This window comes from Peromyscus eremicus, chromosome 3 (genome assembly GCF_949786415.1).
Source record: "Peromyscus eremicus chromosome 3, PerEre_H2_v1, whole genome shotgun sequence".
Lineage (NCBI taxonomy): Eukaryota > Metazoa > Chordata > Mammalia > Rodentia > Cricetidae > Peromyscus > Peromyscus eremicus.
The window spans coordinates 64,301,425-64,373,513 of record NC_081418.1 but is presented as its reverse complement, the minus strand read 5'-3'; the positions used below and the strand labels follow the sequence as shown (position 1 = coordinate 64,373,513).

General features: G+C 43.6%; 1 long non-coding RNA gene and 1 pseudogene across 4 annotated transcripts; both read right to left on the bottom strand.

The window, feature by feature from the left end:
* Nucleotides 1–21,823: 21,823 nt before the first annotated feature.
* LOC131906925 (uncharacterized) lies at nucleotides 21,824–53,205 on the bottom strand. 4 transcript variants are annotated; one of them, XR_009378235.1, is made up of 3 exons: nucleotides 53,190–53,205; nucleotides 38,118–38,248; nucleotides 21,824–22,109 (listed from the first exon to the last, which is right to left on the bottom strand). It is a non-coding gene; the product is annotated as an uncharacterized LOC131906925 (long non-coding RNA). The 4 variants fall into 4 exon arrangements; XR_009378237.1 differs by lacking the exon at nucleotides 53,190–53,205 and adding an exon at nucleotides 46,344–46,609; XR_009378236.1 differs by lacking the exon at nucleotides 53,190–53,205 and adding an exon at nucleotides 44,770–45,081.
* LOC131906924 (replication factor C subunit 3-like) lies at nucleotides 40,694–43,185 on the bottom strand (annotated as a pseudogene).
* Nucleotides 53,206–72,089: the final 18,884 nt, after the last annotated feature.

The following is a 72,089-nucleotide window of genomic DNA, read 5'->3' as shown; positions in this document are numbered from 1 at the left end:
GTCGTTAAATGAGATGTCTGCTGTGTCCCCTGGTAGAAGCAGGAGCCAACAATAGTGTGAGCCGTTGACTCTGCAGGGCTCAGCTCCTATCATCTGAAAGGCAAGTAATTTAGTAAGGCCGGCCTCCTACACTTTGCTACTGATTCTGAGGGTTCACAGAGCATTAAAGTGTGGCCTGAACTGTAATTGTTGTCTGTCCTAAGTAAACAGTTGTTTCTGATCTTCCTTTTTGATAGAGATTGAAAGAATGCATTTGTTGGATCCGTAGCTGAAAGTTGTTCCTGAGGCAATGCTAATCTGCTTTAGTCAAGATATTCCATCTGAAGCTGGTCATGGTTGTGCATACCTGTAATCCCTACCAGAGAGGCTGAGACTGGAAGATCACAAACTCAAGGCCAGCTTGGGCTATACAACATGACTCTGACTTTAAAAAAAAAAAAGTTATCCACATGACAAAGTTGTTACAATTGGGTCCAGTGCTCTGGACTTTGAGAAAGTCAACAGTCACCCCTCACTATGACCTGTGGATTAAGTGGCAATGTAATGGGGACCCACATGACTCCTGTGTCCTTAGACCTGTCTTTCCATAAGAACCAGACACTGTTTTTTATTTACTATTGTGGCTAGGTTGGGAAGGGGCAGTTTTAGAGGCTTTCCCAAGGTAATATACAGGACTCTGCCAGTAAGCATATCCACTCAATGAACTTATGGACAAGAGAATGCTTACTAGGCAAGTCCAGGGGGCAGAGAACCTACTGCAAAACAGAATTCTATTTATTAACTGGCTTCCATGTGTCTCTTCTCCAGTTGAATGGGATAGGGAGAGTTAATATTGCTATGGCTCCTCAGATTTCAGTGTCAATTTGCTGTCTATGTCCAACTGTTCTCAAAATGCTTAAGATTTCTCCCCTTCCCTGTGCTCTCTTTGTAGAGTTACCTGTATAAATGAACATAGATCCCTTTAGGGAAGGATTGAGGTCAATACAATATGCTAACCATGGTGTCATGGGGTCCTTCTTTCTAGAGAACTTGCCTCCCTTTCAATGAGTAGATTCTAGGACAGAATATTGGTTTAGATCTAGAATTGGGCTAAAGATACTAACTTTTCATCAGGCTCTCTCTGGTTTGATTCCCATTCTTGACTTCCTTGGCTCATATAGTTGGATATTATCCTTATTGTCTTGTATTCCATTCACTATCTCTATGGGGTATGGCACTTGTGACCACCTTGCTTCTATTTTCAGGATCCCACCATCACTATTACTGTCAACGAGTTTAACTGTATCACATCTACTATTATTGGCCTGGTCTCCAAAAGGATGGCAGCTATGGAAATTCTTAGTGATGTATATATTCCTTGCCACTTCGCCAGATAGAAACTCTTCTAGTTCCTCTTGTGGAGCAAAGCCAGTGGATGTATTTTCTCATCTTACATAGCATACATGTCCTGGTATTCCTACTCTAATCTTGGTGGTCCATTCTTTTAGTGTTTGCCACGGAGGTTCTGGCACATGTACTTAATGGTTCCCATCACTTCCAAGATCCATCCTAATTACATCTTAGAACTCTTTTGGGGTGTAAATTATCCCTTTCAAATATAGTATACTAATTACTGCTGCATATGTTACTAGGTAGGTCCAGAAGTTTATTTGGGGAGAGTATAATTTTTTTAGAAGGCCCAGAACTTTCTCAACTGCGTTATGTTCTAATGTAATTATAGTTAGATGTCTCATAATCAAGATGGGATACAGGAATCGTGATCAGGACTTTGAGAAAGTCAACTGATACAGGTATATTACTTAGTTATTGCTGTATAACAAATTAGCATCAAAATCTAGCAGCTTAAAACAAAAACGTATTGGCTCACAATTTCTGACTCAAGGCTCTAAAATTGGAGTCAAGGTGTTCGTTGGCATTGCTGTCCCTTCCAAGAGGGTTCATGATGTGAATGTTGCCAGGAAGTGTCAGTTACTTACTGGTAATTGGCAGGAAGTCTTAGTTCTTTGCTTATGGGTCTCTTCACAATGCTTCTTGATTGTCTCAGAAATGTAGAAAGCAGCTTTCCCCAGAAAGAGTAGTCCAAAAAAGTAAACACAAGGGAAACAGAAATGTCTTTTATGGTCTACTGCAGCCTTCACAATTGTCGTTTCTGAAATACCCTGTTGATTACAGTGAGCCCTGTTCAAAGCATAGGGCCGAAGAGATGGCTTAGTGGTGAAGAGTGCGTACTGGTCTTGCAAGGGACCCTATTTGGGTTCCCAGCACCCATGTCAAGTGGCTCCCACAGCCTATAACTCCACTCCACCCACTCACACCCTCTTCTGGCCTCTGCAGTCATCAACCTCCACACAAACAAACACATACATATAATTTTAAAAGCTACATCTTAGAAACAAAAGTAACAGAAACTACAAGAAGCAGGTTTATAGAGGTAGTGAGGTTGCGGCTGTTTGTGAGGCTGCCTAGCACAGCCTTTGCCATAAGTCCTACCGCTCTTCAGGTAAGCAGCAACCGAGCTTTAACCTTTACCAGAAAGGAATAAGCAATGCTTCGCTCTCCAGCTTTAGGAGAACCCAGGGACTTGAAATTTTCAAGTGCACCAGTTTAAATGCCCCCATCCCAAGTACAAGAGTCTCACCTGTTAACTGTAGACCAGGGCTAGGACTGCAGCTCAGCTGGTAGAGTGCTGGCCTAGCATGCAGGGTCCACACCTAACACCGCATAAAACCAGGTGTTGTGGTGCATGCCTATAATCCCAGCACTCAGGAAGTGGAGACAGGAATATGAGAAGTTCAAGGACATTCCTAGCTACAAAGCAAGTTGGAAGCCAGCTTGGGCTACAAGAAACCCTCTCTCAAAAACAAAACAGAATGTGGTGGTTTGGATGAGAATGGTTCCCCGCCCCCCCAACCCCCCCTCCCAACCCCTCATGTTTGAATCCTTGGTTCCCTGGAGGAAGTGTGTCACTGGAGGTGAGCTTTGAGGTTTCAAAGACCCATGCCATCCCCAGTTAGCGCTCTCTCTCTCTCTCTCTCTCTCTCTCTCTCTCTCTCTCTCTCTCTCTCTCTCTCTCTCTCTCTCGCTCTCTCGCTCTCTCGCTCTCGCTCTCGCTCTTACTCTTTCTGTCTACAACTTGTGATCAGGATGTAAGCTCTCAGCTACTGCTCTAGCATCAGACCTGCCTGCTACCTTGCTTGCTCCCTGCCCAAATGTTCATGGACTTACCCTCTGAAACTGTAGCCCCTGATAGACCCTTTTTTTTTTTTTCCCTAAACATTGCCTTGGTCATAGTGTCTCCTCACAGCAACAAAACAATGACTAAGACACAAAACAGAGACCAGAATTTGATGTATTCTTCTTGTCTGAGCATGTAGTCTCCAGTAGGGCTCTTCTGTTTCTCCAGTGAAGCTCTGGTACTCAGTGTTTTCTTCTCACTTGGCTATAGGACATGAAAATGCAATCTCTCGTTATATAATGTGTGTCCAAAGACCTCTGTAATTCCCATTTAGCACTTAAAAATTGACACCTAAAATTGTGCATACTTATGTGGTACATAATGTGGAAAATCTTGGTGATTTTCAATATGCATATACATTGTATAATGTTCAGACCTTATGCTTAGCTTAAATTAGTGACTTAATTGCACACAGATTTTCACTGTCTTTCTGGAACACTTTTTTTCCAAGAGTAGTCATCTAATTCCTTAGTCCGTGTAGTTAGTACCTGTCCATCTCTCCTGCTAGCTCTGCTTCACTCCAGGGTGTTCACTTTCACTCTTTCCTCCCTTCAGCACCCCAGGGCACACTTAACAATTGAACTGACTTGCTCATCAGGTCTATGGGTGCTTCATTTTATCATAGGAGACACCAATTTTAGTTCCGCTTTGGGATTATTCCTGCACTTACTGTAGCTGGGACAAGTTCGCTAAGAAGTGGGATCTATGGTGGGCACTGGGAAGGCTGAGGCAGGAGATCATGAGTTCAAAGCCAGTTTGAGCTATCAGAGTGAGACCGGGTCTCAGAAGAGGGCAGAGCTCCACATGGAAGTTTGAATGCTAGAGGGTATTGGTGAATCTCCTTACCAGTGAAGGAAATACATGGAGCAAAAGAAGATGACCTATAACAGCTATAAGAAAGTCCTCACCCAACATTGTGGTCTGCTCTAGATGAAAGATGACTGTGGGGAATGGACGAAGTTCTGAGTGAATGTATATTGCTGACATGGGCACAGCCATATCAAGGACCCCAATGCCGCAGACCCACGGGAGTGGCAAAACCTTCCCAGGGTGAGGCCCAGAGGGATGGCGAAGCCTTCCTCTGGTCATAGTGTGAATGCTCACAGTATGCAGAAGCATCAACCACAGCTTCCTCCACTGAAGCCTGAAACTGCTCCCTGCAGAGACCTACTACTGAAGTTAGCTAGCCCCGCCTCCTTATCCATCCGAACACAATAACCCCGCCTCCTTGATTTGGATGGATGTATAAAATAAGTGCGCCGAGGTTACTCGTCACTGCCATTGCAGTTGGTGTCCTCCATCAGGACTACAGCCCACCCAATCCCGGCTTTTCTGTCTGTGTGTCTGTGTGTGTCCTTCCTTCCGTCATTGGCCCAGCTAGGCCAATCCCTGAAGCGTGTGGAGTATGGCAGGTGACCCCTCTGAGTTTATCTGAGCTGATACTCAAATATTTGGGCTTCGTACCCTGTATATCAGTCCTTAGATGGGGGTTGCCAGTAGAAGGGACTAAGACTCTGGACAAGGCAGCTGAGAGCAGTTCCTTGGGAGAGACTCTGCAAGCACTCTGGCCTTCTCCCTAGCACTGGAGAAAGAGTCGTTAGTCCTGAGTGCCAGGACTGATCAGGAAATCTGGGCCAGATAAGCCAGGACTTCGGGGTACATTTAAGAGGCGTCTATTTTCAGATGCCCGACTGCACATATACAGCTCTCAGAGTGAGCGTCTTCTTAATTTTGTGCCTTGCTTGCCTCCCCGGGAATAGCATCCCCTGTAATATGTAGGGCAATTAATGCAGGCCCAGCGAAAACGAGCGCTTGCTCATCGTCTGCTGTCCTCACTGCTGCTTTTATGATCTCTGCACATTTCAGCACAGCTGAGCTTCCTGCACAGCTGGAATGGGATGGCTGGCTAAGTGAAGGGCTTCACGTCTGGCCCTATCTCGGTTTAATGGGACTGGCATCTTCTTTTTAAGGATGGCAATGTCATCTTGGACAGGGGGCTGGGGTGGACATCATCACTTACTTAATCCCGTCTATTGCTAACAGAACACTGAAATGTCGGGTATAGACAATGTTTCTGGGAGGCCGGCTCTGCCTTAGCCCTGAAATCTAATATTGGGTCCTATCCTGCTTACCATTAGCGTCAGCGTGGACGTGATTCCGCTCTCCCAGTAGGGCAAGACATCTGCCTAAGGCTTTGGGGAAATATTTTGATTGGTGATGAAAAGCAATTCTTCTGAGGAATCTATCTCCCTGCGGTTGCTAGGACAATGACAGCCATCTCAGGGTCCTAAGGGAAGCCAGTCAGTAGGTCAGATCAGGCTGACCCTGAGGGAAAGTGGGAGTCTGGACCTTAATGCTCCCCCCACACACACACACCTTTAAATGGGATCTTGTATGTACTCCTATCTGGCCTTGAACTCATGATTTTCCTGCCTCTGCCTCCTGAGTGCTGGGATTACAGATGTGTACCACTACACCTGGATTTTAAAAATTATTTCATTTATTATTGTTGTACGGGTGTGTGCGTTTGTGTGTGCGCACGCGCACGTGTGCCATTAAACACGTGTGGTGGTCAGAGGACCTTTGGGAACTGGTTCTTTCTTTCCATCTGGGATCAAACTCCTGTCATCAAATGTGCCTGTCAAATGCCTCCATCTGCTCGGCCTCCTCTCCAGCCTGCTGAGACAACTCATCATATAAGTTCCATGAAGTTGTTTCTGTTTACCTGAGGCCAAGAGCACCTACTATAACCGATACAGCAACATTGAATGATGGGTTATTAAAGCACAGTATGTAAAATAATGAGCTGGCAGTCTAATTTGTTACCTAGAATCCGCATATAATTTACATAAATCAGCACTTTTTTTGTATGTCTTTGGTATACTGTTAGAACTGATCTAGAACATGATCTACATTCACTTCAGACCCTATCTGCTTAAAACCACAGTGGAACTTACATTTTGACATGTAGATCTTATTGAATAATTCCATATTTCAGAAGATAAACCTCCCACAAGGACCGGGGTGGAGAAATAGAAAACTGACCATTGCCTAGTCAGGGTCGCTCCTTACACTAGCCTGCATGGACTGTAAGAGAAGAAGCCCCAGAAGATAGAGAGGGGCGCTGAAGAAGAAGAAGACCAGGTATAGGCTGCTGTAGCCTTCGGCCCTGGGCCACTGTCCCAGGGGCCCTTACTCTCAGTCAGCAGCTCTGACTCTCCTGGACTTGGTTCTGATGTTGGTTATATTTATTATGCTTGTCGTGATACTTTTCTGAAGATCCAGTGACAATCAGGTCACTGACAAGTGACCAATTTCTGGTGATGGGTGAGCTCTCATGCCACAAATTCAGGAAATTGATCCCTGTCTTCTGGTTGGTCCACAGATGTGGGCTCTTATAGTCAGGCATTACTAACAGATGCTCGCCTCAGCTCATTTGTGTCAGGGAGACAGCTGGTGAGAACTGGACAAATCATTTTCTCTGGTGGGAATTTGGAATCAGGACTGTTCTCTGTAGCACCGTCTATAAGAAGAGCTGTAGAGCCAGGCCTGGTGGAACAAGTCTATATAATCCTAGATTTTCAGGGGGATGGGGCAGTGAGAAATCTAGTTTGAGACCCACCCGGGAAAGTAAGTTGAAGGCCATCCTAGATAACTGGGTGGGACCCTCTCTCTGAATAAAAAATAAAAAGAGGGCTGGGGACACAGCTCAGTTACAGAGTGCTAGCTTCTCGTGTGGTCCCAATCTAACACGAGGTTCATTCTCCAGGAATGGAAAAATAGAGAGAGGGGCAGGAGAGCTGTGGAGTGGCTCTCATCTACCTTCCGTGAAGACAAGAGGAAAGAGGACAGCTGTCCCTCTGCCTCCAGTCCTGCATCTTTGAGCATCTGTGGCACTTTGTACCCACTTGGTCACTCTATCACATCCTGCCATGGGATGTCACAGCTATTTTGTATGGGTATTGCTTTTCTCTCCAACTGCATTTATTCCAAAGGCTTTCGTCTGCATCAGTTCAGACTTGGTTTTATTTACAACTAGCAGTCAATTAGAATCAGCCAACAATCTGTAAATGTTATCTGTACACACAAAGACAGCCCTGAGCAGAGGGCAGAGGAGCTGTGACTCCTGGGGGTTGGCAAACCTCAAATCCATGCCTGATGTGAGTTTTTGACAACACCAAAGACAGCAAGAAATTGGGAAGGACACAGCAATTACTAGGGTAGTGGAGTTATTCTGTGTATTGAATTTGACAATAACAAGAATGGAGTTGGTGCCCAGACCTTGACGTGGACATGGTCTATCCTGCATGGTGGTTTCACTGTAAACAAAGGTTTTGGATATGAATGGTTGTGTGGTTTAGCAACAGTGGATATTGACACACATTCTTGATACCAGGATGATGGATGTTTAGATTTTTGTTTCTATTGAAGTAATTACAGTATTTATTTATTTATTTATTTATTTATTTATTTATTTATTTATTTATTGCTTTTGTTGAGATAGAGTCTCACTATGTAGCATAGGCTAGCCTCAAAGCTGTAATCTTTCCATCTCTGCCTCCCAAGTGCTAGGATTAAAGATGTGCATTGACAAGCTTGACTCTGCCATGTTTAAATCTAAGTTCACTTTGATATCGAAATCAAGCAGCTATGCCTACATGGATTAGTCATCCAGCTGAATTCCTTAGTTTGAGCTTGCCATGCTAGGACATGAGACTTTTTTTTTTTTCTAGTCGTGTTTGGTTCTATCCTAGTCTCTGGGCTTTCCAGCCTGGTCCCTGACCATCCAGGAAGTGTCAGGCACGGGCTCTCTTTTGTGGCATGGGCCTCAACTTGGACCAGTCATTAGCTGGCCACTCCCACAAGTTCTGTGCCACCATTACCCCAGCACATCTTGCAGACAGGACAATTGTAGGTCGAGCAAAGGTTTTGTGGCTGGGTCGATGTCCCAGTCCCACTGCTGGGAGCCCTGCCTGGTTACAGGAGATGGCCTGTTCAGACTCCTTACCCTCCATTACTAGGAGTGTTCGATAGGGACACCCTCGCAGATTCCAGAGAGTTTCTGTTACACTAGGTTCCCACATCACCCCTGAAATGCAACCCCTCATTCCAGTTGTCTCTCCCAGTATTCTCTCCCTCTATCCTTCCCCACAGTCCACCTGCCAAATCTATTCTATTTCCCCTTCCCAGGAAAATCAATGTGTCCCCCTCTTGAGCCCTTCTTGTTACTTAACCTATCTGAGGCTATGGATTGTAGCATGATTATCCTTTGTGTAACAGCTAATATCCACTTATGACCGGGTACATACCATGTTTGTCTTTCTGAGTCTGGGTTACCTCACTCAGGATGATTTTTTTTTTTTAGTTCCACCCATCTGCTGCAAATTTCATGATATCATTTCTTTTTAACAGCTGAGTAACACTCCATTGTGTAAATGTACCACGTTTTCTTTACCCATTCTTAGGTTGAGGGACATCTAGGTTGTTTCCAGTTTCTGGCTGTTATGAATAATGCTGCTATGAACATAGTTAAGCACGTGTCCTTGTGGTAGGATGGAACATCCTTTGGGTGTATGCCCAGGAGTGGTACAGCTGGTTCTTGAGGTAGATTGATTCCCAATTTTCTGAGGAACTGCCTTATTTCCCTGATAGGCTTGAAATGTCTGGAAGGCTGTGTGGTGGCTCACCTCTGTAATCCTAACACTGAGGAGACTGAGGCAGCAAGCTTGCCAGGAGTTCAAGGCCAGTGTGGACTACACAGTGAAACAGTATGGAAGTACAAAGTTCATTGGCAAAGATAAATATATAGTTGCGCTTATAATACTCTGAAATATAATGGTGTTGTGAGAGACAGTTTTAACTCTAACATAGTTAACTTTCTAACTGAAAGACAAAAAGTACTAACAATGCAACAATAATTCACCAGTGATGCACTCTATAAAGTCACAGCTTGTGTGGGTGGGAACACTTGCCACAAGCCAGAGAAATGAGTTTCTTCCTCAATTGTTCTCTGCCTTTTTACCCCCGTGGCTTTTCTCCCTTTTAAAAAATATGTTTTATCCATTCTTTGAAAATTTCATACATGTGTACAGTGTACTTTGATCATATCTACATCTCACCAGCTCCTGGGGTCCAGGAGCTCCAACACGCTCCCCTCCTCCTTACGTCCTCTTCTCTTTAATATCCCAAGGAGTCCGATTAGTACCTCCCCTAGACATCCGGGTGTGGAGTCATTCACTGGGACATGGACAGCCAGTGACAACCCCTGAAAGAAAAATGATTCTGCCCCAGGAGCATAACTGCCAATAGCTTCTCAGCTAAGAGTGAGGGAGCCCTTGCCACCTCCATGAGGGGTGAAGGTGAGGGTGGGTGGGGGGTGTTTAACTGGCTCAGTCATTGTGGGTATTCACAACTGCTGCAAATCTCATTTAAATATTTTTGAAATGGGGGAGTGTCTCTCACCAAGCCTGTAATTTACCAAGTCTGCTAGATTAACTAGCCAGCAACTTCCAGACATCCTCCTGTCTCCACTTCCCAGCCCCGGATTACAGGTTTGTGTCACCACAACTGACTTTTTATATGGGTGCTGGGGATCAAAACTCAGGTCCTCAAGCCTATGTGGAAAGCACATCACCAACTGAGCCATCTCCCAAGCACAACATAAGTTACAAACTGTGCCATAAAAACATGTAATTTGAGAGCAAGAAGAAGCAAAATCTACCTTTTGCACGCGTTTGAGGCTGAACTGTTATGAGTACAAAACAGGTTGGTATAATGATAAGTTTGCTTGTAAGGGACCAGTGGGAAAGCTCAGTAAGGAAAGGTGCTGGTTGCTGAGCTCACAACCTGAGCTCAGTTCCTGGATCCCACATGGCAGAAGAGAACTAACTCCCCTAAACTATCCTCTGATCTCTATGCATGTACTATGGCACATTAGTGTACACACACATGCATACACACACACACACACACACACACACACACACACACACACACACACACTGGGGTGTGTACACAGAGACACTCAAATGTAAAAAAAGTATTTAAAAATATGCCTTTTGCTGGGCAGCAGTGGCTCACGCTTTTAATCCCAGCACTCAGAGACAGAGCCAGGAGGATCTCTGTGAGTTCAAGGCCAGCCTCGTCTATAGAGCAAGATCCAGGACAGGCACCAAAACTACACAGAGAAACCCTGTCTCGAAAACAACAACAACAACAAATGCCTTCTAATAGATGTTCAAAAGGAAGAGAATCAAACACCACACACCTCACACAGGCACACACATATCAAATCACAGAGGAAGACAGGAAGAAAGGAATATGGCAGTAAAGGAATTACAAAATAGAATGACAATAGTATTTACCCATGGATTATGTTACAGCAAAATGAATTAAAATTTTCCACCAAAAACCGTGATGTGGTTGAATGAATTTTCCCTCTTTTGATACAGGGTTGCGTGTAGCTCAGTGGATTTGAACTCACTACCTAGCCCGCCACTGGACTTGAGCTCCTGATCCTCCTGCCTCTACCACCCAAGTACTGGAATTTTAAATATGTACTGCCACATCTGGCTTTGGATGGATTTTTAAATTTTTTAAAGTGTAACTATAGGTCACCTACAAGAAGTTTAGTTTACTTTTGTTTTTGTTTGTTTGTTTGGCAGGATGTTGCTGTGTGGCTCAGCCTTGCCTCAAACTCCTGACCCTCTCCCTTGACTTCCCAACTTTTGGAGGTACTGGTGTGCACCATGAAGCTGAGCTCACAGATCACAGATAGACTGGAAGAGAGGGGATAAAAAAGATATTCCATGCACATAATAACCCAAAGCAGACAGCAGTGGTCATATTTATATTAGACAAAATAAACTTCAAGCACAAAACTTTCCCAAGAGAAAAGTCGTAGTAGAGTATAAAAACCAGTTCATCAAGAAGCTGAGGCAGAAATAAATAGCATGTTTGCACCCCATGCCCTGAACCCACGAGACAAACAGCAGCAGGGATGACGAGAGCCAAGTAGCAATGTGCAAACAGGACTGTAATGTTTCATTCTCAACAGCAGATCATCCAGATAAAAGTCAATAAAGACAGTAGAGCATGTGAACAGTGTTACAGACAAACGGACCATGCAGCCAAAGACAGAATACAGATTCTTATCAAGCACACAGAACATTCTCCGGGGCAGGTATGCCAGGCCATAAAGCAAGCCTTAACAATTCAGGATGATTGAAATGTGTGCAAACTAAACAGCACAGCTCTGAACAACCAATGGGTCAAAGAAGAATTCAAAAGGAAATAAGAGTTGGCTTCAGAGGAAATCAAATGGATTCATGGTGTACCCAAACCAGGTGTAGGAGCAGTCCTAAGAAAGACGTTTACAATAATAAACACCTACATAGTAGAATACTTCATGCCTCAGAAAATGAGGAAAAAAGAACTGCCCATAGTGAGCAGAAGAAAGGCAGTAACAAAAGCCAGAACAGAAATAAATAGGAGAGGGGAACAAACCAGGAAGAACAAAATCAAGGGTTTATTTATTTATTTATCTATCTATCTATCTATTTATTTATTTATTTATTTGGTTTTTCGAGACAGGGTTTCTCTGTGTAGCTTTGTGCCTTTCCTGGAACTCACTTGGTAGTCCAGGCTGGCCTCGAATTCACAGAGATCTGCCTGGCTCTGCCTCCCAAGTGCTGGGATTAAAGGCGTGCGCCACCACCGCCCGGCTTGGAGGGGTTTATTTTTTTAATAAATTTATTTATTTATTTATTTATTTATTTATTTATTTATTTATTTATTTTACATCCTGGATGCAGTTTCCCCTCCCTTCTCTCCTTCCAGTCCCTCCCCCCCTACACACCTTCCTGTTCCCACTGTCCCCCAATCTACTCCCCCTCTGTCTGTTCAGGAAAGGCCAGGTCTCCCATGAGTATCAACAAAACATGGCATATCAAGTTGCAGTAAGACTAAGCACCTCCCCATGTATTAAGGCTGGACAAGGTGACCCAGTATGAGGAGTAGGGCCCCAAAAGCCAGTAAAAGAGTCAGAGACAGCCCCTGTTCCCACTGTTAGAGTCCCACAAGAGGACCAAGCTACACAACTGTCACACATATACAGAGTGCCTCGGTCAGCCCCATTCAGGCTCCCTGGTTGTTGGTTCAGTCTCTATGAGCCCCAATGAGCCCAGGTTAGTTGATTCTGCAAGTTTTCTTGTGATGTCCTTGGCCCCTCTGGCTCCTGCAATCCTTTCTCCCTCTCTTCTGCAGAATTCCCCAAACTCCTCCTGATGTTTGGCTGTGGGTCTGCATCTGTTCCCATCAGTTGCTGAATGAAGCCTCTGTGATGACAATTGACTAGGCCCCAGTCTGGTTGCAGGAGATGGCCAGTTCAGACTACCTATCTGCTATTGCTAGGAATCTTAGCTGGAGTCATCCTTAGAGATTCCTAGGAGATTCCCTTGTGCCAAGTTTTTACCTGACCCCAAAATGCCCCCCCTTTCCAGCAGTCTCTTTCAGTACTCTCTCTCTCTGTCGCCCCCACCCCAACCTGATCACTCATGTTCCCATCCCCATGCACCCTCAGTCCACTCACGAAATCTATTTCTCCTTCCCAGGGAGATCTGGGCATCCCGCCATGATCCCTCCTTGTTACCCAGTCTCTCTGTGTTGGAGGATGTCTTTCTGTACACTGTGAATATATGTTGTTCCCATTGGTTAATAAATAAGCTGCTTTGGCCTATGGCAAGGCAGCTTAGAGGCAGGCAGGAAATCCAAGAAGAGAGACAAAAAAAAAGAAAGGCAGAGGGGAGAGAGACGCCAGCACCGTGAGGAGAAGCAAGATGTGAAATCCATTTGATTTCCTCTGAAGCTAACTCTTATTTCCTTTTGAATTCTTCTTTGACCCATTGGTTGTTCAGAGCTATGCTGTTTAGTTTGCACATATTTCAATCATCCTGAATTGTTAAGGCTTGCTTTATGGCCTGGCATACCTGCCCTTCCAAAGTGTCTGTACAAGTTTGCACTCCCACCAGCAGTGGATGAGTGTTCCCCTTGCTGCACATCCTCTCCAGCATGAGCTGTTACTTGTGTTTTATGATCTTAGCCGTTCTGACAGGTGTAAGATGGAATCTCAGAGTTGCTTTGATTTGCATTTCCCTGAGGGCTAAGGATGTTGAACATCTCCTTAAGTGTTTCTTTTTCATTTGAGATTATTCTGTTGAGAATTCTCTGTTTAGATCTGTACCCAGGTTTTTTGTTTTTTATTCTTTGTTTTTATTTTTTTGGTTTTTGTTGTTGTTGTTGTTGTTTTGGTTTTTTGAGACAGGGTTTCTCTGTGTAGCTTTGCACCTTTCCTGGAACTTGCTTTGTAGACCAGGCTGGCCTCGAACTCACAGAGATTCACCTGCCTCTGCCTCCCGAGTGCTGGGATTAAAGGCATACGCCACCACCGCCCAGCACTGTACCCTATTTTTAATTGGATTATTTGGTTTATTGATATCTAGTTTCTTGAGTTCTTTATATATCTTGTAAATCAGCCCTCTGCCAGATGTAGAGTTGGTGAAGATCTTTTCCCATTCTATAGGCTGCCACTTTGTCCTATTGATGGTGTCCTTTGCCATGAAGAAACATTTCAACTTCATGAGGTCCCATTTATTAATTGTCAATCTTAATGCCTGTGCTATTAGTGTTCTGTTCAGGAAGTTGTCTCCTCTGTCAATGCATTCAAGATTATTTCCTACTTTCTCTTCTATCAGATTCAGTGTATCTGGATTTATATTGAGGTCTTTGAGCCACTTGGACTTGTGTTTTATGCAAGGTGGTAGATATGGATCTATTTGCATTTTTCTACATGCTGACATCCAATTGGACTAGCACTATTTGTTGAAAATGCTTTCTTTTTTCCATCGTATAATTTTGGCTTTTTTTTTTCAAAAATCAGGTGTCCATAGGTATGTGGATTAATGTCAGAGTCTTTGATTCAATTCCATTGATCCACGTGTCTGTTTTTATGCCAATACCATGTGATTTTTATTACTATAGCTCTATAGAAGAGCTTTGAAATCAGGGATGGTGATACCTTTAGAGGTTCTTTCATTGTACAGGATTGTTTTAGCTATCCTGGGTTTTTTATTTTTCCATATGAAGTTGAATATTGTTCTTTCAAGGTCTGTAAAGAATTGTATTGGGATTTTAATGGGGATTGCATTGAATCTCTAGACTGTTTTTAGTAAGATGGCCATTTTTATATTATGTTAATCCTACCAATCCTTGAGCATGGTAGATCTTTCCATCTTCTGATATCTTCTTCAATTTCTTTCTTCAGAGATTTGAAGTTCTTGTCATACAGATCTTTCACTTGCTTGGTTAGAGTTACACCAAGATATTTTATATTATTTGAGGCTTTTGTAAAGGGTGTTGATCACTTCTCGGCTTTCTGGCTAAGATCAAGTGTAGTAAAGGGTGTTGATTCTCTGATTTCTTTCTCAGCCCATTTATCATTTGTATGTAGGAGGGCTTCTGATATTTTGTTGTTGTTGTTGTTAATCTTGTATCCAGCCACTTGACTAAAGGTGTTTATCTGTAGGAGCTCCTTGGTAGAATTTCTGGGATCGCTTATGTATACTATCATTTCATCTGCCAGTAGTGATACTTTGACTTCTTCCTTTCCAATTTGTATCCCCTTGATCTCTGTAAGTTGTCTTATTGCTCTAGCTAGAACTTCAAATACTATATTGAATAGGTATAGAGAGGGTGGAAAACCTTGTCTTGTTCCTGATTTTTTGAGTTTCTCTCAATTTAATTTGATGGTGGCTGTTGGCTTGCTGTATATTGCTTTTATTATGTTTAACCATGTCCCTTGTATCCTTGATCTCTCCAAGACTTTTATCATAAAGGAACGTTGGATTTTGTCGAAGGCTTTCAGCATCTGATGAGATGATCATGTTTTTTTTCTTTCGGTTTGTTTATATGGGGGATTACATTGACAGATTTTTATGTGTTGAACCATCCTTGCATCCCTGGGATGAAGCCTACTTGATCATGGTGGATGATCTTTTTGATGTTTGAATTCGGTTTCCAGTATTTTATTGAGTATTTTTGCATCAATGTTCATGGGTAAGATTGGTCTGTAACTCTCTTTCTTTGATGAGTCTTTGTGTGGTTTGGGTATCAGGGTGACTGTGTCCTCATAGAAAGAATTTGGCAATGTTCCCTCTGTAAAGGAAGGGTTTTTATTTCTATTAAACCTTTATGTTCCTTTTTCAGAGCAAAATTCCTGATATGTACAGTGATGCATTTACTAAACAGAGTCCTGTGAAGAAGTTATAGAAGTTATTTTTTAAAGATAAGCAAAACTGAGAAACTTTAATTAGACCAAGAAAAGAATACAAATAAAATTAAAACGGAAAGCCGAGACATCCCAGTGGATTCCAGTGAAACACAGATGAGCAGGAGGGGCTGCAGGGGCAGTGACGCTCCGGCATCTAACCGAGAAGAGACATCCCAGCTACCAAGGTGAAGCCACGAAGTAGAAAACCTGAACTGGCTGATAACAGACAATGAAGCCAGACCAGTTACAAAACTGTCCCATCTGGGACAGAGATATCTGAGGACAACAAAGAAACTGTACCTTCATCTTATAGCAAACACAGAAGTAAACACCAGATGGGTTAAAGACTTAAATATGAGACCCAGAACAATAAAAGTCCTAGAAGAGAGCTAGTGAAATGGTTCGGTGTTAAAGGCACTTGCTGCCAAGCTTGCCTTGAGTTTGATCCCTGGAACCTGCATGGTGGGAGGAGAGATGTGACATTTTTAAGTTGTCCTCTGACCTCCAGCTGCATCATGGCATGCAAGTGTCCCCCAATAAATTCAATAAATAAAACTTCAATACTTTTTAAAATCCAAAACAAACAAAAAACAGGGAAAAGCTCTTTTTTATTTGAATTTAGCAATGGTTTCGGGACTATTCCAAAACACCCAAGAAGCTTGAATTTCCCAGCAGAGCTATCCCACACCAAGAAGCTAGAATTCCCCAGCAGGGCTATCCCACACCAAGAAGCTAGAATTCCCCAGCAGGGCTATTCCACACCGAGAAATTATTATACAGCAAAAGAAGTGAGAGAAGGAAAGTGGGGACAGAGGAGGGGCGAGGGGACAGAGGAGGGGCGAGGGGACAGAGGAGGGGTGAGGGGACAGAGGAGGGGCGAGGGGACAGGAGAAAACACTTGCAAACTAAATATAGACAGAGTCTAATATCCAAAATACAGAAGGAACTCATACAACTTACCATAGAAATACAGATTAAAAGTGGACAAAGAATCTGAACAGAGAGCTTCCCAACAAAGACACGTGGTTAATGGTTGCATGGAAAACTGATCATATCATCAATAGAATACAAATCAAAGGCACAATGAGGATTCACTTCATACTTTTTAGATTGGCTATCTTCAAAAGTAAGTATTGTTGATCAGTTAGAGGAAAAGGAATCCAGTACAGTGTTATGGAAAACAGTACAAAAGGTCCCTTTGAAACTCAAACTAGAACAGCCAGATGTTCTAGCAATCTCAAACTTGGTATTGATACGTGGGGAAAGCTGTCAGGATCTCAAAGAAACATCTGTACCTCAAGCATATTGCAGCGTTTTTCACCACAACCAAGATACAGAAACTGAATCAAGAACACACATGCATACACACATGCATGCATGAATATAGGCACACTGGATTATTATTCAACCTGAAAAAAGAAGTCTCATCGTTTGCAGCAACACAGATGAACCCAGAGGACATCATGATACATGAAGAAAGCCAAATAGGCAAAAACTGAACAACCTCCCTTAAATGTGGAGGTTGGACTCATGGAGACTGAGAGCAGAACATTGGTTGCAGGGGTCTGGAGGCGATGGGGATTTTGGTCAAAGACTAGAGATTTGGGCTTATAAGTTGAACAAGTCTAGAAATCTGATATTTAGTATGGTGAATACATTTAGCAACACTGTATAATGTACTGGAACTGTGTGGAGAATAGAGCTGAATGGTTTCATAAAAGAAAACCAGGTAGCAGTTTGAGGTGAGGTGCTAAATATGTTAATTGGCTTAGTTGTTTTGGGGTGCCTTTTATCAATGGGCTCCTTTGTCAAAGGATTGTGTTGTATACCTTAAATATATACCTCATTTGTCAGTCACTATTATACTTGGATAAAGGTAGAGGAGGAAAGCAATATAGATAAAAGTTAAGAAGAACAGTTCAGGCGAAATGCCAGGCAGATCTCATGGTGCCTTTATCAGGAGGTATAACTAACTGCATAGAGAGACCATCTGGGTAAGAGAAGATGAACTTGCTGGAATGGAAAGAATAAGTGAAAAACGTTAAACTGTTCTCCAGAAAGCAAGAGTCCGTAGGAGGTTCTCAAGGGTGTGGCACCTTGTGCAAAAGAGGAACTTCAAATTAATGCCAGCAGCGGATAAGCTGAGTACGCAAGCCAAGAGAAAATTTTAGTGTGGAGATTTTATCTGTTTTACCTGTCATTGTCTCCAAAGCACCTAGACAGTGCTTGGTATGAGGTCAAACTCTACTCAGTGCAGATGATTAATCAAAAAAATGTTGGCAAAAGTTCACCTAGAAAATTTCTGCAATAACTGCCCATGTGGCAAGCTGAGACTGGAGTGGGAAATGAGTGGCTACGTGCAACATGCGGACTACACAGGGAAGCTGCTGTGCATGCTCAGTAACCACACCTCCAGGGAGAGCGAGAATGAGAAGAATTGGATGAGTTGAGCACTTGGATGATAAAGATCCCAAAGCTGTTCAGGGGAAAGTGGTAAAGAATGTGTTATTCATTGACTCATCCATTCACTCAACTGACAACACCAGAGGCAGACAGAAACCCCACAGGGGCTTACAGCGGGAGAGCTCTTTGTAGATCTAAAGCATCAGAAAGGACAGTGAAGTGGATCTGGGTGTGCGAGAGGAGAGCACCAGGGTGAGAGAGCACATCTTGGGTGCTGAGCACTAGGCAGCAGGAATGTGGCCTAGGACTGCAGAGACAACAGGGTGGGAGATCCTTTCCTGCTAGGAGAGCCAAGATGAGGGAATGGCACCTTTTTATGTAAATACAGCCTCTGTAGATATAACCAAGTTACGATGAGGCTGTGCTGTATAAGGACTGCCTCTAAATCCAATAGGTTCTGTCCTTATCTAAGATAGTAAGTAGGGAAGGGGGGCACAGCAATCCAGGAGAAAGCCACCTGAAGACAGAGGAAGAGACTGGCGTTCAGCAGCCACACCCAAGAAGCACCAGGATGGGGAGAATTCCTCTTAGAGCATCCTGAAACTGAGGTCCCTCTCATACCTTAGTTTTAAACTTCTGACCTTCAGAACGGTGAAAGATTGTATATTTGTTGTTTTAAGCCACCAAATTGATGACACTTTGTTAAGATAGCTCTAGGAAGCTAACTCAGTAGGACTCTAATGTTGCCTATGGTGTCTGTTACTGAATGGAACCTAGCGTCTTTCCTTCTCTCTTCCTTTGTCATCTGTATCAGTAAGCCTTCTGACTGCTCTGACAGAGCACCTGATGGAATCACTTTAAGGAAGAAGGACTTACTTCAGCTCCCAGTTTCAGGGGACCCAGTCTGCCATGGCAAGTAGGAAGCAGCATTCATATGGCAAGCAGAGGAGAGTGTCACTACTCAGCTGATTTTCTTCTTTTTCTTCCTGTATTCCATCTAGGCCCTCGGTCCATGGATGTTGGCATTTGTTACCGGGGTAATAACGATGCTAATTCCCCCCTATCAGTTAGCCCTTAATTCCCCCCTATCAGTTAGCCCTTTCTGGAAGCGCCCTCACAGACACCCCAGAGCTGTGCCTCACCAGTCTCCTAGATGGTAAACTAGTCAAGTAGGCATACTAAGCTATACTTGCTGGATTTGTTGGAATCTACTAAATGGTACATCAGTGTCACATTAGATGGAGTGGTTTCTGTTTACTTGTCCTTCAATTGTTGACCATTTTCCCCTAGAGCCCAACAAACTCTGTAATCATGTGTTTGGTGTAAGTCAGAGCCAGAAGTGGCAGGCTTCAGTCTGTAACACTTGAGGCCTCAGCACATTGCCTTGCAGTCTTGCTCTTCACAGTTGGATTTGATCATGTGTGGCTGGCACAGGAGTTCTAACCTGCTTTGTAAACCTACTGTTGCCTCAGGGAAAGCAGCAGACAGTTCCCTGGCCAGCATCACTAGTGATGGCAGGTGTGGGGGGATTTTAGGGGGTGAGTGTTCGCTGAATCATACAATACGAGAGCTGGAAAGGACCGTGGGGATCATCCAGTTCTACCCCCTCATTTGCAGTTGTAGGAAGTGAGATCAAGGGAAATAAAGGGGCTTGTCCACGTTGCATGGCTGCTAGTGAATTGCTGGCTCTGGAACCCAGGTCTCTTGAGTCTCACTGAGTGTTTTGTTGTTGTTTGTCTTCCTCAAGAGGATATCAGAAGTCATATTTTGGGAAGTTCTCAACCAGTTCTAAGTCTTAATCAAGGAGGTCGGGTCCCCAAAAATGACCTCTTCTCAAGTCCTCCTGCCCCAGCTCCTGCTATTCTAGGCTAGTCTCTGCCTCATTCTCTTGGGAGTTCTTCTCCACTCTTCAAGCTTTGCCCATGCTGCGGTCATGCATGGTCATGCCTGGCACTTACTTCCCTCTTCTCCGTGCCCATCTGGCCCTTTTAGTGCTCAGCCCAAAAGGCTCTTTTATACAACTGCTACTCCCATTAATCCCTCCTTTCCTTAGCTTTCCACAATATCTGTGCTCTACACAAACAGAATTTAGGTTCAAATTTGCTGCAATTTGTATAATTGACTAAGCAAGTTATTTAAAGTCTTGGCACATCGTTCTTTATCTACTAAAACCATGGGGAAAGAAGTCAAGGTCATTTCTAAGGATGCTTCTGTACTTAACAGTCTACGTCTTCAGAATATTTTGAGCTTCTCAAAGAAGGGAGCTCTTTCTTCTATTTCTTTTTCTACCCCTTAGTTAAATGTCAACTGTCCCCAGGAGACATTTAACAATGTTGGGTTGTGACAACTTGGGAAAGTTGTCTATTACTCTGATCTAGTTGGTAGAGGCAAGAAATGATGTTAAATGTCTATAGCACACAAGACAACTTCTCAAAAGAGAGATTTTCCAGTCAAATATCAATACTGAAAGCTGACTAGACCTTGCCTTAGTCTCTAACTCAGTATCATAGACACATAGAAGACAATGAATGGGTACTTGCATCTTTCAGAGAGAATTGTCTTTATAGAACAGATACTGTTGGACATGAACTGCCATGGGGAAAAAGAAACAGAGCTGAGCAAGACCAATGCTAAGTCAAAGAAGAGAATCTCTTCTCATTTAGTTTCTTTATCAAAGATGAATAGTTTGGGATATGATCAAAGTCCAGTGTATGCAAGTATGGAAATGTCACAGGAAACCCGTTCGTTTGTACAACTAATATGTTATAATAATTACAGGAAGAGTGTGACTAGTTTGAGTGGGGGAGAAGAGCACAGAATAAAGAACCAGAGGAATGAGGCCAAGGCTAAGCTAGAATGGCGAGAGATGAGACAGAAAGACTTGAGAAGGGGACCTGTGACCTCCTTGATTAGTCAGCAGGGAGAAGACAGGGTGTAGTGAGGAAGGAAGTGTTGGATGGGTGAAAATTAAGAACAGGAGCTATTTGCTTTGTAAGAGATGTTGATGTAAAGAGCTCATCTTTGAGACATCTCCATGGTAACAGCCTGTGAGTGTGAGAAGTATTGGTCAGGAGAACACTGGAACGCCTGAGGAGAGGTTCTGGGAACAGAATGAATGTTGTCAGGAAGTCTTGCGTGCATGAGGTCCTTATTCACACCTTCCCTTGAAGGAAAGTCTGGGGCGAAAGTGCCTTTCACTGACGGATGGAGAAAGAAACTGGTTCCATGGTCTCTGCAGAAAGAAAACCTCACAGATACCCTTTCTACTCTCTCCTCAGAGTTTTCTGGGGTAGGAGCTGCTGCATGGCTAAGTGCTGACAGTGAGTCTGTCCAGCCTTTGGCCTGGGTTTGCCTGTGTTTCCCAAGCTCTTCCTCACCCACCATGTCTGTCTGTTTACTCAGGATGCAACATGGAATTCACTATTGCTTTGCCCCCACTCCCCTCCTATCATTTAATAAATATATACTATCAGATATAAAGAATATAGAAAGCCCCTCAGAAGGGTGGGGTGAAGGTAGCAGCCACAACCTAAAGCTCTCCTGAGGTGCCAATCTTGTTCTTAACCTCTCTGAGCCCTTGGCAGAATGTCCTATGACTAGCTCGCTGGCTATCAGAGGTATTGAGCAAGGTTTCTGTTTGGATATCTTTGCGGGAATAGATGCTTGAGTTGAACATTGAAATTCACAAGAATATTTCAGTTCCTTGTAAACTCTCCTAATCACGTCGCTTCGAGTGAGGTATTACTCGTGGCTCCTGACTGAGGAAAAGTTCTCCTGAGGGGACTTCCAAGAGTTCATTTCAGGAGATCTAGGAGTGCATGCTTACGTGCAGCACATGGTAAAGCACGCTGAAATGGGTGTATGAGAATACTCACGAAACAGTTTTGTATTACTTAGATTCCTCTCTGTTGCATGGGATTATAAATGAATTCCACTTGGCACGTTTTCATGTTTTCTAGTAATAGAAATGTCAAATGGAAGAATTGAAGGATACCTCTGTCTTTTTAAACACTGAGGTAAAGGTTTGGGGTGGGGGATAATAATCTGATGGGGGGGCAGACGTCCACACATAAAATGAATTGGATATATATTGTCTGCTGCTGTCTTATGCGGCAGATGAATGCATAGCTTCTCTTGGTAAATGATCTGGAAAGACCACAGAAAGGAGTTAGAATGTGGTTCCTTCCTTGCTGGCCCCACGACCTCTTCTGTCGGTATGGCATTTTGTTCTGGCACCTGCTCTTCATGGCTGTGCATCTCCTCCAGCTGTGCATCTCATACCAGACAGCACTGCACAGAGACATCATCCTAAGAAACTGGAACCACCACTGCAAGCCCCGCAGAGAGCAGCAGTGTGTCGCTGCGCCCCCCACCCCCACACCCCGGGAATCTCTTTTCACCTTTCTCCTTTGTGATCACTTCAAAATGCAATGTCAAGAGAGGTGGGGCACCTCAGCTTTTCATTTCTGGTTTTGCTTTCATAGTCTTTTGTGCCCACTCAGCTGGCTGCAACTGAGGTTTGTTTTACAAGAAACTACCGGTAAGGTTCAGAGTGGGGAAGATGAGTAAACTCTTACTCTCGAGGCGGGGTTTGGGGAGAGGACGAAAGGGAGATCCCTTTCACCATAGGAGCCCGTGTTATTTCTCAGGGTTCTATTTAACTATTCCAGTTCCAAGAATGAAAGATGTGGTTTAGCACTGGCTACCCTTCTTTTCTCACTAAGAAACTGGATTTGTCCATAAGTTGATTTTCAACATCACACTGTAATTCTCTTCTTTCCCCAAATGCAGAGGATACGAGCTCCTGAAATAATGTGAAGTAGCATGTACTAAGCAGAATTTTGGACCCCCATCCATGTATGCAGGACTATGAATGTGATCAGTCACTCCTGTGACTAGGTTCTGTTGTAAAAAGCTGACTTTTGGAAGAGGAGATGGTCTGATGGTCTGACAGAGCCCTTTAGAATCAGTTTTCTGTAGCTGCTCAAGTCCTGGTCAAAATGTTGGTTTGTAGCTGTTTTTGTAGATGTAATGAACATTAATCATCAGCAAGAGAGGTATCTCTTCGTGGTATGCTTAGCTCTTGGGATCAGTTGAGGATTTTTCAGGACCAAAGCCTGAAAGGATTTTGAAACACCGTAACATCAAAATCCTGCCTGAGTTTCCAACATGGCGTCTGCCCTGTGGGTTGGACTTGCCAGTCCCCACATCTCAGGAGTCAGCTCTTCATAATAAACTTTCAAATATACAGTCTTTGGTTGTGGAAAAATCATACTGATAGATCATGAGCTAGTTGCCCTTGGGAACCAGACGGATGGATGAGGAGCTCTGAGATGAATTTGAAGAAAGGGAGAGCACTACCTGACCCCAGTCTGAAGCGTGGTTGTTCTCCACAGCAGTAAGTACTTCAGACACGTGCTATCGACTATGACCTGCTAGGACTGAGGTCTGTTTTCAGGAGAAGCCAGGCATTACAATTTTAAATAAAATTGCCTGACTTCTAAACATAGTTTTAGATTAAATTAAATTTAATTACTAATTAAATTAAATTAAATTACTAGTTCAAGAACATTTTAAAGAGAAAACCAAACATGTCTAGGATATGGGCTATTTTAGAAGAGAATACTGACTTCATCTTTTTTTTTTTTAATGCCAGTCATAATTGTGGTGGGAGGAGGCAGGGAAGCAGGTAGGCTAACTGCAGATCTTCACCCCTCTCTCCTCTCCTCCAAACACAGCCCTCCAGGCTCACCCCCAGCTCTGTAGCAGACCACCTACTGAGACCTCCCCTTCCTCTCTGCCCTCATCTCCAGCAAATCAAGCAGATCTTCTCCAACCTTCCTCCCCACTCATCCTGTGGTCCCAGCCCTGTCACCAGCAGGCATTCCCTGGGACCTGCCAGTTCAGCCTGCCAGAGATGCAAGGAGGCCAGTGAAGCAGGTAGACAAGCCTCAGGTCTTCACTCTCCCTCCTCTCCCCCAAATCCAGTTCCCCAGTCTCATCCCCAGCTCCATGATAGACTATCTGCTCTGGCCTCTCCTCACTCTCTGCCCCGATTCCCAGAGGACTAAGCAGATCCCAGTGAAACACTCTCTTTTCCTCCCTCCTCAGCTCCCCCTTCTAACTCATCTCCATTCATAAATATCAGCCCCCTATAACTAGAAACACATTGTACTGGGAACTCCCAGTGGCTACACCTATCAGGATCCCAGAAGCATTCCCTACTAGGCAATACACCCACAGCACACTCTCCTAAGAACCAGAGAGAGGAGCAGAAACTAAGGGAAAAAAGCACCCACCCAACAAAGACAAGACCATATATCAGCACCTAGAATTACAATCATCCCAAACACAGATGCCTAGATGCCAGCATAAAAACACAATCAATAACAGTCAAGGCAATATGCTCCCACTAGAGCCCACCAACCCCACTACAGTAGGCCCTGGGAAATGCAAAAATAGCTGAAGCATAAGACAAGGACCTTAAAATAACCGTTATGAATTTCACAGAGGTACTTAAAGAAGAAATGAACAAATCCCTTAAAGAAATCTATGAAAACACAAACAAATAGTAGAAGGAAATGAATAAAACAATCCAAGACCTGAAAGTGGAAATAGAATCAATAAAGAAAACCCAAACTTAGAGAAATCTGGAAAGGAAAATTTTAGGAATTCAAACAGGAACCTCAGAGGCAGGCCTCACCAATATAATACAAGAGATGGAAGAGAGAATTTCAGGCATTGAAGACAAGCTAGAAGAAATGGATACGTCAGTCAAAAAAATTATTAAATCTTGAAAAAAAATTCAAGCCTAAAACATCCAGGAAATCTGGGACACTGTGAAAAGACCAAATCTAAGAATGACAGGAATAGAGGACAGAAAAGAAACCCAGGTTAAAGGCACAGAAAACATTTTTAGGAAAACCATAGAAGAAAGTTTCCCTTCCCTAAAGAAGGAGATGCCTATCAAGGTATAAGAAGCATACAGAACACCAAATAGACTGGACCAAAAAAGAAATTCCCCTTGTCACATAATAAAATACTATCCATACAGAATAAAGGAAGAACATTAAAAGCTGCAAAGGAAAAAGACCAAGTAACATATGAAGGCAAACCTATTAGATTAACACCTGACTTCTCAATGGAGACTCTAAAAGCCAGAAGGGCCTGGACAGATGTTCTCCAGACTCTAAGAGACCACAGATGCCGACCCAGGCTACTATACCCACCAAACTTTCAGTCACACCTGGACAGATGTTCTACAGACTCTAAGAGACCACAGATACCAGCCCAGGCTACTATACCCACCAAACTTTCCACCACAGCAGATGGAGAAACAAAGAAATTTCATAAAAAAGCCAAATTTATGCAGCATCTATCTACAAACCCAGCCCTGCAGAAGGCACTAGAAGGGGAACTTCAACCTGAAGAGGTCAACCACACCAAAGAAAACACAAGGAATAAATAATCCCGAGTCAGCAGATCAAAAGGTGGGGACAGGCCACAGGAACAAAGTAACAGGATCACAAACACTGCTTGCTGTCACCTCTTGACCTCAGTCATCTCAATACCCCAGTACCAAGACAGACTAACAGAATGGATTAAAAAACAGAAACCCTCCTTCCAGTGCATCCAAGTAACATACCTCAACATCAAAGATGTTAATGGTAAAAGGATGAAAAAAGATATTCCAAGCAAATAGACCTAAGAAGCAAGCCAATGCAGCCATTTTAATATCTGACAAATAGACTTCAAACCAAAACTAATCAGAAGTGATAGGGAAAAAGACACTACATACTCATAAAAAATAATCCACTAAGCAGAAATTACAATCCTTAATATCTGCACACCAAACACAAGGGCACTCAAGTTCATGAGAGAAACATCCAGCTAAAACCACAGATTAGCTTTTACACACTGATAGTGGAAGACTTTGATACCTTACTCTCACCAATAGACAGGCATCCAGACAAAAACTAAACAGAGCAATGCTGGAGCTAACTAATGTGTTGCAGAATATTTGCTTAACTGTGTAAAGATGTGTTGCATTTGTTTAATTATGTAAAGATGTGTTGCTGTTTTATCTTGCCTGCCTAAGGTACCTGATTGGTCTAATAAAAGGCTAAACAGCTAATAACAAGAGAGGAGGATGTATAAGTGGGACTTCCAGGCAAGGAGACTAAGAAGGAGGAGGAATTTAGGCTGGGGGAAGAAAGAAAAGAGATGCCAGGGAGAAGCCAGGGGCCAGATAGACAGACAGACAGGGAGGAAGCAGGAAAGTAGGACATACAGAATGAAAGAAAGGTAAAAAGCCCCGAGGCAGAATGTAGATGAATGGAAACAGGTTAAATTAAGTTAAGAGCTAGTTGGACAAGCCTAAGCTAAGGCCAAACATTCATAATTAATAATAAGTCTCCATGTCTTTATTTGGGAACTGGTTGGTGGCCCAAAGAAAATACCAGCTACACTGATATCATAAACAAAATGTACCTGAAAAATGTTTACAAAACATTTTACCCAAACACAAAATAATATACCATCTTCTCAGCAGCTCATGGAAATTTCTCAAAAATTGACCACATAAAGGGATAGAAGCAAGTCTCTAGTAATAGAAGAAAACTGAACTAACTCCCTACATCTTATCTCACCACCATGGTTTAAATCTGAACATCAACAACAGCAGAAACAACAGAACGCTTACAAACTTGTGGAAACTTAACAACGCACTACTGGATGAAAAAATGGGTCAAAAAAGAACTTTAAAACTTTCTAGACTTGAATGAAAATGAAAAGACAACATATTCAGACCTACAGGACATAAAGAAGGCAGTTCTAAGAGGCAAGTTTATGGCACTAAATGACTATATAAACAAACTGGGGTAATCTCGTACTAGTAACTTAACAGCACATCTGAAAAATCTAAAACAAAAAGAAGAAATCATACTCAAAAGGAGTAGACAGCAAGAAATAATCAAACTCAGGGCTGAAAACAATAAACAGAATTTCTTTAAAATACAAAGAATCAATGAGACAGAGTTAGTTCTTTGAGACAATCAGTAAGATTGACAAACTCTTAGCCAAATTAACTAAAAGACAGAGAGAGAGAAAGTATCCAAATTAACAAAATTAGAGATGAAAGAGGAAACATTACAGCAAACACCATGGAAATCCAGAGAATCTTAAGCACATACTTTAAAAACCAGTACTCCACCAAATTGGAAACATCTAAAAGAAATGGATACTTTCTTGATACATATCACCTACCAAAGTTAAATCCAGATTAGATAAGCAATTTAAACAGACTCCTAGTGAAATAGAAGCAATCATTAATAGTCTCACAACCAAAAAAAGCCCAGGGCCATATGATTTTAGTGCAGAATTCACTCAAAGAAGAGTTAACCAAGACTCCTCAAGTTATTCCACAAAATAGACATGGAGTATTGCCCAGTTCATTTTATGAGGCCACAGTTACCCTGATACTTAAACCACATCAAGACCCAATTTTAAAAATAAAAGAATTATAAATGAATTTCCCTCATGAACATAGATGCAAAAAATCTCAACAAAATACTTGAAAACCAAATCCAAGGACACATCAGAAAAATCATCCACCATGATCAAGTAGGCTTCATCCCAGAGATGTAGGGATTGTTCAACATACATAAATCAATAAATGTAATCCACCATATAAACAGACTGAAAGACAAAAATCACATGATCGTCTCATTAGACATAGAAAAGGCCTTTGACAAAATCAAATACCCCTTCATGATATAAGTCCTGGGGAGCTGGGTGGTGGTGGTGCACGCCTTTAATCCCAGCACTTGGGAGGCAGAGCCGGGCAGATCTCTTTGAGTTCGAGGCCAGCCTGAACTACAGAGTGAGTTCCAGGAAAGGTGCAAAGCTACACAGAGAAACCGTCTCGAAAAGCAAACAAACAAACAAACAAACAAACAAACAAAAAAGTCCTGGGGAGATTAGGGATACATGGGACATACCTCAACATCTAAAGGCAGTCAACACCAAGCCCATAGCCAACATCAACTTAAATGGAGAGAAGCTCAAAGAAATTCCACTAAAATCAGCAACAAGACAAGGTTGTTCACTCTCTCCATACTTATTCAATAAAGTACTTTAAGTCTTAACTAGTGCGGTAAGACAACTAAAAGAGACCAAAGGGATATCAATTGGAAAGGAGGAAGTCAAAGTATCATTATTTGCAGATGATATGATTGTGGTAGTATTATGTTCCCCAAAATATTGTGCACCCTAATAAATTTATCTGGGGTCAGAGACAGAACAGCCACTAGATACAAAGGCTGAAAAATGGTGGCACTTACACCTTTAATCCTAGCACTCCAGAGGTAGAAATCCCTCTGGATCTCTGTGAGTTCAAGGCCACATTGGAAATGGCCAGGCATGGTGACATACGCCTTTAATCCCAGGGAGTGGTAGTAGAAAGCAAAAGGTATATAAGGCTGTGAGGACCAGAAACTAGAAGCATTTGGCTGGTTAAGCTTTCAGGCTTCTAGCAGCACAATTCAGCTGAGACCCATTCTGGATGAGGACTCAGAGGCCTCCAGTCTGAGGAAACAAGAACAGCTGAGGATCCGGCGAGGTGAGGTAGCTGTGGCTTGTTCTGGTTCTCGGATCTTCCAGTTCACCCCAATACCTGGCTCAGGTTTGATTTTATTAATAAGACTCTTTAAGATTCCTGCTACATATGATAGTATACATAAGTGACCCTAAAAATTCCACCTGGAACTCCTACAGATGATAAACAATTTCAGTGTAGTAGCTGGATACAAAATTCAAAAAAAAATCACTAACCCTCCTATATACAAATGATAAATGAACAGAGAAAGAAATCAGGAAAATAACCTTTCTCAATAGCCCCAAAAATATGAAATATTTTGTGGCAAGTGAAAGACTTATATGATTAAAACTTTAAGACATTGAAGAAAATATCAGAAGATAGAAAGATCTCCCATGCTCATGGATCTGTAGGATTAATATAGTAAAAATGGCCATCCTACCAAAAGCAATCTAAAAATTCAATGCAATCCCCATCAAAATCTCAACACAACTCTTCACATATATTGAAAGGACAATTTTCAGCTTCACATGGAAACACAAAAAAAATCCAAGAAAGCTAAAAATCCTGAACAATCAAAGAACTGATACCACCATCCCCGACCTCAAATTGTACTATAGAGCTATAGTAATAAAAATAGCATGGTATTAGAACAAAAACAGACATGTTGATCAATGGAATTGAATTGAAGACCCAGACAAATCCACACACTTATGGACACCTGAGTTTTGATAAAGAAGCCATAAATACACACTGGGAAAAAAACAGCATCTTCAACAAATGATGCTGGTCAAATTGGATGGCTGTGTGTAGAGAATCCAAATAGATCTATACTTATCACCCTGCACAAGCCTCAACTCCAAAGAAATCAAAGACCTCAACACAGGCCTGATACACTGAACCTGACAGAAAAGAAAGTGAGGAGTACCCTTGAACTCATTGGCACAGGAAAAGACTTTCTGAACAGAACACTGTTAGCACAGGCACTAAGATCAACAATCAATAAATGGGACCTCATGAAACTTAAAAGTGTCTACATGGCAAAGGACACCATCATTTGGACAAAGTGGCAGCCTACTACATTTCTGATAGAGGACTAATATCCAAAATATATAAAGAACTAAAAAAAATTGGATATTAAGAAAACAAACAGCCCAATTAAAAATGGGGTACTGATCTAAACAGAGAATTCTCAGAAGACAAAACTCAAATGGCTGAGACACACTTAAAGAAATGTTCAACATCCTTAGTCATTTGAGAAATGTAAACCAAAACTACTTTGAGGTTTCATCTTACACCAGTCAGAATGACCAAGATCAGTAAAACAAATGATAGTTCATGCTGGGGAGGATGTGGGGTAAAGGTCACCCTGGTGGGAGTGAAAACTCATACAGCTATTATGGAAATCAGTGTGGCGATTCCTCAAGAAAATGGAAATATACCCAAAGAATGCCTCATCCTACTGCAAAGACGTTTGTTCAACCATGTTCATTACTACTCTATTCATAATATCCAGAAATTAGAAACAACCTAGATATCTGTGAATAGATGAATTAATAAAGAAAATGTGACAACAGAATATTACTCAGCCCTGAAAATAATGAAATCATGAAGCCAGGCAGTGGTGGCACATGCCTTTAATCCCAACACTCAGGAAGCAGAGGCAGGCAGATTTCTGAGTTCGAGGCCAGCCTGGTCTACAGAGTAAGTTCCAGGACACAGAAAAACCCTATCTTGAAAAACAAACAAACAAACAAAATGAAATCATGACAGTTGCAGGTAAATGGATGGAACTAGAAAAAGACCATCCTGAATAAGATAACCCAGACCCAGAAAGACAAATATAGCATGTATTCACTTAAATGTGTATGTTATCTATTCAGGCATTGATAAGTAAGATACAATCCAGAGAATCACAGAGTTTAGGTACAGTGTAAGGGACTAGGGTGGAGAGGGACAGATCTCTCTCCAGGAAGAGGAAATAGAATAGATAGTTACAGATGGACAAAGCAGGTGGGGACTGGAAAGGGAGGAGCAGATGAGGACAGGGAGGGAGGAGAGGGTCGAAGGAGGGAATAGCTATTTAAGGGCTATTTGAGGGGTCATATGGAAACCTAATACAGTAGAAGATTTCTAAACTATATACATATATGAAGGCTATTAAATGAAATCACCAAATAATGGGGAGACAGCACCCCAACTGGACATCTCTTATCACCAAATGAAGCTTTAGTACCGGCCTTAGGTTATATCTAATCAAGTGGTTGGCCAAAGGGTTTCCATGAGAACCAAGCAACCCAGGCTGTTGCAAAGGCCATAGGTTGTTCTCCACAAAGTGATGGTGAGGCCCTATTGCTAAAAATAGCACCTACATAATTCATTGAGTATGGAGAAGTTGAGCTGGTGCCTACCTAGAACCTTCACCCCTACTGGCTAGTGTGTTTGGTACTGGAAGGTTCCCTGCATACTACCAAAGGAGAACCATAAACACCAATCCAACTACAAACCCTTCAGTCTACAATGGTGTCCTCTCTGCAAGATATGCTAGGGCAATGAAGGCACAAAGCTTGTGGGAGTAACCAGCCAATATCTGATTTGACTTAAGGCCCACTCCACGAAATGGAACCCATACCTTACACTGCTTGGGTGACCAAGAACCTGAGACTAGATAGCTCAGGGACCTAGGGTAAAACCAAATTAAAAAAAAAAAAAAGTAGCACTAAAATGACTCCTAATGGCATTCTGCTATACTCATAGGTAGATCAGTGTCTTGCTCAGCCATCGGCAGAGACGCTTCATCCTGTAGCAGCCGGGAACAAATAAAGAGACCCACAGCCAGACATTATGCAGAGATTGAGAGATCTTGGAAACACTCATCCCTAAACAGAATGTCTCCATCAAATCTCTCCCCATCATGACTCAGGGAGCCCTGCAGAAGATGAGGCAGAGTGTAAAAGCCAGAGAGGATGGAGGACACCAAGGAATCAAAACCTAAACACAGCAGGACCAATGCGCATATGAACACACAGAGACTAAGGCAGCATGCACAGGGCCTACAAGGGTCTGTACCGTATGGGGTCCTAAGGATGAAAGTACAAATGGACACAAGCCCCCATCCCTAACCCAGAAGCTATCTCCAATTAATAACCACTTACAAATGAAAATTAAGTTTTCTTCAAGGAAATCTCCCTGGGAAAACAGACCACTCCTAAGAGTAGGCTGAATGACCAACAGTAAGATGGCCAACAGGAAGTGAACTCAGTGGCATGTTTGGAGGCTTTTCGTCTCATAATGTCATGTCAGGGCCTTTTATTGTTTTTTTTTTTTATTTAATTTTTTTTTTCTTTACAAGTTTAGTGTATATAATATGGCTTCCGTTTCTGTGTTTTCATGGGATTCCTGAACATGTGAATGAGTGGGTCTCTGTCTGTTTCTAACTCTTGTGCCTTCTCTTGGGCTCTTTTCCTTCTGCTTGTTTGTTTTGTCCTATTCCATTTGTTTGTTTTTGTTTTGTATTATGATTTGTTTTATTTTATTATTAGCCCTGAGAAGCCTGTTTATTTTCTAATTAGAGGCAGAAAAGGGGTGGATCTGAATGGGAGGGGAGGTGGGGAGGAACTGGGAGGAGTAGGGGGAGGGGAAACCATGATCAGAATATATTGTATGAAACAAAATCTATTTCAATTAAAAAAAAAAAAAAAAAAGACAAGGCCTGGGAGAGTGCAGTGGGCTTGGAGGACCTGGAGACTTAACAGGCACAACCAAGGGTGTTTGGGGGCCTGGTTTGAAACAGATCACCCAAAACAGACACTGGGGGGGGGGGCAGTGGTAGAAATTTGCATATGAACTGACTTCTGGATATTGGGAGTCGCATTTGCTTTATTGGGTGTGATAATGGTGTTGTGACTATGTAAGACAAGTTCATGCACATTTCAGAGCTGTGTGTGGAAATGCGTAGGAATGGTGTATAATACCTGTAATTAAAGTTCTCTCATTCTTCAAACACACACAAAAGGATTTGGACAATGAATGCATATGAATTCTAGGCATACGTAATTATACTGATTCTTGTAGATTTTTTTGTTTGTTATGAATGATTTTTTAGTCTCTGAATACAGTAATCACATGTAATGTACCAGGGGGTTCTGGTTTTATCTGTTAGCAAGTTTCACTACATTTTTCATGGCCAACAAGGGGATTTCGGAAAGAGCCAGTCCAGAACAGAACAGACTGTGGGGCTATGGATGGAGCTGAGGAGCAGCTTGTGTGGATTCTACTCAGGGCCAGGCTGACAGGCCAAGATCTGGCTGTCGAGAGGCCAGGATGACCTCCATGGGAAGGATGAGTTTGGAGGCAGAAGCAGAGAGAGACCAGGTGTTCTCCAGTCCCAAACTACTGGAGTATGAGCAATTTGACCCAGAAACAGCATGGGGTGGTCCAGCCAGCCATCTCCTTACCCAGCCACCAGCAGTCCATTCTTTCCCTAGTGGCCTGAGCTCCCTGTGGTCTCCAGGTTAAATACCCTCCAGGAATAGCTGCTTTGTTTCAGGCTCTCATTAGTGGGCACAGGTCCAGGAGTTGGGTCTAATAGTGTTTGTCTTTCTCAGAAGAAAACCATCCCCAGGCATAAGTTTCTAAAGGCATCTGCCTGTATGTGGAGAAAAGTCTGTTTACATTTTTTGTTCCTCACTGGCTAGGAGAGAGGAAGAAAATGTTAAATAAGTTAGAGATTGGGGTTTCCACTAGGTCATCTTGAAACTGTCATTGCAGAGGCAATGGCAGCCCACAGCGGCCCTCAGCCACTCACCTCTTGGTCTTTCTCACTGTAAATGTGGCCTTAGATGCAGTCAGCTCCCCAGCTCCTTTGTGTCTGCATTTGCTGTGGGCACTGCCCATATGTGCACCTATACAGTGTTCTCTTACAAAGCTCTCCACAGGCAGAGATGGGAGGCCAATGGAAGACCTCCTTAGCAACTGAGAGTAGAGGTAAGCCACTCACACGGCTTTGGACTAATGATTGGTCTCCTGCTGTGCAGTAAGAAATAACCATGTATGGAGTGACGCCAACACTACTTTATCGCCTTGTGCCTCTCAAGATCAGAAGTAGAATCAGTTTCACTGGGCTAAAGTCAAATGGTGTGTTAGGGCTGCATTCCCTCTGAAGCTCCATGATAAAGATCCACTTCCTGGCCTTTTTTTCACTTCCAGAGACACCTGCGTTCCGTGGCTCACAGCCCTTTCCTGTGTTTTCAGAGCCTGTAAAAGAACATCTTCAGACCCCTCTCTGACTCCAATGTTCTTGTTACATCTCTCCTTCCCCTTGGGATTGCCTGCCTCCCTCTTCCAGGGATTCTTGTAATTACATTGGTCCTGCTCAAATCATGTAGACAATAATTAATGAGGTCATCACCCTGCGACTCTCAGCTCAATCATATCCGTGAAGTCCCTTTGCCATGTAAAGTAACCTGTGCATAAGTTCCAGCAAGTGGGACCCCTCCATCCTTGGGAGCCATTAATCCTCCGCAGGGAGTGTTCAGACTAGATAACGGCTCTAGAACACAGGCCTTGCTCTTTCACCTGGGATCTGTTTTCAGATGGTAACAAATCTCACTGATTTTTAGTCACAGCCTAAACAGCTTGCTTCCTTCAGCATGGCAACCTCCATGTCTCCTTTACTTGGTGACTTCAGACACAGCTTGTCACCACTAGCTTCTTTTGCTTGTTTGGATACAGCTGCTCTTTCCAGCTGTGCTCTTAACCCCTGCTCCCCATCACCAGTGAAAGCTGAATGAAGGGCTCCTTAGAGTTTTCCTCCTTTTCCTTCTCAAACAAAATTAGCTAAGAATTTAAACACATGGCTTGGGGGTAGTAAAACACTTGCCTATTGTGTATGTAGAAGTCCTGGGTTTGATCCCCAACACTGAGAGGAAAAACTAACTACTCTGAGGAAATACAAGTACAACTATACCTACCTAAGAGTGAGAACATGTGTGTGTGTGTAAGTTTAGACATTCACACTATTGTTGCTAAAAGATGAGTTAGCATAATCTGTCAAATTGTATACATGCATTAATATGTTTTTGAGGGTAGCCACTTTTCTCTGTGAACAAAATAATATACGAGCTTTAATTTTTCACATAATGAAGAACACAATAGTATCCTCTCAAAGATAAAATCTGAGTTGGTATGTAGACATTTTCCCAATGAATCAGAATGTGGGAATTTTCATTCTAATCCAAAACTCCAGTCAATTACAGCAAAGTCCTTTCAACCATATAAATAATTAATGTTGCTATGGTTGTGCTAAATAATATGAATATGTGTTTTATTAAGTAAAAGGGTTATTTAATTCGAGACATTTCTTTTTGCAGAGTAGTTTACCTGTTTTCTAGAACTGAAATGCAAGATCTGCTGACCATGTCCAGGGATGCCCATGAACAGGCTGCTGTCTGTATACTGGGGGAGAGAAGGGAAATTCCCACAAGGGTTGTTCTTCCCCAGATGAGTACTGGCATACTATCTTCAGCTTATAAATTAATATTGACTATATTTTTACTTCAAATATCTCTTTTTCTTTGTCAAAAATAACTTCAATATTTCCTTTGGCATTTGAATGTATCCAAAGTGTTATCGTAACATTTAGGAAATGAACTCGAGCATTTTGGTATCTGCAGCTTGGAGAGGGCCGTGGCGTTTGGAGCAGGTGGACAGAATAGTCTGTGGCTTCTCAGCTCTCTTAAACAGTTCCTGGAACCACTGCAGGGATTTCATGTGTGCCAGTTTTAAACAGATAACATTGTCACATGGCTTGCCTTCCTTCTCTAGGACTCCCTCCCACAGTCTATAAACTCCCATCCGAACACAGCAAGTGAAGTGTGGGATGCCGTTTCATCTCCTCCAGAGGAGACTTGGCAAAGATTCTCTCTGCTCTGGAAGGTTGGGAGACGGCTGCTCCTTAGAGAAACTAGGGGCTCGTGGGATAGCACAGCAGGCAGAGGTGCTTGCCGCCAAGTCTGCTAACCCGAGTTTGATCCTTGGAACCCAGATGGTGGAGGGGACAAGCAATTCCTGAAAGTTGTCCTCTTACCTCCACACTCATGCCAAGGCGACACACACAAACACACACACACACACACACACACACACACACACACACGAAGAAACGAAATTATAAAACCTTTGTATATAATTGAGAAAGTTTCTCACCTGCTTTAGAGAATCGATTATTCCATTCTTTTTTGTTGACTTACACAACACAAGGAAGGCAGTGTAATCTGAGGAAAATAAAACCTCAATTCCTTCTACTTGTCTGGATCTGGAGTAATAGTGAGAAATACGAGCCCTTAACTCACTGGCAATACCATCTTCTTATTCATTCATCAATTCAGATTGGAGGGTGTGTGTGTGGTGATTTGAATGACAATGGCCCCCATAGGCTCATATATTTGAATGCTTGGCTCCCAGTTGGTGGAACTGTTTGGGAAGGAATAAGAGGTGTGGCCTTGTTGAAGGAGGTGTGTCTCTGGGAGTGAGTTTTAAGGTTTTAAAGCTTGTGCTATTCCCAGTTAGCTTCTTTGCCTCATCACAAGAGAGCACATAGAAAGGTGAGTTTTTATCATGATGAGATAGGAAAGAACTTTCTACCACTCTTTTTTTTTTTTCTTTTTTCAAGACAGGGTTTCTCTGTGTAGCCCTGGCTATCCTAGAAATCAATATGTAGACCAGGCTGGCCTCAGAGCTCACTCCTCTGTCTCCCAAGTGCTGGTATTAAAGGCCTGCACCATCACTGCCCAGTAGAAATGACTTTCTAAGCACAACACAAAACCAAAAAGACTTAACCATATGAAAATTTAAAATATATACAACAGAATACACTCTACACAAAGTTAAAGAGCAAATGAAAGGAGAGGAGAACATTTGCAATACATGTAGTACATAAGAAAAGTTATAAAGAAGACCTCAGTTAGAAAAAAATTCTAAAAGCAATATAAAAATTACAAATCAGCCACGCATGGTGGCAGTGCACGCCTTTAATCTCAGCACTCGGGAGGCAGATCTCTGTTAAGTCCAGGCCAGCCTGATCTACATAGTGAGTTCTAGGACAGCCAGGACTATGAAGAATGACCCTGTCTCAAAAAAAAATTACAAATCAAAATTCCAATTTTATCTAAGTGCATATAGATATATATTTAGATAGACAAACCTCTGCAACTCAGATTTGGCAAAGTTAATCTGCTAATGTTGTATGGTGAAAATGAGAAACCATAGGAAGCTTCATTGATGGGAGTACACGTTGTCAGGATCTTTTTAAAAGGTGCTATGAAGGCATCTATAGAAGCAATAACACGATTTTCTTCTGCTCAGCAATGCTTTCATCAATAGACGGAAACCTGACATGGATATTACAGAAGAATTCTCACACTGGGTAGGAAGTCTAACACACTTGTGTTGATTGTCCCTGTGCTGCTGAGACAGTGGAGCAAGGATGGAGAGTGATGTGTTTTCTGGTGTGAGGCAGAGCTCTCCTCTTGAAATAGTCAACTTCTTCTGTCTGTGGTTTGTGATGGCAAGTCCATCAAGAGTCAGTCTGCCCAGAGGCTCAGTGTCTACTTTCATCCTTAACCATCAGGATCCCACAAGGATGCAGAATGGTTTGAAACTTGGAGTGGAGAAGCTTGGCTCGTGTTTGTAGGAACTGGCGAGGCAGCATCTTCATCCCCCTGCTGATGAGCAGGTGCTCAAAGGAGCTCAGTCCTTTCCAGGAAAGCGGTGCTATTGGGTGCTTGATAATGCCATATCATTAGGTAACTTATAAATGGTGGGCCACACTAAACCGTAAATGCCATCGGAGCTAGGGAGGAATGTACCCACCTTCAGTGTCACATTCTTCAACACACAGGGTGTATAGTCAGGGTTCTTTAAAGGAACAAAGCTGATAGAATGAATATATGTAAAGGGATTTCTTAGAGTGGCTCACAGGCTGTGGTCTGGCTAGTCCAACAGTGGCTGTCTCCTGACGGAAAGGCCAAGAATCCCATTTGTTCAGTCCATGAGGCTGACATCTCAGCAGTCCCAGTCTGTGCTGGGGTTCCAGAGGATCCTAGAGAGCTGCTGGTCTTCAGTCTGCGTTGGAATCCTGAAGAAGTAGGTTCTAACACCAGTTAAGGAATGCCTCGGCAACAGGATGGATGAACTTGTCAGTGGGAGTGAGGGCAAGCAGGCAAAGAGCAAAATCTTCTTTCTTTCGTGTCCATTTGTGTGGCCTGACACCAGAAGGTGTGACCCAGAGTTAGGGTGGGTCTTTGAACTCAAATGATCCAATCAAGAAAATCCATCACGGGTGTGCCCAGCTGCTTGTGTTTTAGTTGATTGCAGATGTAGTCAGGTTGACAACTAAGATTAGCCATCGTACAGGGTAATTCATCATGGCATTTTAGGATTACTCTCTTATAGATTAAAATTTTTTAAGTATCTCTGTTGCTGGGGTGATGGTTAGTGCTAATTGCCAGCAGGATAGATCTAGTTGATTAGGTTACTTGATGTAGAAAGGCCCGTCTTACCTGTGGGCAGGAATCCCGGACGGTCTTAAACTCAGGATCCTTCTGCTTCAACCTCTCCAGTCCTAGTAATATAGAGATGACGCCATATGTAGATTCCCCGTCCCTGCAGTGCTCCAGGAACTGGCTTGACTCTGTGGAAACAAGGGAACGGATGACAAACACTGACACAGAAAAGCCAGAGTCGGGTGGAATGTGTTCCCTGATGAAAAAGCCAAGGCACCCTGGAAGCTGTTGAACAGGGGTGGGGTGGGGGCTATTGCACACAGATCAACAAGAAGTCCAGTTATTATATACAGCTGAACAAGGAAGTAGGGTTCATCTCTATAAGAGAGTAGTGTTCAGCCACAATACCAGGGAGAGAAAGCTACAGAGCACATTTCTGCACACACTGTCAACATTTGCATTCAGACCAGAGGAAGGCTTTGTCGTCCCTTTGAGCTTCACTAGGAAAGGCTTTGCCATTCCCAGGGCTGAGGCATTGAGGTCTTTGACAAGGCTATGGCCCTTCAAGAACACACATTCACTCAGGACTTCACCCAATCCCTACACCCAGCTGTGTTTATACAGTTGAATAAAACGTGTGCCAGAGACAAATGATAATTCAAAATGAAAGACACTAGTTTTAGATATATTATCGGCTCCATTTGAGTGAAATCTGATCATCTAACTTTTAAAAGTCAATCCAACTGCTCCTCATTCTTTCTTGATTGGTACCCCACATCCTTCTCTCCACTCCCAGTGAGCATAGCCTGTGACCCCCTTGCCTCCTGATGGTCTCCAGCAGTGGTTCTCAACCTTCCTAATGCTGCAACCCTTTAATATACAGTTCCTCATGTTGTGGTAACCCCCAACCATGAAATTATGTTCTTGCTACTCCCTAACTGTAATTTTGTTACTATTGTGAGTCATAATGTAAATATCTGTACTTTCTGATGGTCTCAGGTGACCCATGTGAAAGGGTTGTTCGACCCCCCCCCCCAAAGGGGTTGCGACCCACAGGTTGAAAATGGCTGGTCTAAAGCATGAGAAAGATGAACTGTTATGAAGAAAGATATGTGTGGTGTGGGAAGGAGGAATTTATGGGAGTCAATATAATATCAAGGCATGTCTCGTCACCATCGCTATAAGACCTTTTGTGCCCGTCCTGCTTCTTAAACAGTCCCTGTCTGTGGTGTTCAACTTATAATAGTGCCAAGTGGTACTCATTCAAACTCCCAATCAATGATCCGCAGTATTATACTCTCCTGGGCTGTGGTCATGAGCGGCAACTGTCTATCAGCCACATGGCCATAAAGGAAGCAACTGATACCTGAAGAGTGTGTTTTGGCTGAGCTATGACTAGGTAGGTTGGGGGAGTTTAATGCATTTCTGTTGTGATATTTGTATTAGTTACACTTCTTTTGATGAGATTCAGTGTCATGTGTTAAAGCCTTACAGTTCCATGGAGCTGGACTCCATCATGCTGGGGGAGGCAAAGGGTTCAGGTGGGGAAAGCATGGTGGCTGGAGCAGAGACCCGGCTGGTCACATTTTCATCCACACACAGGAAACAAAGATGGAGAAAGAACAGGAAGTGGGGAACGCTGTATGCCTCAAAGCCCACCCCATGGATATAACTCCTCCCAGCAAGTCTCCTCCTCCTAAAGGTTCCATCATTTTACAAAACAGCACCACCAACTGGGGACCAAGTGTTTGAATCAATGAGCCTTTTGGAGACATTTCTTATTTAAATCATCACAATGTTTTCAACTTCCAATGGGCTTATTGCCACCTAACTCCCACTGTAAGTGGAGGAGCCTCCGTAGTTTTATGGCGTAGTTGAAAGAGGATTCTTTGGCTCTTCCAGTGTTGGTAGAGCCCCTGTGTATGAGAACCAAATCCTCCAGCACCACACAGCATGCATGTGTGGTCATTGGTTCTAGACATGCTTAGAAGTCTCAGTATTTGTTCTCCTGGCTTCAGTACATTGCCCTCCTCCAGGTAACACCACAGAGAGGAACATAGATGCAACATCAAGAATATCCTGGAGGGAGCTGTCTGTGAGGATGAAGAGAGGGAGGGTGGGAATGTTTCTGCCTCAGATTAACTCTCAGACATTACCACATGTCCTCTGGAATATGAAGGAACTTTTAAATATCTCACTGGCTTGTAACTCCAGGACCGTGGGATTGAGTATTGCTAGTCATAGTTTGGTGAGGCAAAAGTATTTCCCTTAATTAGATAAAGATGTCTCAATAGTCCGGACAAGGTCATTTTGTGATGGATCTAATCTGAGAAGGTGACCCCAAAAGATAGGAGTGATCAGACAGAAAGAAATCAGGACTGGTGCCTGATTGCTCCCTTGAGAGCTTCTCATCTATTCGAGGTCTTTAATGAATCCACAAAAATGCTTCTGAAGATTCAACTGGCATTTAATGCAAACCATAACTCTCCATGGTGGTTTGATCGTGGAACAGTTTAGGAGTACAATTTCAAAACTTTGGGACATTTTCTAATTATGTTTTTTTCATTGGCTTACAGTTTAACTCCACTGTAGTTATTGAATGTTGTCAACATAATTTAAAGCCTCTGAAAATTTTTGAAAGCTTCCTATAAGACTAACATAGAATGTATTTGATAATGTCCACTGTTAACATAATGCATTGGCTCTCTCGGGTTAGTATCTAACTATACCCTTTATGATCTTTGAATTGTCCCCCTTTCTGTGATTCTTACATGTAGTCATTATTATTAACATCATATAGCTGTTGGATTTTTATAATTTATTCAGTATAACAGTCTTCTAGGGATTCGATGGTCTGGCTCATTTTTATCGTATAGGATTACTGATGGAGTTGGGTTTTAAACCACCACCTTTTGCTCCCTGCTGTTTGCTTTGTAACTTGTTCATTTATTCTTTGTCCATGCATTCATTCTTCCTAGTCTTTTTCCTATTAATCACATATTTTTATGGTTTTATTGCTTTATGTAGTTATTAGGTGTTTGGTTATAAATGTTTGTATTATATTCTCTTAGCATTTCTCTGGAGAGCATGTGATTCACTTAGTACAGTACGTCCACCTTATGTTGTTGTCATGTATTTTATTTAAACATATTATAATTCTCATAAGACATTGTTGTGGCTGTTGGAACATGAAGCAACCAAGTTACATATTTGCCCACTCTTCGTATTTTTTTCAGTGTTCTTTCTTTCTTTTAGTTACATGTTAAACTCCTAAGTTAACTAGCTTATTTAAAAACTTTGTTTTGGGCTTAGGATTCTGGGTGTTTTGGTTTAAGACTGAGCAAGCTTACAGCTTTGGGTGTCTAGTGAATCATGGTGGGACAGTGTACCCAGAGCAATCCACTTCTTTTTTTTTTTAGGTAAATAAAGCTGATTTATTACAGCCCCAGCATCAGTCTGTATAAACTCGACTTCTGAGGTGCTTGGAGGAGCTGCTAGCTGCATCAGAACATCATGCCTTCCAGTCCGTCCTCCATGAACTTCTTATAAAGTGCCACAACTTGGCCACAAATGCCTCCAAGTGACACACGGCTTTGCTGTGTCGATGTTCATAGTAGGCTGCCATGTGCGACTCTTCCCTTCAGCTGCCCATCACAGTTCTGTAAGAGCTCTGAGAGCAGGCCCTCCGTTATTATCTCAGGAGGACAGTGAGGTAGAAGCTCGTAGCGCCTGCCTCGGACTTCAAGGAGCCTTTGTGGAGTCTGCTGACTGACAATAGCATTTGCAGTCTCCCTCAGATACACCTCCCAGTCTGTCTCAGGGGTTTCTTGGTCTTCTGTAAAAGGGCATTGCTGTACTCTGCAAGCTTCACACGTAAGTAAGGCTTTCCTGGGGTTTCTGCAGGACTTCTGCCAGCCTGTGAGCCAGTTTCGAAGGAAGAGCCAGACCCTCCTTGCAGACAGTGGATAATACACTGCAAATATCTTCAATGCTGGGAGCAGGCACACGAACTGCCGGGCACCTACTGCATAGACGTGGAATTACAGCACGAGATCAGCCTGCAGGTGGACATGCACTCTCCATGGTTCTGCACAAGTCACGCTGAGCATCCTTTGTGAGTTTGCCCACCTCTGTCAATAACACCACTTTGAGGCTCTGTGTGAGCTGCTTTCAGGCTGCTGTGACTGTGCCACTGTCTGCAGCATCTCCTGAGTTACGACCCGGTGGCTGTTTCCCGCATCACTGGGATTAACTTCAAGGTGGTAGTTACTGGCAACGGTGCTGATTTCAGTGTTTTTGTTTTTGTTTTTTCAGATGGAGTTGTGATAGTTTGATGCTCAGTTCTCAATTTTTCCACCCTGACACCATGAAATTCTCATAGGATACACGTAATTCTTGTCTTTTTCCAGCACCTGATGGACCATATACTAGAAGGTGAGGGAAGTCACCACACTGCACCAGGTTGTGCAGCTGCGCCGCAGGTTCCTTGTGATCGTCCAGCCGGGCAAGGGAGCACGGCCGGTACTTATCCACCCAGAGGCTCATGGCAGCTGGAGTTCCACCCACGCGCCCGCCACCTAGACAGAAGACGAGTTTTCCCCACGAGCGCCAAACTGTGCGTCCGCAATCCACTTCTATCACAGGCCAGGAAGCAAAGTGAGAGAGAGCCAGTACCTTTCCCCGAGCCATTTTGAGAGCATGCCCCCAGTGACCTAAAGACCACAGAATACACTACCTCCCAAGGGTTCCCAGCGCTTCCTAACAGCAAGACCCTGTAGACCAGTCTTTAACACATTGGACCTTTGCAGGTCACTGAACATGCAGCACATGTGAACACACATGGTCAGCTTTTATGTGATCAGTTCCCTCCATATGTAAATTTTCCTCTAATTGTTCCAGTATTGCACCTTGGTGAATTGCTTTCTGGTTGTCTCAAACTTCCTTTTGCCTTCCTTCTAATGACATGGTAAGTAAGTGTAGGACTGTAGGTTGACAGTTTTTATTCCCTCACTGTGAGATGTTATACCATGATCTTTTGACCTCCCTAGTTATCCTAGTTAGCTGTTGGTATGGCTGTTGCTTCTTGGAAGTTAATAAGTGTTTCCCCCAGAAGCTCCCTAAGTTTTCTCATAATCTTCAATTCTAGAAGCTTCACAAAAATATTTTTTGTTTGTTTGTTTACGCCACCTAGAATGCGCCAAGGTTCTTGAATCTGCGGAACAATTTCTTATCAAGTTTTGGACAGATCTTATTCATTGTTTCTCCAAAAACTGCTTTTGCTCCTGCCTGTTTCCCCTCTTTTTCTTAGGTCCCAGTTAAACACAGGCGACCTCTCTTTGTTCCACAGAGCTCTTACCCTTTGTTTCAAACCTTCTTTCCAACTGTGCGTGCGTCGTGTGTTTTCTGTTGTCTTGTCTTAGAGTGTAACCACCATCTCCTCGCCTCTGCCCAGCCTGTTGTTAAATGCATCCAGTGTGTTCTTAACCTCGAGTGCAGCGAGTGTTCGTTTGCTTCTCTGTTGCTGTGGTAACACACTGATGGAAAACAGCTTGGGCACAGAAGGGTTGATTTCACCTTGTACTGCCAGGTATGTTAGTGAGAGAAGCAGTAACTGAGGCAGAGACCACAGAGCAGTGCTGTTTCCTTGTTCTTGTCCAACTACCTTCTGAAGACCGTTGGTGAGGGCTTTGTTCCGTCTTACACCTTGCTTTTGGTCAACGTTCTCTCACAGCAACAGAGAACAAACTGGGACACCATCTTTGTCCCTTAGAAAATGCTCATGTGTCTTTTGCACACACTCAAATGTCAGCTCTGAGCCTGGCCTTTCGACCATTGTCGCTCCTTCTTCTGGTTCATTTAATACATTAACTAGTTACCTTAACGTCTGCCCTCTTCAATATCCAGATCACCCGTGGGTCTCCTTCCTTGTTTATCTTTTCTCTTGATTACGGTGAACAGTCATTCTTCCTGCTTCTCTCCATGTCTAATGGCTGTTTTTGGTGTATGCCAGAAATGCTCTGTGGGGGCACCGTGGAGGCTCCACCCGACGCATGTTCTGGAGAGGGTTTCCACAGTCCTCTTTGGAAAGGCAGAAGGGATGAGGGTTTGTCTCTGAGCAGAAGAGGCCTTGTGGCCAGAACTTTAGCTTTGGTAAGCCGTATACTGGCTCTTCTTACCTTTCTTTGTTCTCCAAACATAGCTCTCCTCGGCTCTGGATTCGGACCCGTGGGAGCTGTGTCTCCTCGGTGCTAAGGGGCTGTAAAGAACTTAGCACTGCACTTGGAGGTTCGGAGTTTGGCTCTTTACCTTCACATCCTTTGCCTCATCACAACTTCAAAATCTAGACGCTGGCCTAAGGGGTGCTCGGCTATTTGTCTGAATGGCGGGACTTGGTACGAATTTTTAGAACTAGTTAGAATTTTTCTCTTCAGCATCATGAAACCAGAAGGACTTTTGTTATGCCTTGTAGAATCCTGCAGCCAAATGTCCCAGCCTTCTTTGCATAGTCCCTGAACTCAGATGTCCCATGGGGAAAACCAGCTAAATTTAGCACAACTCAAGTTTCTAATTTCTCACACAAGCCCACATGACTGCCAAGTCTCGCTGGTTTCTTTTTCTCCAAAACGATTCCTTCTTTAAAAGAAAAGTCTAGTATTTTTGACATTCAAGCTCAGATTCATGAAATGTCCCCAAAGAAAAAGACACTAACGGAGCCATCATCCCTGCTCATTTTCTGAGATCGTTCTCGTGCTCGTTTGTAATTTACCTCACTCTGATTCTTACAACGGGGATTCTAGTCTCCCATCATCTACTACACTTTTTTTCGGAATCAGAAAGGCCACTAACATGGTTCTAACTTCAAAGAGTGAGGGGGCATGGCCTGCCACCAGTGTTTGGGTTCCAGGAGGGGTAAATCCACACTGTGGTCCAGACTTCGGCCTTCAGTTGCAGAGGCTCTGGGAAACTGAAACAGCGCCGCCATGGGAGCCGCTGCTTCCGTGTAAGGAGCAAGGCTGTTGGAAGGAAGGGGACCTTGGAATAAACTGTGCTTGTCGTCATGGCAACAGTCTGAGCGGTGCAGTGCCTGGAGCCCTCCATTCTCCTGGATGTGAATTTTCATATGATCCACAGGTGGAAAAGGAACGCTCCCCCAGTCTGTGGGTGCTCTTCAAACAAAATTAAATTTCATTCAGAAAATTAAATACAATTGCCCTCCAGGTTTCATAGAAGGAAATATATTTATTACATGGTTACTCCTAGTGGTATAGCCAAGTACTAGGATAATATCCATTCAGAACTGTGAGACTTTGAACCTGGACTTTTATACAGATAACTTCATTTTGCTTACAGTGTCTTTTTTCATATATATGTATGTGTGTGGGTGTAACACTTTCACTCTTCTGTCCCATTTTAGTCATTGCTATCATAGTATGGAGATTTATTATTTTATTCAATTATACTTATTTATGTACGTATTTTTTAAGAACAATATTAACATTTTAAACAAGAACCACACCTGTCGTTCCGTGACTTTTTAAGCTTTAGTTCTTCATTATATTTTGGTCAATTGAAGGATGTCTTTAATTCACTTCCTTTAGAAAGTATATTGGTATTTCATAAATATTTGAGTGCCTGACCACATCTCCAATTCTCTTTATGAATGAAAAGAACTCTCAGAATCATCCAATACATGTTTTGTTCCCAAAGTCCTAGAACAGAAAGCTGCTCTCTACCTGAGGGTATGTGGGGTTCCTGGGAGCTTTATAGAACACAGTGTTTATCCCTGGCCATTACAATGCTAGGACCCCCAAATATAGGAAGACCCTACCCTAGGTCAGTAAAATGGGACTTCTAGATAGGGGGCTTCCCAAACACACAGCTATTTGGGATGAGAAATCCTTGTTTGCCAACCACATTGTCAATTCCTATGTGAATTTTGTCTTTTATTGTCATCAATGTATGTATACATTCGCTATATATATATGTGTGTGTGTGTGTGTGTGTGTGTGTGTGTGTGTGTATACATGCATGTATGATGTATGTATGTATTTGTTTTTGAAACAGGGTCTTATGTATCCCAAGCTATTCTTGAATTCATGTGGTTGAGGCTGCCTTTGAACTCCTGATCCTCCTGCCTTTTACCTTCTGAGTACTGGGATTACAGGCATGGGATTGAACCAGGACTTAGCATGCTAGGCAAGCACCGACTGAGCTACATCCCTGCCTTCTCTGTTTATCTACCCATGTATTCTCTTCTTTCTCATCATCTCCCCTCTCTCTTACATTCTCTCCATGCTGGCTGACCTCTCTACTTCTCCCATTCTGACGATGGGGACAAGTCATTTGACGTTTTGTAAGACAGCTTTCTGAACGTCTTGCAGTTGATCTGGCAGTCTTTACACTCCTCCTATCTGCACAGGGTTCGGATTTCACAAAGGCACTGTCACCTTAGTCTTCAAACAAGATCTGTGTGGTCCCCAAGGTGAAGGATCCTCCAGAAGTACCCCTCCTTCTCTCCTTCTTTAGCATGCTTCCCAGTAAGTCTCATCATAAGCTAGCGTGAACCAAAGTAGAGAAGAAACTCTTATAAAACCCCTGTCAGGGAGCAATAAATCCCAGCCCTTCAGGACGTGCACTCCATCCACAGCCCCTGCGGGCTGACAGCTCCTTCGGAGGAATCGGGCCATTTTTACCTTGCCTCCTTTTTCTATGAAATGTTTGATGATCTGGGTCAGCAGGTCCCCTGAGCCTGTTCTATTTCCTAGTTTGGGCTTTGAAGTGGCTTTAGCCCAGGCACTTCACTTTCTGTGTCCAACCTGGCTAGGTGTCCTCGAATCCTGACCTCTTTCCTGTCCTCCAGACTTCCCTCTGTCTGCCCTCCTCTCCTGCAGGCCTCCTCCTTTAGTTCTCTCTCTCTCTCTCCTCTCTCTCTCTCTCTCTCTCTCTCTCTCTCTCTCTCTCTCTCTTTCTCTCTCTGTCTCTCTCTCACTTTCAGCCCGCCCCTCCTCCTGATTCTTTCTCTGACTCTCAGGCCCCTTCTCACCTCTGTAATTTGTGGAATAACCCCCCTTCTAACCTTTCTGGTCCCCGCTGTCACCTGCACAGAGGCATGTCTCTGTATTTGTAATTGTGTAATCATGTAATCTTATGAGTTGCTAGAAACAGAAACCACCTCTAACTGGTAACAAAAAAAGAAGAGGAACTTACTAGAGGCTGACAGAGATCTCTCACAGACCAAGAGTTAGATAATAATCCACAGAACTGGCTCAGGAGTCCAGCTGAGCTCAATGTCAATGCTTCCTAACTTGCCTGTTTTTGTCTTCTGGGTTTCAAGTCCCTGGATCCCCAGTGTGCTTAAAGATGCAGGGGTGTGCTACGTAAATGAGACTGCTTTTTGTAAGTCTATGTCTCCAAGACTGTCCCGGAGCTGCACATCACAGTGAACTCCAGCCCAGTCCTCCGACGTATCCTACACTAGATCCCTGGAACGGACTGCAGGAACGGCTACCGTCCTCATCTTCCCATTGACATCTGCTGCTCTTCACGGCCCCAGAGTGGCACACTGCAGGAAAGGCCGGTCCAGGTCCCCTGACTGTTCCAACACTAAACCTACAGAGTCGCTTGTTGACATTTCTACATGGCTGGAGCCATTAGTCCCTCGCCATCTTCCCCGCACACAGCATATCAAGTCACAATCCCACTAAAGCAAATCTGCATGCAAGTAAAAATAGAAAAACAACCAATCAGAAAAAACAAAACCCTCGGCAATAATTCTAATAATTCACAGGAATTTTCAGCTGGAATTTAGTTTCGAGCACAGTAAACAGAACTGTATACTTAGAGTAAGAATTGTCTATTCATCTCTCTCTCTCCTCATTGAAAACATTTTGTGGGACCAAGTGTTGTGGCACATGCCTTTAATCCCAGCACTTGGGTGGCAGAGGCAGGTGGATCTCTGAGTTTGAGGCCAGTCTGATCTATAGAGTGAATTCCAGGACAGCCAGGGCTACACAGAGAAAAAACAAAACACAAAAAAGAAAGAAAAAATCTTGTGGCACAGAGTCTGGGCTGATTTCTATTGAGGGCTACACACAAAAAGGTGACCAGTATCAACAAAGTCCTGACTTTGAATCTTGTGGTTTAACAGAAATCAGCGATGCCAACTGTCTGAGTGTGCTGACCGAGAGGTACCAGGGTCTATGATGACAGTTACTGGAAGTCAGCAGCGCGCCCTGCCCTCCCTCTCCCCAGGAACTGATGCTTGTGTTGAGGTCAGACCAGGAATGAAGGTGTCTGGAAGGGAAACAGCTTCTTCCAGACAGGCAGCAGACTGTGCGTGGGCTCAAAGGAGCCCTGGTGCGTTTGAGGAACTGTGAGTCCAGCTTTCGGGGCTCAAGTGTAGCCTTGAGAGGAGCAGGGAGGAGGCCATGGCACAGCAGGTGGGGCCCTCCAAGTGAGCAGGTGACAGACTTTGCTGGTTAATCACTGCCCAATCTTCAAGTGACAGTGTAAGATGCTCTTGTTCAGGATTTAAAATGATCTGCCTGGCGGCCGTGTAGAGACTGTTTGGGAAGTTGGATGAAATCTAGAAACAGCCACAGGAAATGTCCACCTAGCCATCCACTTGGCAGAAAGCCATCATTTTCTCGTCATTTCATGGCGATTTTCATTTTAAACCTGTCAGTCATCCTAGCTCAGAGGCTGTATGAATAAAAGCGCAACAACGTCAAGGCAGGGATTTGCCCCAGATAATGAAACCATGATGTCAAGTATGAATCAAGGATAACTCCTAGGTTTCTCACCCCAGCAAGTGCGCAATGTTGGGAGTGAGTGTGTAGCTGTGCCCTTTACCTCTCTCCCCGAGCAGGCTGTCCGGTGAGGAGGAGCTGTGGCGCTTTACCCTTGCCCCAGTTTCTAACTCAGTGTACGTGTTTAATAGATTCCCTCTACTACATCTCCATCAAAATGTGATCACCATTCCTTTTGCATCTTGTTTTTTTGTTTGTTTTGTTTTTAAGCCTATAAATATTCTATTTGGAGAACTGCAGGGAATACCAAATTTAGGCACTAAATCACCCGAAAGGTATCCCTCAGGGTTCTGGGGCATTGCATGACTCACTCTAACTCAGAACACATGGAGACTTTTTAACTGGGATTTTAAACCATGGCTATTGTTTCTGATGGAAGGAGAGCTGGAATCTGTCTGTATATCAGTTTCTGGGGAATGGAAAGGCGAATATGTTGGACTCAGAGCTTAGAAGGGACACACCAGGGGCCCGCATAGCACAGAGACAGAGCTTGTTAACATAGCCGTGTTGAGTGTGTGATTATTTCAACAGGAAACACGGCATGTGGTTCCAGGATTGCAAGCTCACAGCAGCATAAAATCTAATTTTCCTATAAGCGGTTAAGCAACTTATTTCTTTTCTTTTCCCTTCCCTCTTTTTACCCGGTTAGTGTTTTCAAGGCCAAGCACTGCTCATGGCGAGGAAACTTTAAAAAGCAGCATGGATGTTACTTCTCCTCTCCTGGAGTTGGGAGACAGACAATCCCATACATACAGTAGACACTGGGACAAATTCCTTGAAGAAAAAGGACAATATGCCAGGTAACAGCATGGTAGGCTAGGGTGGGCCTCCTTGAGGAAATGACAATTGAGCTGACACCTGGGATGCCCCCCCACCTCCAACGAGCTCCAGGAACCTTCAGTCAGCAGGAGTGGTGTGCACAGCGGAACCTGGAGAGGAAAGGGTGTGTGAGCACCTGGAAGAAGGGTGATCGGGATGCATGTGTAGGGAAAGGGGCCACAGAACAACACTGTACTGGAGAAACACTTGGAAGGCAGGCCGTTACTGGCCCTCTAGGTCTTAGAAGTAGTTCCAGAACTCAGACAATCACCATCGATTGAAGGGATTTGAATTGTAATGTAAAATTATTTAATTAAAATTATTTAATAATTACATAATTATTTACCACAAGATTGTCTCTACTATAAGGAGAGAAGTCTGGAACAGGTTCAGGGAGAATGAGGAGGAAGCTCTCAGGGTGTGTCAGTGGCGTGGATGTGGCATGGTCATGGGGGAAAAGAGAAGTTGGGTGGATTTCAGAACTGCGCTAATGGCTGGAAAAGGCAGAGTTGGTGTTGCATGGGGTGTGGTGGTGAGAGGGTGTATCCAGGGATAACCTGCAGGTCTCGGGCTGAACAATTAGGCAGACGTTAATACCATTCAGTGAGTGGGACAGGTCAGAGGAGAATCATGCTTTCGGGAAAGGGCCAGGAGATCCATTTGGATATGTGGAGAGTCCTGTGTGGTGGGCCGCATGGCTTTGGAGTTGAAAAAAGAAAAAAACAGTCAAATTAGATTAATAAGTGTGAAAGCAGTATGTATAAAGAACAGAAAACACTGAAGTCGCTGAAATTCACACGTTAATCTAAAGGGGGAAGAGAAGGGTCAGGGATAGAAGCCTGCAGACATCTGATATCAGAAAAGGAAGAGCCAGGAAAAGACACACTGAGCCAGGAGGAAAATCCCACAGGGGTGGTGTCATGAAAGTCAGAGAATATTTGATGGCAGGGGGTGTCCCAGTGGGTAAAGTGCCTGCCACCTAAGCAAGATGACTGAGTTCAGACCCTCAGGACCCGTGTAAAAGGTGGGGTGTGGTGGTGTGTACCTGTAACCCCAGTCTTGGGAGACAAGCATGGAGCCTGGAAGATTCCTGAAGCTCATTGGCTGGCCAGCCCAGCTGAATCCATCAGCTTGAGGCTCAGTAAGAGACCCGTCTCAGAAAATAAAGGTGGACGGGCTGGTGAGATGTCTCATTGGGTAAAAGGTGCTTGTGGCGAAGCTTGATGGTCTGAGTTCAGTACCTGGAATCCATTAACAGTAAAAGAGAATAAACTAGCTCCACAAAGTTATCTGATTTCCACACATGTGCCATGAGATGTGTAACTCACAACACACACATATATACACTAATAATATTTTTATTTTTAATTTTTTCATATATATGTACTGTATTTATACCATTTCCTCCCTCTTTCTCTTTCCTCCAACCCCTTCCACATACCCCTACTCCCTCTCAAATTCATGTCTTTTTACTTAATTATTATTTATTATTATTATGCATATATATGTATGTATAAGAATAAATGTATAACTATAGCCTGCTGAATCCATTTAGTATTATTCACATGTTTATGTTTTTAATGTTGACCACTTGACATTGGGTAACCAAACAAGGGCCTCACCGCTGGGGATGGCTAGTTCACCCTCTCTCAGTAGTTATAATTGCCTGTAGCTCTTCATCTTGCATGGGGCCCCCTGAGGTTCCCCCATCCACCATGGCATGTCAACTGGTATCACTGTTTAGGTCTTGTTTAGTTACAGTTACCATAGCTGTGATGAAACATCATGACCAAAGCAACTTGGGGAGGAAAAGGTTTATTTGGCTTACTCTACCACATCACTGATCATCATCACGGGAAGGACAGGAACTTAAACGATGCCAGAACCTGGAGGCAGGAGCTGAGGCAGAGGTCATGGCTTGCTCTCCAGGGCTTGCTCAGCCTGCTTTATTACAGAGTCCAGGACCCCCAGACCAGGAATATTCCCATACGGGGTCCTCCCCCATCCATCACTGATTAAGAAATTCATCTACATACAGGCTTGCCTACAGCCTGATCTTATGAAGGCATTTTCTCAATCGAGTTTCCCGCCTCTCAGATGACTATAGGTTGGGTCAAGTTGACATATTATAGCCAGGACAGCAGCTATAATAGAAAAAACTTTAAATAATAAAAGCGGAGAGAAATTGAGGGAAGATACGCAATATTGACCTCGGGCTTCGGCAGCTGCGCACACATGTACATTTACATCTACATGCATGTGTATGCATGAGAGAGAGAGAGAGAGAGAGAGAGAGAGAGAGAGAGAGAGAGAGAGAGAGAGAAGGTTGGGAGAAGAAAGTGTTTGCTAACTCTTGAACTGTGCTGAGTTCTCTATAAATTATGACACTGCAAAAGGCTCATTATTTGGCCACATGGAGATCACAGTGTTGGGAAAGAATAGTTGGAGGTAAGAAGGTATGGGGAGGGAAAGCAGTTTACTGCTACGGTACCTGAGAGCAGGAGGCGGAAGTGAAAGTAGAGTATGTACACAGTTTTCAACAAGAGTGATTACTGCCTGCTGCCCTGGGGCTGGCTTCATGCCAGCTTACCCCAAAATGCCACGCTCCCCTCCCCCTTTTCTTCTCCAGTCTTTTCCTCTGGGCAGCTGGAGATGTGCACCTTGCCTGCCCTGGGGTTTTTCTAAAGAAGAAAACTGACTGTGAAGGAATGTAAGGAAACAATGGTGAGGAGTTGGAGATATACCTCAGATCGTACAGTGTTTGCCTAATATTCCCACGGCCCAGCGTTTAATTCCCAGCACTGCAAAAAAAAAAAAAAAATGTAATTAATATGTGATGAGTCTTAAACACCAACAAGATGCCGGCCTGGTGTGGTGGCATGTGTTCGAAATTCCAGCAGTTTGGGAGGTGGAGGGAGAAGGTCAGGGGTTCAAAGTCATACGGGGGTGGGGAGGGACTGGATAGTTCAGTCAGTAAAGTTCTTGTCTTACAAGCATAAAGACCTGAGTTTGCTCCCAAGAACCCACATAAAAAATGCTGGTATGGTGGCATGCACTTGCAATTCCAGAGTTGGGGAGGTAGGTGGGTTCCTGGGACCCACTCAATAGCCAGCCTGGCCTACAATGGGCATCGCCAACCTAGTGATGGGCTCTGTCTCCAAAAATACAAAACAAAAACCAAAAGGCAGGCAGCAGATGGCAAGTCACCCTCTGGTGTCCACATGCATTTGCATACAGATCATGCAAACACTTGTGCCTGCGTGGGAGCGAACGGAGAGGCGCAGGCGCACAAGCACAGGACTGCTAAGCTTTCCGTTTCCAACAGGCTTAACTTAGCCAGCCCTCACTTTGGACTCCTGCATCTTACCTTCTACTCTGACTCTTTGCTTTGTGGCTAAAATGCCTGAGAAACTCATGTCTTCTTGGCGTTTGTGTCTATGCCACCCACCGCCAGGGGGGTTAAATGGAAAGGACAATAGAAGTTGACAGATCAATACTTTACCCTTTCATCCATTGGGGCAGATTTCATCAGTCTGATCAGAAGGAATGAGAATTGAGTGTCTGTAAAACGGAAGAAGAGTGTCTGTTTCTTGTTTTGCTGGCCACACCCCATTGCCCTGGGGTCTCTCCTAGGTGATCACCGGCCTACACACCAGCATTTGAGACACGGTAGAACACGACAGGAAGTAGAAGAGGGAAGGAATGCCTGGTACAGGCCGCCTCTGAGAAAGCGAGAGGAGCAGACTGGAGACTACCTGTTACAAGGAAGGAGGATATTTCCTCTGTGTGACACCGGGGCCCGGGTAGGATGAACTAGGGGCAGATCTGTTTGGAGTGTGGACCTTCACGTGTGAGAGGCTGCCTGTCTGCATTAGTTTGGGTTCAACCAGAGAGGGGGAAATATATATCACTTATTGAGTATTTGTATCTATATTTGTTCCTATAGGGAAATCTGTTGCAAGGCACCGGCTTATATGGTGGTGAGGGAAACTCCAGAACATATAGCACATGGGCAGGAAAGACAGACTGGAGTTCCAGGCATAGGGTGGAACTTCTCCAGACGTAATGTCTTCGTCAGAGACACTTGGTTCTATTCCTAAAGCCCTTCAACTGATGAGGTCTACCCAATCATCCACAGTCAACTGGTTGCAGATTTTAATCACACCTACTAAATGCCTACACAGCAACACCTTGGTTAGTGTGGACTGATTGTGCGTGCCATGGTCTAGCAAAGTTGATGCATCCCAAATTCATCACACTGTGAATTTTATGACTAGAGATGTCCTGCAATAGAAAAATATTCGATTTAATTAACTAATTAAAATAAAATAAATTTAAAGAAAAATGTTCAATGGCAGAGTGGTTTCTGTGTTGTCTTGTGTAACAGCTACTAACCATTTGTAGTTATTGAGTATGGCAAGCTGTACAACTAAGAAACTAAATTTTGGATTTTATTTCATTTTAACTTAAATCAATTCTGAAGTATAAGTTAGGGTGATCAGTTGAGAATATTATTGCCAGTTTAAAAGAATAAATTCGCTGGGCAGTGGTAGTGCATGCCTCTAATCCCAGCACTCGGGAGGCAGAGGTAGGCAGATCTCTGTGAGTTTGAGGCCAGCCTGGTCTACAGAGTGAGTTTCAGAACAGCCAGGGCTACACAGTGAAACCCTGTCTCAAAAACCCAAACCAGACCAAACAAACAAACAAAAACCCCAAAAGAATAAATGGATCAACATTGATATCCAAGGGCGTGGTGTGCTCTTGTTGCCTTCTGAGGCACACAGTGGGGCTGTGTCTCTCCATCACAGCTGTCACTTTGCATGCCGAGTTTTCAGTCTCTGGGATCACCAGAGACAGCTAGTCCAGCAAGCAGCCCACACGGGGTAGGTGCGCATTTCAGCGTGGAGCTCACATCAGGCTGCTGGTCCATGGGCACGAGGCCTTCTCCATATGGTAAACATGCCAGAAACAACCGTGACACATTCACTGAATCCCATCCTCTGACAGATGGGCTGAGTCACAACCATCATTGCTACGAAAACATATGTGGTAGGAGAAATGCCCTTTCAAAAACCGCAGTGATTTCTTCAGAGTCGAAGACATATGGACCACATTCCCCAAACACAAGTCAGTGAGGCTGGAGCTCATCAGTGGCTACACACCTTTCTAGAGCTCTTAGAGATGGAAACGTTACTGAGAATAATTCTTGGATCAAAAAGATTCAAAGAAGTTATGCCTTACTTAGATACTGATAGCAAACCACTAAATATTAGATCAGAAGATGCGGTCAAAGCCTCATTCAAGAACTTTGCCCACTGTTTTCACAAAATAAGAAGGGGAAAGAAAAAAAAAAAAAAAGAAGAAGGGGAAAGAGCACATGCAAATACATATTCAACTCTAAACGCTACAGATTCAAATTAAACTTGCAAATTCAAATTAAACCAAAGAAAAGCAAACACAGGCTTTAAGACAAAAATAAAACAAATATGGAATTGATCAGTAAAAGTCGACCTTCCCTTTCTTATTTATTTCCAGTCCTGGTGATTAAAATAAGGCCTGTCATCCCAGGTAAGTGCTGTACATTCCCAGCTAGAGTCAGGGTCTCATTAGCCCAGGCTAGCCACATCTCCAGCTAGAGTCAGGGTCTTATTAGCCCAGGCTGGCCTCAGATTCACTATTTAGGGAAACCTTGAATCCTTCTGCCTCCACCTCCCAAACGTTGAGATTACAGGTTACAAGCCATGCCTGGAGAGGCTTCTGCTTTAAAATATATCTGCAAATTTCTGCGTAAGAAAAGAGAAAATGGAAAATACTGTTTTAGGAATGAGGAAGAATAAAGGTGTAGAAATATTCATGTGAATATAAAAGTATCCAATATTTATTAAGGACTTTCTATGTTATAGACACTGTTGTTGAAGTAAAGTGCAGTTCAATAAATTACTCTTTTTTAAAAAAACAATGTGTGTTCTGGGTGGTGGTGGTGGTGGTGGTGGTGGTGGTGGTGGTGGTGGTGGTGCACACATGCCTTTAATCCCAACTCTCAGGAGGCAGATGGAGATGGATCTCTGTGAGTTCAAGGCCAGCCTGGTCTACAGAGTGAGTTCCAAGACAGGCTCCAAAACTACACAGAGAAACCCTGTCTCAAAAAAAACCAAAACAAAACAAAACAATGTGTGTGTGTGTGTGTGTGTGTGTGTGTGTGTGTGCGCGCGCGCGCGCGCACATGCACACAAAAGTGCCTGAGTGTATGCATGTGTACTACATGCATGCAGGAATCCATGGAGACCATAAGTAAGCACTGGATCCCCTGGAACTGGAGTTACAAGCGGTTGTGAATCACCATGTGGGTGCTGGGAACCGAACCTGAGTCCTCTGCAAGAGCATCCCTAATTTCTTCTTGCAGCAGAATATTATGCAGCCATTATACAGAAAAAGGTAAAGCCACATCCGAAACACCGAAAGTTATCTGCATACTGACACCAGAAGACAGCTTACAAAACAGAATGCACGTAAAATTAAAAACTAATTAAAGCGGGGCGGTGGTGGTGCACACCTTTAATCCCAGCACTCGGGAGGCAGAGGCAGGCGGATCTCTGTGAGTTCGAGACCAGCCTGGTCTACAGAGTGAGTTCCAGGAAAGGTACAAAGCTACACAGAGAAACCCTGTCTCAAAAAAACCAAAAAAAAAGAAAAACTAATTAAAAACTTTGTGAACTTCTCTATATCTACGCCAATATTTGTTTTGTTAATAATTTAATTATTTATGTGTATATGTGTGTACCTGTGACTATATGCTATGTGTGTGGGTACCCATGAAGGCCAGAAGGGAGTGTCAGATCCCCTGGAGATGAAATTACAGGTGTTTGTGAGCCACCAGATGTGGGTGCTGGGAATGTAACTCAAGTTCTCTGTAAGAGCAGCAAGTGTTCTTCACCAGTAAGCCATCTCTCTAACCACGGATACCAACATTTTAAAACCCAGAATGGCCTCGGGATTAGAACTGGATGAGAACTTTCCTATTCTACCTTATCCACTTTTCTATTGTTCAGCTTTTTCTTACTGTCTTCACAAATGGGTTTTACTAAGTACATGGGTGATACTTTAGAACCTCTATGTGTGTTAAACAAGGAACTGGCTCCTGGAAGACACTGTGTGGAGAACATTATTTCACTTAGGGAGTATGCAAAGCCGTCAGCCACAGGCATTTCTGTTGTTCCAAATTACTCATCAGCCACTTTCAAAAGACACTTGGTGTGTGGCTCGTGCCTGCTGTATTTAGTGGTAGTTGTCATCAAGCTCTGTTATAAATTAATAAATTAAAGGTCTTGGTAATGGCACACGCTGATACACGGATGAAAAGCGATGATGAATTTCAGTGCCTGAGGGGTAAGGTTGAGATGTGCAGATTGTAACTGGCTCTTAGACTGTGCCATGGGAAACTCAAGTTGGGCAAGACCTTTTGGTGGCCATGCAGGAGGAACTGAGGGCGATGTCCTTGTCAACAGGTCCAGGCCTGGAGCAAGCAACTCCAGAGCCATCCCACCACAAATTATCTCAACCAATCAGCCTTGCCTGGGGCCTGGACTGTTTTGTCTAAAATTTTTATTTAAATTTATTTTATGTGCATTGGTGTGAAGATGTCACATCCCCTGGAACTAGAGTTACAGACAATTGTGAGCTGCCATGTGGGTGCTGGGAGTTGAACCTGGGTCCTCTGGAAGAGCAGCCAGTGCTCTTAACCACTGAACCATCTCTCCAGCCCCGAATTATTTTTTTTACGTGCATTGGTATTTTGCCACTGGTGTTGGTCCCCTGGAACTGGAGTTACAAACAGGTGTGAGCTGCGATGTGGGTGCTGGGATTTGAACCCGGGTCCTCTGGAAGAGCAGTCAGTGCCATCTCTCCAGCCCCTGTTTTACTTTTTACCTTAGCATGGTTTTAGTTTCCCCTCTGCCAATTTCAGATCTGGTTATCCCGTGCTTCTGGCATAGGCCTTGCATTCATTACATTCCTGTTGAGAATTTAAACCCATGTCCTGATAATGACTTCCAATTCTGCCTGAGAATGGCAGCTTGAAATATCAGCAAGCTATTCATTCCTCCAGGGTAGGAAGCACAGGCTATCATTCCATTGCTCACTGACTGAGTGACTGACAGGAGAATTTCTAACTTAAAGAGAGTCAGTCAGATTACATCATTAATCAAATCTTACTAAGGTTCTCTTATGCTCCAGATCTTATTTCCTTTCTCAGCAAGCATTTCTCTTCCTTGGTGAAGAAGCACAACATCATTGTGAGTCAGGGCTAGCTCCAGGCCTTGCTACCATAAGCTCGGGCCCTACCACAGTCTCTGACTGAACTCTTGAAGTCTGAGAATGAGGATCAGCCTGTTTGGCAAGTGCTATAGAAATCCACTCTAGTGTAGTATCATACAGTAGAAGCTTCACGGTATAGGGACTTAAGGCGTGTGGAAGGCGGGGACTAGGAAGAAGCGTGTCACTGGGGGCACGTCTTCAAAGGCTGCGATCTTGGCCCAGCTCCTGCCTGCTACTCCTCTGTTTGCCAGCTGCCATGAGGTAAGCAGCCCCCTTCACAAAATGACCCTGCCATGACGATATTCTGTCTCGCTGGGCATCCAGAAACAGAGCCAACAACCACAGGCCGAAACCTGTGAGGCTGGGAACCAAAGTAAGCCCGCCTCCCCTTTTTGTCCCAGAGACAAAAACCAAAGATTCTGTATAAAGAAGGTAAACAGAGCAGGTGAGATGAATCGCAACAGCCTATCATTTACCCTCTTAGATCTGAAATAGTATCATTTCAACATGTAATAAATACTAGAAACACTGAATTACTTACTTTACATTTTGAGAAGGGGAGCTGTAGTGGTTTGAACGTAATTGGCTCCCATAAGCTCATAGGGAGTGGCTCTAATGGGAGGTGTGGCCTTGTGTAAGGAAGTGTGTCACTGTGGGAGCAGGCTTTGAGGCCTCTTTTGTTTAAGCTTGACTCAGTGTTACAGTCCATCCTGTTGCCTTCTGATCAAGATAGAGCCAGCACCATGTCTGCCTGCAGGCCACTGTGCTCCCCCTCTCCCCCCCCCCCCCCCCCCCGTGATGATAATGGACTGAACCTCTGAACTCTGAGCTGCACCACAATGAAATGTTTTCCTTTATCAGGGTTGCCATAGAAACCCTAACTAAGACAGGAGCCGTGCTGTGAAACCTGCTGTGTGTTTTATACTTCCACCACATCTGAGTCAGGAGCATCAGCATGCCAAGGGCTTGATGCCTTCTGCTCTTTTGGGGCAGTGCTCTTGTAGGATGCCATGGAATCTACCGTTAGAACCATTTTTCTTGCCACAACTTATCAAAGAAATACGATAATAGCCCACCCTAACAGTGACTCCCTAAGGCTACCTTTTCTGAAAAATGTGTAAGTGGTCCAGCATAGTTTGGGAGAGCTCTTACAAGATGATGAAGTGGTCCAGAATAGTTCAGGAGAGCTCTTACAAGATGATGAAATGGACATAACACATCTGGTCAAGGACAACTGCTGTATTTTGGGAAGGAGAGTCAACTTCGAGTATAGCTCCATGTCCTGCTCACACTCACCTACCGTCTGATTCCTATGGGCTCCAGGAGACCAGGCGAAGGGGGAGGTGGTAAGAAAGAACTGCAGCACACTGCCTTGGTCATCCTCAGAGCATCAACAGCATTCTTTCAGGATCTCTGTAATAGAATAGACTTCAAATCCTCAGTAAGGAGTGGTGTGTTCTGCCTTCAAGTTTCTACAGAACATTGTACAACCTCAGTGTGGTCTGGGCTAAGCTGTGTCTGGAATAGCAATGCCAGTTGGGGGTTGAGGGAAATAGTAAAACGATGGTAAAGGCTAAAAGAAACACCTTTGTTCAGTGAGCACCAGAGACCGGGAACTTCTAGACACACTGATACAGTGGCACATAGGTGAGACCGGAGCTACATATAAATGTGGAAGACAAAGCCAGCAAAATATAGTTTATTGTTGTCAGGGTGACTCCTGATGTTTTTTTTTTTTTTTTTAATAAGAGTACAGGAGAAAGATCTGTTGGAGATATCAGGGAAGGCTACACAGGGCTGGGCAGGCTTGGGCTAAGCTTGGTAGTTTTGGTTGGGCAAAGTTGGAAGAATTTGAGTGGAATTGGGAGACCTCAGGGAAAGGAAACAGCTAGGCCAAAGTGGGTCAAAAACATCTGGGCAGGAGCAATGTGGTCTTGAAGGAAGACAGAGGCATAGGGTTGCCAAAGATGAGCACAACCAGGCCACATTGGTCCTGGAGTATCAGGGTTTGGACTTTGAATTCTCCTTTGTATGAAATGGGGAAGGCTTTTGAGCAGGGCAGCGTTGTGATTAGATTGCAATTGTTGTCAAAGGGGAAATAACTTTGCAGCTAGACATAGATAAAAATATTTTGATGAGAGGTTATAGCCATGAAGACCAGCCTTGTCCACAGGAGAGGGTCAGGACCTACATGAGCACTGGGAATTAGTGGGGAGGGAGTAAAACTGATTGCACTTTGCACCGATGATTGCAGAGATGGTATCTGAGTTTCTTTTTATTGCTATGACAAAACGCCATGACCAAGACAGCTCATAGAAGAAAGAATTTAGTTGGGTTTATGGAGGATTAGAGTCCATGATGGTAGAGCAAAAGCATGGTGGAAGGGACAACTAGGTGGGAGGAACAACTTACAAGTTCACATCTTGATCCACAAGTAAGAGACAGAGAGAGAGAGAGAGAGAGAGAGAGAGAGAGAGAGAGAGAGAGAGAGAGAGAGAGAGAGAGAAGCACGCACTAGGAATAGCACTGGTATTTTGAAACCTCAAAGACTGACCCCTGTGACACACCTCTTCCAACAAGGCCACACCTCCTAACTCTTCCCAAACAGTTCCACTGGGGACCAAGTATTCAAACATATGAGCCTGCGGGGCCATCCTCATTCAAACCACTGCAGATAGGAAGGAAGAGGGGAAAGGTAATGGTTAGAAGATGGGTGTGAGGAAGAAAAGGGATGCGAGACTGGGGAAAAAGAAGAGAGAATCAGGAATGAGAGGGAAACGGAGTGGGAAGCTGGTGTAATTGACACAATCCTATAACCCCAGCACTTGGGAGGCAAAGGCAGGAGGGTCACACTAAGTTCAGAGCCAGCGAGGTCACAAAACGAAACAAAGAAGCAAAGGAGAGGAGGGAGGAGGAGGAAAGAAAAGGGAGCCACGAGGACCCCAAGGCTTTGAAGGTGGCAGGGCACAATGGTGGAGCCTTTCTAGGGAAATACTAGAGTTATCTCTGCAGAGTGTGCTCTGGGTCTTGGGATCGCCTCCCTTTTGATCTACACATTGGAACTGAAGGTAATGGGTCGTGTTTGCTTTGACTGTGACCCTTTCTGGTTGTTAGTGGAGGGATTGTGAGCACCAGAACAATTATCGTTTCTAAACAGTCCCACAGTAAGGTGAGAAAACATCTGTTGCTAGGAGACATAGTCTACAGTCTTCTGCTGAGAGAGGGAGAGAGAAATGGTTATTCCTATTAAGTCAGCTAATGCTTAAAAGAGATTTTCAATTCAATCCAAGGCAAATACTGTCCAAATTTTAGATTGCTCTTGAACAGAAAGTGGAGTGCTCTAATTCCTGGGCAGCCCCTGAAGGTAGCGGTACCCACATTTTCATGCCAGCAGTCACTGGGCAGGTCTCTGCTGGGCTGGGTGGCACCTTGGGTATGTCACAGATGCAGCCATGGGGCAGCTGGCCCCTGGGCCCGGTGCTGTGCCCCATCTCCACCAGCCTCAGGCAGGTGCCCCCATCACTCCCAAGTGATGGATTCAAAGCCAAGACTCAGAGAAATGTCTGGAAATGACATCGAAAACCGTCTGCAGGGAAATCTAAGCCCTCACTTCACACTGTTGGGCCAAAAAAGAGGAAGAAAGGGGAAAACAACAGAATTTTGTTTCATTTTGTCTATGGATTATATTTTGACCACTTCATGGTTTCTTTTAGTTTTGGTATACTTTGTGGAAGGGATACAGCAAGACATTTGGAAAATGCCTTAAAACCATGGCATTTGGTTGATAGAAAATTTACCCTTTTGTGTCCCCTGGAAGAAATCCAGCGATGGGCTGTTGACAAACATTCCCCTTTGCTGCCCCAATTCCCCTTGAAGCCAGAATGAGGTAATCAAACTTCTCTAAGCAAATACGTAACATCCTAATTTGCATATTATTTCCATAAGAAATGATGCAGGGATTTTTCTCCTCTGGGAGAAACCCAACCACGGACCTTCTTGCATTTCATCTTATATCTTATTTCCTGCCTTCATAGTCCTATGAGATTTTCCCAGCCATTCTGTAATTTCAACCTCCCACTACACCATTCTCCAACTGTCGTTCAACAACTAAATTAAATTGCTCAGACCTTCATCCTGCATAACTGCAGGAAATCCACTCACTTTCAGAATATTCCAGAGGACTCCAGAGAGATTTGTTACTAGCTCATAACAGTTCCTCAAGGCTCTTGCTGGACCACTCCAAGGGTTAGTACAATCCCTCTCCATTGCCAGCGTAGCTAAGCTGGACAGGTTAATTGGCTTCCAGCAAATGAAGATAAACTACAAACACGAAAGCCTCCTGTGTCCGGGTCCTGGGCAGCTTCCTCCTCCCAGGAGGCCTTCCTCTCTTCTCCCAGGTCTGGCTAGCTGTTGGTAACTGTTTCGCTCCCAATGTCAAGGCCATCTTCACTTCTCCCCAAGCCCCAGGTGCCAAGGCTGGAGGAGGAAAGTGAAAACGTACTAACAACAAACTAACAGAACTCTCTTCCCAAGAAAGCCAACCAGTGCTTTCCTACTGAAGTAGATTTATTAGGATGAAGTCCCTCTCCTTTTCTAGCAATTGTCTCATTTCAAATTAGCCTAGGCTTTATCCCAGGCAATCAAACAGTCCTCTGAAGTTGTCCCAATAAAAGAGACACCTTCTTCCGGAGCTCAGTCAAGCACCCCCCACCTAGCAACAGCCTCAGTCTGTGGACAGAGTTCCCACAACAGAAGTATTCTAGAATATTTGCTTCTCTGCTGCTGATACCCTTATTTATAGTCAGTGGAACGGGGTGAATGTGCACACAGGGGCAGGTACTATTCCTGGGATTGAGGACTGGGAAGGAAAAAATAGCCAACAAGGAGATAAGTATTTATCAAGCATAAAGATGTTCACATATACAGTTGGACAAGGGAAGCTGCTACGTTGCCAAATCCCCACACTTAGGGCTCAGATGGATGTCAGACTTGCATCCATTTATTCTGTGTCCTCCGTCAAGTTTCTAAACCAGTAAAGCAGGCATAAGAATGGACCTATAGCACAGGTGGTTGTTAAATTAAAAAATAAGAAAACATATAAAGCACTTGACACCTAACAGTGTTCAATAAGCACTCTTCCTACTTCTTACACTAGCGAACATCTACTGTTATTCCCTATGAATGGGTGCCTTACATACTCCAAGGGTAGCCAAGTAGGCAAAAGGTCCATTATAGAGGCTAAATCCTTTTCCCTTTTGCTGCTCTTGCTCCTTTTTTCATTAATATTTTTAGTTAAAATACAAAACAGTGGGTTTCATTCCAGCATGCTTTTGTGTCTGTCATTGTGCCTTGCTCAGACCGTCCCCATCCTCGTCTGTCCCTGTCTCTTCCCCTCCTGCTGTCCTCTTCCTCCAAACAGTCCCTCTTCCGCTTAGAGAATGCTAGATTACTGATGCAGAATTTTCAATGTGTAAAATATTATTAAAATCACTTACTGCCTAAATTATTTATTGCATTAGATAAAATTTATTAAATAAAATTTATGATGAAAATATTTCATCAGACTAAGAGCAAATGCAACAGTCTCACCAACAAAGCCGCCAAGTGACTGGACTGAACTGTGAAATGGTGCAATTTCCCCCAACAAGAGATTCGGGTCCCTGTTTACCCAGTGACACACTTCTCCTTCAAGAATTGTGGGGGGAAAAGTCAAGCATATCTTCAAAGTTATGGAAATTTTGGTTGTTTTGCAATTACTTTCCTCAAAGTCAAGTTTAACCGGATATCATGTCCAAAAGAATCTCCATTTCCCAAAAACTAAGAGGCTGAAGGGACAAATGGCTACCTATGGTGCCTGTTAGCGTACCAAAGCACAAGCTGGCCTCCAGGTCCCTTCAGTATCACAAGTACTTGTTCCACATTTCAAAGACCATGCTGGCATCCTAGCCCTTCCCACCTCCTTCCCTACCCTAAACTTCCCCCAGCTACTCCTTCTCCTTACAAGCCTGCTACTCTGGCTCTGCCCTTTATGTCTCCTTCTGTCTTCCCCGAACTCCGAACTCCGACCCCACCACACACCTGTCTCCTTCCTACGTGTCTCTCTGTCTGACATGCTCTCCCACACTCTCCTTCTCCCTCTCCCTCTCCCTCTCTGTAGGCTCCTGCTTCTCTCCTGTCAGGTCCAGTCTGCTGTCCGTGTTCAGTCTACTTCTTTCTCTCTCTGCTCTGGATTCTTCCAGATGCCTCTGGCTGTTCTCTCCTGTCTAACAATAAAAAATCTTCCCCTTAACCACACCATTGAGCAGTCATGTCATCATTTTATACATTGGGTACCCTGGTTTTATCCAGCAACTATCAACCAGAAGAATCTTTCCTTCAAAGTGCAGATCAGATAAGATCAGTGCTCTGTTGACTTCCTGTTGCTTCCTAAAGAAAAGCAAACTCTTTCCATAGCCTATCCAGGCTGACTTGGCCTTCTTCAGCCTGGAATTCTCTTCCGGGCCATTGTCTGGCTGGCTCCTTTCTGTCCTTTACACCTCAGCTTGGGCGGCTCTTTAACCGGCTCTTCTCTGTTCACCTACTCTGAAGCATCTCTGTTGTGGGTCTTTGCCCCACAACTTTTCATCTTCTTATAACCCATATGCCATGCTAAGATGCCTTGCCTAACCTCTGCCTCTGTCACTGAGCTCCATGAGATTTCAGAACTTGTCCAACTTTTTTCTGGTCTCAATATTTCAAATAGCATCTGGTACCCAGTAGGCTCTCAGTAAATACTTGTTAGGTAAATTGTATCTGTAGTTGAGCCTAGAGATGGAGTCAGTTGAGCACATGGCACTGCTCTGGTCACTTGTCACCAGTTCACTGGCATTTCTATGTATCAACCTATAGAAGATGAGAGGAAATGCATCCTTGCTTGTTGAGTTGGGTTCAGTCTACAGGGACAGGCTAAGAACAAAATGTCCATGATCCACCATCAAGGGAAGACAGTAAGTTACAAAGTAGTATGAGGCATGATCCTTATAACACTCATAACACATGTATCTATTGGGTGAATCATATGTTTTAAATGTGTCTACATACAAATGTCAGAGAAATGGCTAGGAAAAATAGGCACACAGTTGTAAAGAGTGGGTCTTCCTGGGAATAGGATTATAAATAGACTTTTTTCCTTTAGATTTACTTGAATGTTTTTGTATCAGCATAATAGCAACATAATGTGTCAGCAAAATAACATTTTGTGTCATTCACTTATATTGATTATATCACTTACATTGATTTTTTTGCTTGTTTGGTTTGGTTTTGGTTTTTCGATATAGGGTTTCTCTGTGTAGCTCTGGCTGTCCTGGAATTCGATCTGTAGACCAGGCTGGCCTTGAACTCATAGAGATCCATCTGCCTCTGCCTCCTGGTGCTGGGGTTAAAGGCGTGCGCCACCACTGCCCAGCTTTTATTTCTGGGATTTTGGGGGGGTTGGTTTTGTTTGTTTGTTTTTGTTTTGTTTAGTTTTGCTTTGTTTTTACCTGTTTAACCTTTTTTATTTATTTTTTATTTTGTATTTATTCTTCTCTCATATATTATATGCTGACCACAGTTTCCCCTCCCTTCCCTCCTCCCAGACTGTCTCCCCCAGATCCACTGCTCCTCCATTTACCTTCAAAAAAGGGAAGCCCTCCCAAGAATAGCAACCAAACATGGCGTATTATGTTACAATAAGACTACGCGCATCTCTCTTGTATCAAGGCTGGATGGGACAACCCAGTAGGAGGAAAAGGATCCCAAAGCAAGCAAAAAGTTCAGAGACAGCCCCTACTCCCACTGTTAGGAGTCCCACAAGAACACCAAAATAACATATATGCAGAGGACCTAGGTCAGCCCCATACAGGCTCCCTGATTGTGGGTTCAGTCTCTGTGAGCCCCTATGAACCTGGGTTAGTTGATTCTGTGGCCATTTCCTTGTGGTGTTCTTGACCCCTCTGGCTCCTACAAACCTTCTTCCTCCTCTTCCACAGGATTTCCAGAGCTCCACTCTTGGGCATATACCCAAAGGATGCTCCATCCTACCACAAGGACACTAGCTCAGCTATGATCATAGCAGCTTTATTCTTTTTTTTTTTTTGAGACAGGGTTTCTCTGTGTAGCTTTGCGCCTTTCCTGGAACTCACTTGGTAGCCCAGGCTGGCCTTGAACTCACAGAGATCCGCCTGGCTCTGCCTCCCAAGTGCTAGGATTAAAGGCGTGTGCCACCACCGCCCGGTGAGCAGCTTTATTCTTAATAGCCAGAAACTGGAAACAACCTAGACATCCCTCAACCGAAGAATAGATAAAGAAAATGTGGTACATTTACACAATGGAGTATTATTCAGCTGTTACAAAAATATATATCATTAAATTTGCAGGCTAACGGATGGAACTAGAAAAAAGCCATCCTGAGCGAAGTAACCCAGACTCAGAAAGACAAACATGGTATGCACTCACCTATTTCTGTTTATAAAAGAAGAAAAATGGGTTTAGCTATAAGAAATTTGATACTTGAAGTGTATTACAGGATCTGAACTGATGGCCAACAGAAAAAGAACTACAAGTGGCCTTTAAAACGAGAAGATGTTCCTGGTTTCTGCAGTCACTCCAGGTTATATACTCATATCTGAAGACAGGGAGCGAGGAGCCTCAGCTGAGACAGCAGGTGACATTTGTCTTCCTGGGTCTGGGTTACGTCACTCGGTGTCATCTTTTCTAGTTCCATCCGCTTGCCTGAAAAGTTCATGGGTTGGTTTTTATTTTTTTCTTACAGCTGAATAGACTCTCATGGTGATATGGACCACATTTCCATCATCCATTTGTCTAGGTTGTTACCATTTCCTGGCTGTTGAGAAGAGAGTAGCAGTGAACATGAATGAGTATCTGTGGGGGAGGATGTCCGGTCCTTTGGAAAAATGCCAAGGAGTGGTATAGCTGGGTCATATGGTAGATTTATTAGCTTTTGAAGAATTCACCACACTACTTTCTTTATTGGCTGCACCACTTTGCAATCTGCCCCCCACAGTGGACAATGGCTCCCTTTCCCCACATCCCCCAGAATTTGTTGTCAGTTGTTTTTAATTGATTTTGCCATGGGGTAAGATGAAGTCCCAAAGTTGGTTTGATCTGCAGTTCCCTCATTGCTAGGGATGATGAACATGGTTTGAGATGGTTCTTAGCCTCAATCACACACAAAGAACTCCAGGCAACTAAGCAGTGCTAAGGGAGGAGACATCGTCCTACCGGGGAGGAACACTGTGCATCTGACGAGGCTTGCATGAGCAGGGGGCGGGGATCATTCACTGGAGCAAGAGCCACTTACTAGTGGCTACAGCACGAAGAGAATGTCTCCTCCTCTCCAGAAGCCACTGGCTGCCTTCTGCCTTCTGCTTCCCCAGGGACAGATGGGGCCTCAGGATCTCCTCCCTCAAGAGATTAATATCTTGTAGTACATTTTAAAGGGTGTAAAATTCAAATTTTAGTCTCTATTTTAAAAAGTTTTCTTAGACATTGGTCATGCTCACTCAGCTTTCATATTTCCTGTGGCTGCTTCTACATCACTACATTATTATTAGGAGTTGAGAGGGTCCATACAGTGGGCAGCTTTAAGCTTATCATCTAGACCTTTATAGAAAACATTTGCTAATCTCTGTTAACTGAAACCCATTGATCATAACTATGTCTTGATACATTCATTTTTGTCTGTGTGGACATATGTAAAGTGAAACACTCTACCAGGCAACCCATGCATGGGACCAGAGTATATAAAGGGAATATATACAGGTTCTAGAGTATATAGAAGGAGAATATTCAAATCTAGAGAATATAGAGGGAGTATATTCTGGTTCTAGAGTATATGGAGAGAGTATATGCAGGGTCTAAAGTATATAGAGGGAGTATATTCAGGGTCTAGAGTATATAGAAGGAGTATATTCAGGTCTAGAGGATATAGAGGAAGTATATTTAGGTCTAGAGTATATGGAGAGAGTACATACAGGGTCTAGAGTACATAGAGAAAATATATTCAGGGTCTAGAGTATATAGAAGGAGTATTTTCAGGGTCTGGAGTATATAGAGGAAAATATATTCAGGGTCTAGAGTATATGGAGAGAGTATATACAGGGTCTATAGTATATAGAGAAAATATATTCAGGGTCTGGAGTATATAGAGGGAGTATATTCAGGGTCTAGAGTATATAGACAGAGTATATTCAGGGTCTAGAGTACATAGACGGAGTATATTCAGGGTCTAGAGTATATAGAGGAAGTATATTCAGGGTCTAGAGTATATAGAGGGAGTATATTCAGGGTCTAGAGTATATAGAGGGAGTATATTCAGGGTCTAGAGTATATAGAGGGAATATATTCAGGGTCTAGAGGATATAGAGGGAGTATATTCAGGGTCTAGAGGATATAGAGGGAGTATATTCAGGGTCTAGAGTATATAGAGGCTAGTGAAAACTAAAGCCAGGGAGCCCCATCTATCTGGCCATGAAGCCAGTCCTCTTCCCTGCTGGGTAAGGCTTTTTGAGTGTGTCTGGTTCAGGGAGAAGTGTCCACACCCCTGTAACCCCTCGTCTAAGCTCTGTAAGGAAGTTCAAGGTTCCCTAGAACCTTTGGCAGAACTGTGTCTCCTTTGGTAAACTTTGGCAAAATTGTGTCTCCATTTGCCTTTGAGACCTTAGGAGAAGAGGGTAGACTTTGGTCTGCCACTGGGAAGGAAGATTAACAATACAGAGATACCATTATATATGTATAAATATGAATAAACTACTCAATCTGTGAATTCCTAGAGAACAGCCCTGGAGCAACTGTTCCCATTTTGAGTTGTTGTTTGTTTTATTTATTTTTTATTTTTTTGTGTATGAGTGTATGTTTGTGCACTCGTATGTGTGTTTGTGCACCGTGTGTGTGTGTTTGTGCACCGTGTGTGTTCCTGGTGTTTACAGAAGCCAGAGAGAGAATTCGATTCCCTGGAACTGGATTTATAGATGGTTGTAGATCACTATGTGAGTGCTGGGAATTGAACTCAGGTCCTCTGGAAGAGCAGCCAGTGCTCTGAACTGGTGAGGCATCTCCAGCCCCACGCCCCATTTTGTTGTTATGTAAACAGAAGCCCCTGAAGTTGTGTAACAGACTCACCAATAATATTCCCCTCTGTGTAAACAGGAGGAGCATGCACATGGACATTATCACTAATGTCTACACCACTGTAACTTTGTATCTCATGAGAAATTTATAAGTGACGGCTCCCACTGGAGAGGCCAAGCTGGATGGACAGGCAGAAGTGAGGGAAGCCTTTGACTCTATCATTCTTTAATACTCTTTTGATATTTAAATCACTGAATAGATGACGTTTTGAAAATTAAATAACTTTTTTTTTTTTTTTTTGGTTTTTCGAGACAGGGTTTCTCTGTGTAGCTTTGCGCCTTTCCTGGAACTCACTTGGTAATCCAGGCTGGCCTCGAACTCACAGAGATCCGTCTGGCTCTGCCTCCTTAGTGCTGGGATTAAAGGCGTGCGCCACCACCGCCGGCAAAATTAAATAACTTTTTAAGAAATGAAAAAGACATTCACAAGTGATGCACAATTAGTCTTTCTCAATGATCTGATCCAGACCTCCCTTCCCATGCCTCCTCTCTTTTCGGCAGAAAAAGGAAATGGACATGATTTCCTACTCCTTACAGTTGTCTCTAAGCTGTCAGGAAATAGGTCTCCTCCTTTCTGCTTCGTCTTTTGGACTCTATCTTATCTACCCGCACTGTGACCGTCAACAGTAGTGAACCTTCCTGTCTGCTCATGGCCTCTTCCACATCTTCAGTGTTCCTGCTCCATGCAGACCATCCACCATCCCCTGTCACCTACATCTTTATCCTTTTCTGTCATGACGCCTCTGGCCACCACCTTTAGCTGCCGGAGAAGCAGCCTCCTCATCAGAAGACCTCTTGGGAAAGGCCTCTTCTTCTGAAATGGGGACAGGTTTCTGCCTTGAAGAGCAGGCCACTCAGCACTCCGAAGTTGTTCCAGTCCATTCTGCTGGCTCTGGGCACCAGAGTGAGTTTTCTTAAGGCTTCAGTGCCCTCTGTCTGTGGAGCCTCCACATCTATCCTCAGTGCCAGCTCATCTCACTGTGGCATTTCACCCACACCACTCCCCTACTGTGACCTCTGCAGTGGAGGTTGCACCATGTACCCATGTGAATGGGTTTCTGTTCTCTGGTTTCAGCCTATGATCTTCGGCAGCTTATCAAATGCTTATTTTTGTATTTCCAAGGCATTATCTAAACAGTTATCTCACTCCCATGTTCCCCTTCAATTCTAGTGAAGAAGTTACCCAACATTGAACTTGGCTCTGTGTTTTAGATCTGAAGTTCTCCCCACATGTTTTGTGTTTAAGTAAAGGCTTGTCCCCAGTGTAGCCATGTTCAGAGGTGGGGCTTTTTGAAGGTATCAGATCCTGAAGACTCTGCTCTCATTAATGGACTGATCAACTGATGGGTTCATACTTTGATGGAATTACCAGCAGGTGGTGGAAACTTCAGGAGGTGACACTGAGATGGAGAAACTTGGTCACAGGGCACTTGCCCGGGAAGGGTTTATCTTATCCCTAGTCCCCTCCTTCTGTTTCCTGTCCTCCGTGAATGAGCAGCTTTGCTCCATTCCAGTCACTCCTTTGCTGGTTCTGCTTCACCAGAGATAATGGAACCAAGTGACCATGCACCAAAGCTGCTGACATGAGACAAAAGAGTCTTGGCCTATGTAAGTGGATTAGGGCTGCAGGCCGCAAAAATATACGGAGTAGGAATTCAGCTGATTATGACAAAGCTGTACCTGGAAGGGTAAGAACTCTTCCAGAGGATGAGGCCAGGGCTCAAGGAGCCTTGGTGATATTGGCTTTTGATTATCAGCTGTTTCCTGCTATGAATTTCTCTGTGCTATTGCAGCTTTTCCATCATTTGTTGGGTACCATTTCCCCTCTACTAAAGGAATAGTTAGATGACCTTCTGTGCTAATAGCAGTACACAGTCAGGACCCCGATTTCAAGCCTCCCTATAATTATCATCATTAGCTACATCCTGCCAGAACCATTCTCCCGGATGAAAATATCTTATCTGAGAAACTTCCCGGACTTTCTAAAGAATAGACCATGTATTAGAGAAAATAAAGATTTACACTGACAATTGCCCAGGCCAGACGGATGTGGTAATTAAGCTTAACTTTTTCCTTTTCCAAATCTTAACTCTAGTTCTCCCTTTAACAATTACCAGATACATCAAGCTAGAACACAGGTTCCCTAGTGACTGAGCACGCTTCCACCGTCCTGCCAGAAAATGGCAGCAACTTGGACAGATAAGGAGGCCGTTTTATTTTCACCCATGACCTAGTGACTTATAGGTTCTATAGGTTCTTAACTAAACACTTTTAAGAACATAGTTTGAGCACATAATCCCCCCTTAGATATTAACCGAATTTAGCCCTTAGTTGATTCATTCCCCATTAGTCACTTCCCTTTTGGGTTACAGATGATGGCTGACTATTACTGCTCTTTGTGAGGATCTTATTGCCCTTCCATTGATCCTGAGGGAATTCAAGCCTGCTGACCTTGCCTTAGCCAGAGCATTGCTATTGCATAGGTATGTAACTGTAAACCTCAGAGACTTGGAAGGACTAGATTGAGGGAGAATGAGATTGGAAGACTAGAAGAGAGAACTAGAAAAATGAGATGGAAGCTGAGAAAGAGCCAGATAGGGAAAAACTGGATGGGAAAGAATGAGAGAGAAAACTTAGAAGAATATAGAGAGGAACTAAGGATGAAGAGGAGCTAAGACGGGAAAGAACTAGAGGAATGAGAACTTAGATGGGACAGAATTAGATGATGGAATTAAGATAGCACATGGGGGAACAGCATATAAATGTAGGGAGAAATCAGGCAAGAAAGGAGCTGAGTAAGAGAGCAGAATAGGGGGTTGGGGATTTAGCTCAGTGGTAGAGCGCTTGCCTAGCAAGCGCAAGGCCCTGGGTTCGGTCCTCAGCTCTGGAAAAAAAAAAAAAAAGAGAGAGAGCAGAATAGA